Here is a 72,089-nt window from a genome sequence, read left to right as displayed (position 1 = left end):
GTTAAGCACATGAGCCAGGCTTGGTACGTGTGTGATCTTGCCTCAGAGCCGCCACCAGGTTACGGCCGTTGTCACACACGACAATGCCTGGATGTAGATTCAGCGGTGTCAGCCACAGATCTGCCTGCTCTTTCACAGCTGTCAACAACGCACAAGCAGTGTGAGGTTTCTCACCTAAGCTTATGAGTTTCAGCACAGCCTGTTGCCGCTTGGCAGAGGCAGTACTGCAGTGCTTCCAGCTTGTAACTGATGTGGTGATTTCTGAGATGGAGGCTGAACATGAGGAGGAGGAGGAGGAGGAGGAGGATGCGCAGGAGCTGTACACTGTGGGGGCAACTCTGATTGACATAGGTCCCACAATCCTCGGTGTGGGGAGGATGTGTTCCATCCCATGGTCCGACTGGGTCCCAGGTTCCACTGTTTACCCAGTGTGCCATCAGGGAGATGTACCATCCCTGGCCACAAGCAATTGTCCACGTGTCCTTTGTCAGGTGGACTTTCCCAGTAACTGCGTTGTTGAGGGCACGGCAGATGTTTTGGGACACGTGCTTGTGTAGTGCGGGAATGGCACACCGCCAAAATAGTGTCAGCTGGGGACCGAGTTCCGAGGGACGGCCACCGCCATAAGGTTGCGGAAGGATTCCGTCTCCACCAGCCTAAAAGGCAGCATTTCCAACGCAAGCAGTCGTGAAATGTGCGAATTTAGGACTCTGGCTTGTGGGGCGTTAGCTGCGAATTTACGCTTTCGTTCAAAGGGCTGGGATATGAACAATTGAACGCTGCGGTGGTACGTGGATGTGGACGTTGATGCTGTTTCTTGAGAAACTGCCATAACAAGTGAAGACTGAGAGGAGGGGGCATCTTTACATGCAGTATGTACAGGGGATTGCTTTGCACACACAACAGGGGGTTCTATTGCACGCACAACAGCGGAAAAAGCAGTGGTGACACCCGCTGACACTGGTGGTGGACCCTGAAGTTCGCCCCACAAAGTCGGGTGCTTTGCTGCCATGTGCCTGATCATGCTGGTGGTGGTCAGGCTGGTAGTTTTGTCACCCCTGCTGATGCTGGCATGGCAGGTGGTACAAATGGCCTTTTTGGAGTTATCAGCAGAGTCTTTAAAAAAATTCCAGACTCTGGAAGACCTACAGTTGTACTGGCAACGTCCCTCGTGTTGGTGTTACGGGTAACTGTTGCCTGCCTTCTGTGTGCGGCCACCACACTGCTTCTTCCTGCCTTTTGGGGCACTCTGCCTCCCTCCCCCTGTGTGCTGCTGGCCTCGCTCTGCATATCCTCCTGCCACGTTGGGTCAGTTACTAGATCATCCACCACCTCCTCCTCTTCCACTTGCTCCTCATTTCCTGGCAATTGTGTCTCGTCATCGTCCACCTTTTGTGACAGCATCGACTTCCTGTGGCCATGGCTGTTCAAATTTTTGGGCATCGCTACATGGGATCTCCTCTTCCACCACTTCAAGCGGAGCAGTCGAGGGGCACAAATCTGGAAATGGACCAGTGAACAGCTCTTCAGAGTGTCCAAGTGTGGGATCAGTTGCTGTCTGACGACACTCGGCACGGTGGGAGGAAGGAGCATCAGGGTGAGGAGGAGTATGCGGTCGAGACTCACGGCTGCTAAGATTTGACCGTGTGGAAGACAGACCGGAGTTGGTGGTACCCAGGTAACAGGAAGTATTATCTGCTATCCAATTAATAACCTGTTCACACTGATCAGTTCGCAATACTGGTGTTGTTCTGTGCTTCCCTAGTAATTTGGTCAAGAATAGTGTTGAGCCACCCCCGTAGTGTTCGAGTTCGGTTCGGTTCGTCGAACACCCGTGTGTTCGCCGAACTGTGCGTCGAACTGTTCGTCGAACACCTTCGAACACCGTTAAAACCAATGGCAGGCAAACAAAAACACATAGAAACACATAGAAAACACCTTCAAAGGTGTCCAAAAGCTGACAAACTGCTCAGAAGACATAACTAACACATGGAAAAGTGACAAGTACATATAGTCATGCGAAAATAAAAGAGGTGGAGGAGTAAAAGGAGGGGGAGACACAGATATAGGCATGTCATGCCCTTCTAAAATCCAAAAAGTGAGAAGCTGACACGGCCAGTCCGCTCCTGCCCGTGCCACCTCCGTGTCGCCGGGTTTGTGCCAGAGCCGCGGTGAACCCTGACGGCCAGCCCCCCTCTCCCAATACTGGTGCCTGTCCGCTGGTGGGTCGAGCGAGCCCCCCTGTGGTGGAGGCAGCTCTAAGCTTTTTAATTTAAATTGTCTCTCTAATTTGAATGAATACACTTTAAATCCATTTACAAGGATCTATTGGAGGGCAAGTCTCATGCCAGCAGCCGCGGTAATTCCAGCTCCAGTAGCGTCCACTAAAGCTGCTGCAGTTAAAAAGCTTTTATAAGGATCGAGCTCGGCTGTCCACCGCAAGGCATCCTACTGCCAGTCCCAGCCCCTATGCCTTGGGGTGCCTCCTGATGCTCTTCACTAAGTATCCCATGGTCCCGAAGTATTTCCTTTGAAAAAATTAAGTGTCTAAACTACAGGTGGTGTAGCTTGCTTAACAGCCGGGATAATCCGCTGACTAGCAGACACTGCTACTAGGCACAAAGTATTTCCTGGGCTAGATGCAGTTAAAAATTTGTAATTAGATACTCTCGTTGGATGCTGAGAAAGCATTCCATAGAGTCTCCTGGCACGCCATATATGATTCTCTTAAAAAGCTTGGGGTAGGGGTCTAGGGGACCATTTTATAGCCAAAATCATGGCCCTGTATCGCAATACGTCACCTAGGCTGAAGATAAATGGAACTGTAGCACCCTGAGGGCTCGGTTGCTACAGACGTATTGCACCTCACCCAGAGGTGTGATATCTCACTCTCAGGTAAGGATGGAGTGTGGATCAGGACCCGACACCTGCATGCATTACACCACATTGCCGTGGGGCAGGGCGACCAATATGCCCCTGAGATGGGCACGACAGTCCCTGTCCCTGGCTGGAGTGGGGGGAGGGAACACTGAGGAAGGGGAACCCTGTAGTGCAGGAGCAGGGAGGAAGCAGTTCCTGGGTGCATTGAGAAGGGAGTATAAAAGGTGGGCACCATCTTAGTTCAGTGCAGAGAAGTCTGAGCAGAAGTGGCAGGGAGCAGGGGCTCTGCATGAGCTCTGCTCCGGAGGCGGGCCTAGTAACAGAGGCCCAGGCCTGGAAGAGGGAGAAGGAAGGAAGAGGAGCGGAGAAGGCTCCAGGAACGAGGAATGAAGGGATCCCAGGGGTGCGGACGGGTGAGTCGCCACCGCACGCCCGAATCCACCTGCGTGGAGGGGTCAGGCCAAAGGGGGAGACCGGTCCCCGAACTAGTGGAGGCAGGAAACGACCCTCAGCTAGAAACCGGAGGCTCTGACATTTTATGTGGCGCAGCCCCTCGCTACACCCGCTAGGAAGGCACCACATAGGGTCAGGGAAACTGGCACCAAGTTTACCAAGAGGAGGCCCGAGGCAGCCGGACAGAAGTGTTGGTAAGAAAGGCCAGACAAAGGACACACAAAGGGGGTCCTGTGAAGTGCTCCAAAGTTATCTGGGAGTTGTCTGAGCCCCTCACCTGGTGAGCACAGTACGACGTGGACAGCCGTTACCTGCAGACGTGGTCTGGATAATAAGAACTGTGAGTAAAGGCCCTGGACTGCATCACTGACTCCGTGTTGTTACTGCTGCTGCCCTGCACCATCACCCCCATCCTCCGCATACACTGCCCTGAGGCTATACTCCTCCCGTGGGGAGTTATGCTACGCTCTGCTGCACCCACAACACCAGCCTCAGCGGTCTGCCCTGTAGCGGCGGTTCACTCTGACCGCAATCCACGGGTGGCGTAGTCGGACATTTAAACACCAAAACCACATAAATAGTTCCGCCACTGGTTTGACCGCCCTGAGCCACGGAACCGGGTCGCCGCCACGAAGACTACAACCACCAGCATCCACCAAAAAGGGTCCGGCTCCGGGTGTCCCAAGGCCCAGGGGGTGCGTCAGAACATTTTCATCACCTTTCACAATCACCAATGGGACAAGGCAGGGATGTCCTCTGTCCCCTTTCTTATACATCCTAGTGACGGAGCACCTGCTCTCATCAATTCACCATAACCCCAATATTAGGTGGATTGAGGTGGGAGGCACCGAGTACAAGTGCTCTCTATTTGCTGATGATGTCCTAGTATATATCACTCAATCACATATATCCATCCCTGCTGTTATGGCTGAAATAGATCACTTTGTTACATGGTCAAATTTTAAAATCAATGCAGCAAAGTCTGAGGCCCTCGATGTCTCCCTCCCCAAATCCATATAGGATTCCATCCAGTCCAACTTTCCCTTTGCCTGGCCCTCACAGGGTATCAAATACTTAGGAATTCCTATTCAAAGAGACCTCTCCCATCTATGTTATCTTAATTTTGGGCCCTTTATTGAACAATTCCATACAGACCACGGTTGGCAAGTTAGAACTGTAAGATTCACTACGTGAACCACTGGTGTTTTGTGGAAAAGCACATGTACACTGCGTTCCAAATTATTATGCAAAAAGTGTTTAGGAGTGATAAGGGAAGAATTTGTTTGTTTGTCAGTTAAACTCATTGATGGTGATGTGTGTCAGGGCTCTTTATATCACTGTAAGCAATTGCAGACACCTGTGCTAATTAGTTTGGCAGGTGTGTCCAATGAAAGGCAAGACTACTTAAGAAGGCTCTCTCACATTATTAAGCAGCCTACATTTTCTGCCAAAATGGGAAAGAAAAAGGATGTGTCGGCTGCTGAGAAGCAACAAATTGTGGAGTGTTTAGGTCAAGGCATGACTACAATCAACATTGTGCGATGATCAGGATGAAGTGTCTTGGCAATCAAGAAGTATGTAGCTGATTCACAGTACACACGTGTGCGTGCTGATAAGGGCAAATTGAGGACTCTTTCCTACAGGCAATTACGTCAGGTTGAAAGAGCAGCGGCAAAAAAGCCTTGTCATAGCAGCAGACAAGTTTTTGAAGCTGCTTGTGCCTCCAACGTCCCCCGAACAACAAGATGCAGGGTCCTTCAGAGGTTTGCAGCTGTGCATACGCCATCCTGTCGACCTCCTCTATCCACTTCACACAAGCAGAAACGGCTCCAGTGGGCCAAACATTACATGAAGACTGATTTCAAAACTGTTTTGTTCACGGATGAGTGCCGTGCAGCGCTCGATGGTCCAGATGGATGGAGTGGAGGATGGCTGGTTGATGGACACCCCACGCAAACATGGCTACAGCGCCAACAAGGAGGAGGTGGAGTAATGTTTTGGGCTGGAATCATGGGGAGAGAGATTGTCGGCCCCTTTAGGATCCCTGAAGGCGCTAAAGATGAACTCCATAATGTATGTGGATTTTCTCAAACAGCACTTCCTGCCATGGTTCAAGAAGAAGAACCGTGTATTTCACAGCAAGATCATTTTTCTGCATGATAATGCACCATCTCATGCTGCACATAAAACAGCTGCATCTCTGGCTGATATGGGCATAAAAGGGGACAAACTTATGGTGTGACCCCCATGCTCCCCTGACCTCTACCCCATTCAGAACCTTTGGAGCATCATTAAAAGGAGTGTCTATGATAGCGGGAGGCAGTTCACATCTAAGCAACAGCTCTGGGAGGGTATTCTGTCCTCATGCAAAACAATTGAAGCAGAAACCATCCAAAACCTGACAAATTCAATGGACGAGAGAGTTCAGAAGCTCCTTTCGAACAAGGGGTCCTATGTGAAAATGTAACATCACCTAGAATAAAGTTTTGAGTTGAAAACTGTTTGATTTCAGTTTCTAACAACCTGCTAATGCTTATAATTTCAAAAATGACCATTTTTTTGGTCTTTATTAAAATGAAAAGGTTGATCGAAAAGTTTGGGGGATCTAAGAGTGTGGCAACCCAGTAGTCATGATTACTTCGAATTCTGACAATATGAGGGTCATGCTGCAGGTAGTGCAGCAAGAAGGAACTTATGTGTCTTGCGCATCTCGGAGCCCCAAAATTATTTTCCGGGCTAGATGCAGCTAAAAATTATTTTTAATTTTAAATCTGGTGGAGCTTATTATAGATGGCCTAATAGGATCAGTGCTGCACACTGCTACAATGCCCAAATTATTTTCCAGTCAAGATACAGATAAACATGATTAGTAATTTGAAAGCTTAAAACGGTTGGTAGGGTGATTTTAACCAATCATCAAGCTTTTACTCTCCCCAGGATGACACAGGGGTAGAAAAGTCGTTTCGGATCCATGATTTGTTCATCTTTATGAACGTGAGTCTGTCTACATTATCAGTGGAGAGGCGCGTGCGCTTATCTGTCAGCACACCACCAGCAGCGCTGAACACACGTTCAGACAGAACGCTGGCTGCGGGGCATGACAAGATCTCCAAGGCGTAAGTGGCTAGCTCCGGCCATTTATCCAGATTGGAAGCCCAAAAAGAGCAAGGGTCCAGTGACACAGTCGTGGCTTCAATGTTTACTTGGAGATACTCCTGTACCATCGTCTCTAGGCGTTGACTATGTGTCAGACTTCTTGTCTCCTGTGGCCTTGCAAAGGATGGGCTAAAAAAGTGGTGAAATGATTCCGCAAAATTGATGTTACCAGCAGATACTGTGGTTCTGTTACGGTTTGAGTGCTGAACACTTGACGGTCCCACGGTTGGCAAGTTGGAACTGTGAGATTCACTACGTGCACCACTGGTGTTTTGTGGAAAAGCACATGAAAGATTCTGCAACAGTCTCTGCTGATACTCCTGCATGCGTGCATCCCTTTCTATGGCAGGAATAATTTCGGCAAATTTACTTTTGTACCGGGGATCTAACAGTGTGGCAACCCAGTAGTCAGGATTATTTCTAATTCTCACAATTCGAGGGTCATGTTGCAGGTAGTGCAGCAAGAAGGCACTCATGTGTGTTGCGCATCCAGGAGCACCAAGTCCCTAATGTGTTTGTGGCGAGGTAACAATCATGCTTCCTTCCTCTGTCCTCTCCCCCCAACCTCGCACAACAGAAATGTGATCAAGGTCTCCCTCATCTGATGAGTCTACCATCAGTTCGTCCTCCACTTCTTCCTGGGCTCCTGCACCTTCCTCACTAGTTTGGCTGCTACCATGCGCCCTGGTAAAACCATCTCCCCCACCCTCACATGCCTGCTGCCTTGGTGCTGCCGACCGTCTGGACCTTGCAGATGTTAGCCCTTCCGCATACAACTCCTCCTCCTCTACTTCCTCCACCTCCTCTTGTGCCACCACCTGACTCCGAATTCTGTTTAACATGTGCTCCAGCATGTAAATCACCGGAATAGTCATGCTGATAATGGCATCATCAGCACTAAACATCTTCGTCGCCATTTCAAAACTGTGCAGAAGGGTGCATAGATCCCTGATCTGAGACCACTCCTCCAGCGTGATTTGCCCCACCTCTGGATCTCGTTGGCCCAGGCTATACATCAGAACGTATTGCACCAGGGCTTGTCGGTGCTGCCACAGTCGCTGCAACATGTGCAGAGTTGAATTCCACCGGGTAGGCACATCGCATTTTAGCCGGTGAAGTGGCAGGCCCAACGACTTCTGTAGAGATGTAAGTCGCTGAGCTGCGGGATGCGAACGGCGGAAGTGAGCACACAGCGACCGTGCCCTCTGCAGAAGGCCATCTAGTCTGGGATAGTGGGCTAAAAATTGCTGGACAACCAGGTTCAACACGTGAGCCATACAAGGCACGTGTGTGACATTGCCCCGGTGAAGGGCCGCACCCAGGTTTGCAGCATTGTCGCACACGGCCTTCCCTGGTTTCAGGTCCAGTGGAGACAGCCATTCATGAAATTGGTTCTCCAGAGCTGACCACAACTCCTCAGCTGTGTGACTCACATTTCCCAGACATTTCAAAGTAAAAACCGCCTGATGACGTTGAGCCCTACTGCCAGCATAGTAAGGAGGTATGCAGGATCCCTTCTGCGCAGTTAGAAAGCTTGTGGCATGACCAGACAGGCTTTGGGTGCAGGTGGAAGACCGAGAGGAGGTTGAGGAGGCAGAAGCAGTGGAGGAACTTTGACATAAAGAGGATTGACGCACAACTCGTGGGGACGGCAAGACTTGGACAGCAGCCCCTTGTCCTGCTGTCACCATAGTTACCCAGTGCCCAGTCAGCGACATGTAACGCCCCTGTCCATGCCTACTCGTCCAAGTGTCTGTGGTGAAATGCACCCTGTCACACACAGAGTTTCTCAAAGAAGCGGTGATGTTGTGTGCGACATGCTGGTGGAGCGCAGGCACACCTTTCTTTGAGAAGTAGTGCCGACTGGGCATCTGGTACTGGGGCACTGCGACGGACATAAGGTCTCGAAAATCCTCTGTGTCCACCAGGTGGAAAGGCAGCATTTCTGTAGCCAAGAGCTTGCAGATGGTGAAATTCAAATTCTTAGCTTTCTCATGGCTAGGAGGAAATTGTCTTTTACTTGTCCACATCTGAGGGACCGAGGGCTGGCTATTGTGCTTAGACGGGGTTGATAAGGGTGTCCCCGGCAAACTGCCGGTCTGTGAGGAAGATGCAGGCGGACATGTTAGGTTGCCTTGATCCAAAGGTGGTGCTATCGATGTCGGACAGCGCTCAACACCAGCTGGTGTTACCACCTCCAAAGAAAATGATGACCTGCCAATCACGCTGGCTGTTGCGGGTAAAGAGGTGGCAGGTCTGCGCCCCAAAACAGGCGTGACTGCTGTCCCCCCAGTCACAGAGGATGAAGAGGCCGCGGATGCACAAGATATGGCAGACGGTGGTTGGCCCGGCCGGCTAGGCCGCATTGTAGCACACTGAGCTTCCCACTGCAACTTATGCTTCATGTCCATGTGCCGGTTCATGCATGAAGTACTCAAACTATGTATTTTTTGGCCTCTACTTAGCTTTTGCTGACAAATGTTACAGATAACACGAGTAGAGATGAGCGTTGTTCTACTCGAACTGTTCGCCAATCTCAAATTCGAGCTGTTTTGGGCGGTGTTCGAGCCGGTCGGCGAACACGAACAATTTGAGAAAAATTCGGCTGTTCGAGGTTATGTTCGATAACTGTTCGTGCACCAAAATCATAACTGGATTTTTTCTCAGTAATGATGAAAATTAATGTTAATACGCAGTTTGAGTGTACAGCGGGGCGGGGGGAGGGGCAGGGGATGGATCTCTGCAGGAACAATGAAGATCTCCATTTTTTTTTCTCTTTCCCGCATTTGCAGTGGGGAGGTGCAATCTGTCAGCCTATCAGCAGCGCACACACGGAGCGAAGTGCTTTTTTTCACACAAGCAAGGGCATGTGTGATTGGCAGTGTATGTCACATGTCCTTGCCCTATAAGACCAAGCCATTTTCCCCGTCGCCATCATTTTCTGACTGCTGCAGCTGCGTGTTAGACGGCACCGCTGTTGCTGTGTGCGCTATACCTTGTTAATTTCAAGCCAATTTTCGCACAAATATACAGATAGCTTGGGAGTAGGGAATAGTTGTGATTGCAGTCCTTTTAAGGACTAGGTTACAGCATTTCCTACGACTTTTATCAGGCAGGTCTGTGCTCTTAAATAGATAGATTGTGGGAGTAAAGACTAATTGTAATTGGAGTCCTTTTCAGGACTAGGTTACATCAGTTCCTATCAGTTTTTGCCAGGCAGGTCTGTGCCAGTGCTGTGCAAGTTTTTTTCACAGCATTTGGCTGAATCTAGCAAAGCTAATCCTTTTTGGCCTATTGCAGAGTGTGTTAGTCAGTGGAGTAGCCTATCTGTGTTGCAAGATATACCACCTGTGTATAGAATACCAATTTTTTTACTGCACCTAGTGAAGTAAAATCTTTTGGGCATAGCATCATTCTATTAGTCCATCTATACTGACCTCCATCAGGTTGCAAACTGAATATAATTTTTTTCTGCATCTAGCTCTGAAAAAATATTTGGGCTTCTAGCAGTGTGTGGGACTTGGTCTATTAGTCCATCTATACTGACCTCCATCAGGTTGCAAATTAAAAATAATTTTTTTCTGCATCTAACTCTGAAAAAATATTTGGGCTTCTAGCAGTGTGTGGGACTTGGTCTATTAGTCCATCTATACTGACCTCCATCAGGTTGCAAATTGAATAAAAAAATTTTCTGCATCTAGCTCTGAAAAAATATTTGGGCTTCTAGCGGTGTGTGGGACTTGGTCTATTAGTCCATCTATACTGACCTCCATCAGGTTGCAAATTAAAAATAATTTTTTTCTGCATCTAGCCCTGAAAAAATATTTGGGCTTCTAGCAGTGTGTGGGACTTGGTCTATTAGTCCATCTATACTGACCTCCATCAGGTTGCAAATTAAAAATAATTTTTTTCTTCATTTAGCTCTGAAAAAATATTTGGGCTTCTAGCAGTGTGTGGGACTTGTTCTATTAGTCCTTCTATACTGACGTCCAGCAGGTTGCAAATTGAATATAATTTTTTTCTGCATCTAGCTCTGAAAAAATATTGGGCTTCTAGCGGTGTGTGGGACTTGGTCTATTAGTCCATCTATACTGACCTCCATCAGGTTGCAAATTAAAAATAATTTTTTTCTGCATCTAGCTCTGAAAAAATATTTGGGCTTCTAGCAGTGTGTGGGACTTGGTCTATTAGTCCATCTACACTGACCTCCATCAGGTTGCAAATTGAATAAAAAAAATTTCTGCATCTAGCTCTGAAAAAATATTTGGGCTTCTAGCGGTGTGTGGGACTTGGTCTATTAGTCCATCTATACTGACCTCCATCAGGTTGCAAATTAAAAATAATTTTTTTCTGCATCTAACCCAGCCAATAGTTTTGGCCTAATACCACAGTTTGGCCACTCAGCTCTGCTCGGTTACCATCCATTGTTTTTTTGTGCAAACAACTCCAGAGTTGTGAATTAGTTAACCACCAAAATGAGTGGAAAAACGCCTGCTGCTGGTGGAAAGGGGAATAGGCGTGTTGGGAAGGGGAAAAAAGGTTGTGTCCGTGGGGTACGTGCAGAAGAAAGACCATCTTCCAGCCAAACTAAAATGTCTACTTCTTTTAGCGGACAATGTGATAAGATCCCTTTCTTACGGCCACGCCAATCGCTACAAATTCCAGATGAGGCACAAAAACAGCAGGTGCTTCAACGGATATCAAGTGCTCCTTTAAGTGGGCTCTCCTCCACATCAACTTCAACATCACAAATACTCCAGTCCTCAAAGGTGTCACCCAAATCGCACTTGCTTCCTCACAGCTCCCAAATCTCCAGCTGCCCGTCTGAGTATGAGGTAGAACAGATGGTTGAGTCTGCAGAGCTGTTTACTCATACTATAGCCTGGGAATCAGAGGTCGACTCCAGCGCTTCTGTGAATCCAGACGAGGAAATGATCTGCACTGATGCCCAGAATCTTTATGAGTCGGATCCAGGACCAGACGCAGAAGGTTCTGACCATAATGTAGACCCTCATTCCCAAACTGTAACTCCTGTTGGTGGAGACAATGAGGAAGACGATGATAAGACTCAAATACCTGATTGGAGCGACAACTTTAGTTTTTTGTCAGGGCAGGAACAGGTTGGCTCTGAGGACGACGGGTGTGATAACGCACAGGGTGATGATGATGAGGTCGGAGATCCCACTTACTGTCAACCCACAGTCAGCCAAGAGATGAGGTCAGCAGAGGAGGTGGAGGAAGATGCTAGTGACGACGAGGTCAGGTTGCGCATTCCTGGACAGAGACGTAGTACTGGAAGCACGTCAACAACTGCATCCTCAAACACAACTCTGCCTCTCACCACAAGTCGTGGTGGCTCTTCAGGTCGCATGGGTGCTAAGCCTTGCATAGCCTGGGCATTTTTTCAGATCGATAAAGATGACCCAACTCGTGTTATCTGTAACATTTGTCAGCAAAAGCTAAGTAGAGGCCAAAAAATACACAGTTTGAGTACTTCATGCATGAACCGGCACATGGACATGAAGCATAAGTTGCAGTGGGAAGCTCAGTGTGCTACAATGCGGTCTAGCCGGCCGGGCCAACCACCGTCTGCCATATCTTGTGCATCCGCGGCCTCTTCATCCTCTGTGACTGGGGGGACAGCAGTCACACCTGTTTTGGGGCGCAGACCTGCCACCTCTTTACCCGCAACAGCCAGCGTGATTGGCAGGTCATCATTTTCTTTGGAGGTGGTAACACCAGCTGGTCTTGAGCGCTGTCCGACATCGATAGCACCACCTTTGGATCAAGGCAACCTAACATGTCCGCCTGCATCTTCCTCACAGACCGGCAGTTTGCCGGGGACACCCTTATCAACCCCGTCTAAGCACAATAGCCAACCCTCGGTCCCTCAGATGTGGACAAGTAAAAGACCATTTCCTCCTAGCCATGAGAAAGCTAAGAGGTTGAATTTCACCATCTGCAAGCTCTTGGCTACAGAAATGCTGCCTTTCCGCCTGGTGGACACAGAGGATTTTCGAGACCTTATGTCCGTCGCAGTGCCCCAGTACCAGATGCCCAGTCGGCACTACTTCTCAAAGAAAGGTGTGCCTGCGCTCCACCAGCATGTCGCACACAACATCACCGCTTCTTTGAGAAACTCTGTGTGTGACAGGGTGCATTTCACCACAGACACTTGGACGAGTAGGCATGGACAGGGGCGTTACATGTCGCTGACTGGGCACTGGGTAACTATGGTGACAGCAGGACAAGGGGCTGCTGTCCAAGTCTTGCCGTCCCCACGAGTTGTGCGTCAATCCTCTTTATGTCATTTTTCCTCCACTGCTTCTGCCTCCTCAACCTCCTCTCGGTCTTCCACCTGCACCCAAAGCCTGTCTGGTCATGCCACAAGCTTTCTAACTGCGCAGAAGGGATCCTGCACACCTCCTTACTATGCTGGCAGTAGGGCTCAACGTCATCAGGCGGTTTTTACATTGAAATGTCTGGGAAATGTGAGTCACACAGCTGAGGAGTTGTGGACAGCTCTGGAGAACCAATTTCATGAATGGTTGTCTCCACTGGACCTGAAACCAGGGAAGGCCGTGTGCGACAATGCTGCAAACCTGGGTGCGGCCCTTCGCCGGGGCAATGTCACACATGTGCCTTGTATGGCTCACGTGTTGAACCTGGTTGTCCAGCAATTTTTAGCCCACTATCCCAGACTAGATGGCCTTCTGCAGAGGGCACGGTCGCTGTGTGCTCACTTCCGCCGTTCGCATCCCGCAGCTCAGCGACTTACATCTCTACAGAAGTCGTTGGGCCTGCCACTTCACCGGCTAAAATGCGATGTGCCTACCCGGTGGAATTCAACTCTGCACATGTTGCAGCGACTGTGGCAGCACCGACAAGCCCTGGTGCAATACGTTCTGACGTATAGCCTGGGCCAACGAGATTCAGAGGTGGGGCAAATCACGCTGGAGGAGTGGTCTCAGATCAGGGACCTATGCACCCTTCTGCACAGTTTTGAAATGGCGACGAAGATGTTTAGTGCTGACGATGCCATTATCAGCATGACTATTCCGGTGATTTACATGCTGGAGCACATGTTAAACAGAATTCGGAGTCAGGTGGTGGCACAAGAGGAGGTGGAGGAAGTAGAGGAGGAGGAGTTGTATGCGGAAGGGCTAACATCTGCAAGGTCCAGACGGTCGGCAGCACCAGGGCGGCAGGCATGTGAGGGTGGGGGAGATGATTTTACCAGGGCGCATGGTAGCAGCCAAACTAGTGAGGAAGGTGCAGGAGCCCAGGAAGAAGTGGAGGACGAACTGATGGAAGACTCATCAGATGAGGGAGACCTTGATCACATTTCTGTTGTGCGAGGTTGGGGGGAGAGGACAGAGGAAGGAAGCATGATTGTTACCTCGCCACCAACACAACAGGGACTTGGTGCTCCTGGATGCGCAACACACATGAGTGCCTTCTTGCTGCACTACCTGCAACATGACCCTCGAATTGTGAGAATTAGAAATAATCCTGACTACTGGGTTGCCACACTGTTAGATCCCCGGTACAAAAGTAAATTTGCAGAAATTATTCCTGCCATAGAAAGGGATGCACGCATGCAGGAGTATCAGCAGAGACTGTTGCAGAATCTTACATGTGCTTTTCCACAAAATACCAGTGGTGCACGTAGTGAATCTCACAGTTCCAACTTGCCAACCGTGGGACCGTCAAGTGTTCAGCACTCAAACCGTAACAGAACCACAGTATCTGCTGGTAACATCAATTTTGCGGAATCATTTCACCACTTTTTTAGCCCATCCTTTGCAAGGCCACAGGAGACAAGAAGTCTGACACATAGTCAACGCCTAGAGACGATGGTACAGGAGTATCTCCAAGTAAACATTGAAGCCACGACTGTGTCACTGGACCCTTGCTCTTTTTGGGCTTCCAATCTGGATAAATGGCCGGAGCTAGCCACTTACGCCTTGGAGATCTTGTCATGCCCCGCAGCCAGCGTTCTGTCTGAACGTGTGTTCAGCGCTGCTGGTGGTGTGCTCACAGATAAGCGCACGCGGCTCTCCACTGATAATGTAGACAGACTGACGTTCATAAAGATGAACAAATCATGGATCCGAAACGACTTTTCTACCCCTGTGTCATCCTGGGGAGAGTAAAAGCTTGATGATTGGTTAAAATCACCCTACCAACCGTTTTAAGCTTTCAAATTACTAATCATGTTTATCTGTATCTTGACTGGAAAATAATTTGGGCTTTGTAGCAGTGTGCAGCACTGATCCTATTAGGCCATCTATAATAAGCTTCACCAGATTTAAAATTAAAAATAATTTTTAGCTGCATCTAGCCCGGAAAATAATTTTGGGGCTCCGAGATGCGCAAGACACATAAGTGCCTTCTTGCTGCACTACCTGCAGCATGACCCTCATATTGTCAGAATTCGAAGTAATCATGACTACTGGGTTGCCACACTCTTAGATCCCCCAAACTTTTCGATCAACCTTTTCATTTTAATAAAGACCAAAAAAATGGTCATTTTTGAAATTATAAGCATTAGCAGGTTGTTAGAAACTGAAATCAAACAGTTTTCAACTCAAAACTTTATTCTAGGTGATGTTACATTTTCACATAGGACCCCTTGTTCGAAAGGAGCTTCTGAACTCTCTCGTCCATTGAATTTGTCAGGTTTTGGATGGTTTCTGCTTCAATTGTTTTGCATGAGGACAGAATACCCTCCCAGAGCTGTTGCTTAGATGTGAACTGCCTCCCGCCATCATAGACACTCCTTTTAATGATGCTCCAAAGGTTCTGAATAGGGTAGAGGTCAGGGGAGCATGGGGGTCACACCATAAGTTTGTCCCCTTTTATGCCCATATCAGCCAGAGATGCAGATGTTTTATGTGCAGCATGAGATGGTGCATTATCATGCAGAAAAATGATCTTGCTGTGAAATACACGGTTCTTCTTCTTGAACCATGGCAGGAAGTGCTGTTTGAGAAAATCCACATACATTATGGAGTTCATCTTTAGCGCCTTCAGGGATCCTAAAGGGGCCGACAATCTCTCTCCCCATGATTCCAGCCCAAAACATTACTCCACCTCCTCCTTGTTGGCGCTGTAGCCGTGTTTGCGTGGGGTGTCCATCAACCAGCCATCCTCCACTCCATTCATCTGGACCATCGAGCGCTGCACGGCACTCATCCGTGAACAAAACAGTTTTGAAATCAGTCTTCATGTAATGTTTGGCCCACTGGAGCCGTTTCTGCTTGTGTGAAGTGGATAGAGGAGGTCGACAGGATGGCGTATGCACAGCTGCAAACATCTGAAGGACCCTGCATCTTGTTGTTCGGGGGACGTTGGAGGCACAAGCAGCTTCAAAAACTTGTCTGCTGCTATGACAAGGCTTTTTTGCCGCTGCTCTTTCAACCTGACGTAATTGCCTGTAGGAAAGAGTCCTCAATTTGCCCTTATCAGCACGCACACGTGTGTACTGTGAATCAGCTACATACTTCTTGATTGCCAAGACACTTCATCCTGATCATCGCACAATGTTGATTGTAGTCATGCCTTGACCTAAACACTCCACAATTTGTTGCTTCTCAGCAGCCGACACATCCTTTTTCTTTCCCATTTTGGCAGAAAATGTAGGCTGCTTAATAATGTGAGAGAGCCTTCTTAAGTAGTCTTGCCTTTCATTGGACACACCTGCCAAACTAATTAGCACAGGTGTCTGCAATTGCTTACAGTGATATAAAGAGCCCTGACACACATCACCATCAATGAGTTTAACTGACAAACAAACAAATTCTTCCCTTATCACTCCTAAACACTTTTTGCATAATAATTTGGAACGCGGTGTACATGTGCTTTTCCACAAAACACCAGTGGTTCGCGTAGTGAATCTTACAGTTCTAACTTGCCAACCGTGGTCTGTATGGAATTGTTCAATAAAGGGCCCAAAATTAAGATAACATAGATGGGAGAGGTCTCTATGAATAGGAATTCCTAAGTATTTGATACCCTGTGAGGGCCAGGCAAAGGGAAAGTTGGACTGGATGGAATCCTATATGGATTTAGGGAGGGAGACATCGAGGGCCTCAGACTTCGCTGTATTGATTTTAAAATTTGACCATGTAACAAAGTGATCTATTTCAGCCATAACAGCAGGGATGGATATATGTGATTGAGTGATATATACTAGGACATCATCAGCAAATAGAGAGCACTTGTACTCGGTGCCTCCCACCTCAATCCACCTAATATTGGGGTTATGGCGAATTGATGAGAGCAGGTGCTCCGTCACTAGGATGTATAAGAGAGGGGACAGAGGACATCCCTGCCTTGTCCCATTGGTGATTGTGAAAGGTGATGAAAATGTTCTGACGCACCCCCTGGGCCTTGGGACACCCGGAGCCGGACCCTTTTTGGTGGATGCTGGTGGTTGTAGTCTTCGTGGCGGCGATCCGGTTCCGTGGCTCAGGGCGGTCAAACCAGTGGCGGAACTATTTATGTGGTTTTGATGTTTAAATGTCCGACTACGCCACCCGTGGATTGCGGTCAGAGTGAACCGCCGCTACAGGGCAGACCGCTAAGGCTGGTGTTGTGGGTGCAGCAGAGCGTAGCATAACTCCCCACGGGAGGAGTATAGCCTCAGGGCAGTGTATGCGGAGGATGGGGGTGATGGTGCAGGGCAGCAGCAGTAACGACACGAAGTCAGTGATGCAGTTCAGGGCCTTTACTCACAGTTCTTATTATCCAGACCATGTCTGCAGGTAACGGCTGCCCACGTCATACTGTGCTCACCAGGTGAGGGGCTCAGACAACTCCCAGATAACTTTGGAGCGCTTCACAGGACCCCCTTTGTGTGTCCTTTGTCTGGCCTTTCTTACCAACACTTCTGTCCGGCTGCCTCGGGCCTCCTCTTGGTAAACTTGGCGCCAGTTTCCCTGACCCTATGTGGTGCCTTCCTAGCGGGTGGAGCAAGGGGCTGCGCCACATAAAATGTCAGAGCCTCTGGTTTCTATCTGAGGGTCGTTTCCTGCCTCCACTAGTTCGGGGACCGGTCTCCCCCTTTGGCCTGACCCCTCCACGCAGGTGGATTCGGGCGTGCGGTGGCGACTCGCCCGTCCGCACCCCTGGGATCCCTTCATTCCTCGTTCCTGGAGCCTTCTCCGCTCCTCTTCCTTCCTTCTCCCTCTTGCAGGCCTGGGCCTCTGTTACTAGGCCCGCCTCCGGAGCAGAGCTCATGCAGAGCCCCTGCTCCCTGCCACTTCTGCTCAGACTTCTCTGCACTGAACTAAGATGGTGCCCACCTTTTATACTCCCTTCTCAATGCACCCAGGAACTGCTTCCTCCCTGCTCCTGCACTGCAGGGTTCCCCTTCCTCAGTGTTCCCTCCCCCCACTCCAGCCAGGGACAGGGACTGTCGTGCCCATCTCAGGGGCATATTGGTCGCCCTGCCCCACGGCAATGTGGTGTAATGCATGCAGGTGTCGGGTCCTGATCCACACTCCATCCTTATCTGAGAGTGAGATATCACACCTCTGGGTGAGGTGCAATACGTCTGTAGCAACCGAGCCCTCGGTGCTACAGTTCCATTTATCTTCAGCCTAGGTGACGTATTGTGATACAGGGCCGTGATTTTGGCTATAAAAGGGTCCCCTAGACCCCTACCCCAAGCTTTTTAAGAGAATCATATATGGCGTGCCAGGAGACTCTATGGAATGCTTTCTCAGCATCCAACGAGAGTATCTACTTACAAATTTTTAACTGCATCTAGCCCAGGAAATACTTTGTGCCTAGTAGCAGTGTCTGCTAGTCAGCGGATTATCCCGGCTGTTAAGCAAGCTACACCACCTGTAGTTTGGACACTTAATTTTTTCAAAGGAAATGCTTCGGGACCACGGGATACTTAGTGAAGAGCATCAGGAGGCACCCCAAGGCATAGGGGCTGGGACTGGCACTAGGATGCCTTGCGGTGGACAGCCGAGCTCGATCCTTATAAAAGCTTTTTAACTGCAGCAGCTTTAGTGGACGCTACTGGAGCTGGAATTACGCGGCTGCTGGCATGAGACTTGCCCTCCAATAGATCCTTGTAAATGGATTTAAAGTGTATTCATTCAAATTAGAGGGACAATTTAAATTAAAAAGCTTAGAGCTGCCTCCACCACAGGGGGGCTCTCTCGACCCACCAGCGGACAGGCACCAGTATTGGGAGAGGGGGGCTGGCCGTCAGGGTTCACCGCGTCTCTGGCACAAACCCGGTGACACGGAGGTGGCACGGGCAGGAGCGGACTGGCCGTCTTGGCTTCTCACTTTTTGAATTTTAGAAGGGCATGACATGCCTATATCTGTGTCTCCCCCTCCTTTTACTCCTCCACCTCTTTTCTTTTCGCATGACTATATGTACTTGTCACTTTTCCATGTGTTAGTTGTGTCTTCTGAGCAGTTTGTCAGCTTTTGGACACCTTTGAAGGTGTTTTCTATGTGTTTCTATGTGTTTTTGTTTGCCTGCCATTGGTTTTAAGGGTGTTCGAAGGTGTTCGACGAACAGTTCGACGAACAGTTCGGCGAACACACGGGTGTTCGACGAACCGAACCGAACTCGAACACTACGGGGGTGGCTCAACACTAAACACGAGTGGGGTCATCTTTATCGATCTGAAAAAATGCCCAGGCTATGCAAGGCTTAGCACCCATGCGACCTGAAGAGCCACCACGACTTGTGGTGAGAGGCAGAGTTGTGTTTGAGGATGCAGTTGTTGACGTGCTTCCAGTACTACGTCTCTGTCCAGGAAGCGCAACCTGACCTCGTCGTCACTAGCATCTTCCTCCACCTCCTCTGCTGACCTCATCTCTTGGCTGACTGTGGGTTGACAGTAAGTGGGATCTCCAACCTCATCATCATCACCCTGTGTGTTATCACACCCGTCGTCCTCAGAGCCAACCTGTTCCTGCCCTGACAAAAAACTAAAGTTGTCGCTCCAATCAGGTATTTGAGTCTTATCATCGTCTTCCTCATTGTCTCCACCAACAGGAGTTACAGTTTGGGAATGAGGGGCTACATTATGGTCAGAACCTTCTGCGTCTGGTCCTGGATCCGACTCATAAAGATTCTGGGCATCAGTGCAGATCATTTCCTCGTCTGGATTCACAGAAGCGCTGGAGTCGACCTCTGATTCCCAGGCTATAGTATGAGTAAACAGCTCTGCAGACTCAACCATCTGTTCTACCTCATACTCAGACGGGCAGCTGGAGATTTGGTAGCTGTGAGGAAGCAAGTGCGATTTGGGTGACACCTTTGAGGACTGGAGTATTTGTGATGTTGAAGTTGATGTGGAGGAGAGCCCACTTAAAGGAGCACTTGATATCCGTTGAAGCACCTGCTGTTTTTGTGCCTCATCTGGAATTTGTAGCGATTGGCGTGGCTGTAAGAAAGGGATCTTATCACATTGTCCGCTAAAAGAAGTAGACATTTTAGTTTGGCTGGAAGATGGTCTTTCTTCTGCAGATGTTACTGTTGCTTTAACACCTACCCCACGGACACAACCTTTTTTCCCCTTCCCAACACGCCTATTCCCCTTTCCACCAGCAGCAGGCCTTTTTCCACTCATTTTGGTGGTTAACTAATTCACAACTCTGGAGTTGTTTGCACAAAAAAACAATGGATGGTAACCGAGCAGAGCTAAGTGGCCAATCTGTGGTATTAGGCCAAAACTATTGGCTGGGTTAGATGCAGAAAAAAATTATATTCAATTTGCAACCTGATGGAGGTCAGTGTAGATGGACTAATACAACAAGTCCCACACACAGCTAGAAGCCCAATATTTTTTCAGAGGTAGATGCAGAAAAAAATATATTCAGTTTGCAACCTGATGGAGGTCAGTATAGATGGACTAATACAACAAGTCCCACACACAGCTAGAAGCCCAATATTTTTTCAGAGGTAGATGCAGAAAAAAATATATTCAGTTTGCAACCTGATGGAGGTCAGTATAGATGGACTAATACAACAAGTCCCACACACAGCTAGAAGCCCAATATTTTTTCAGAGGTAGATGTAGAAAAAAATTATATTCAGTTTGCAACCTGATGGAGGTCTGTATAGATGGATTAATAGAACAAGACCCACACACAGCTAGAAGCCCAATATTTTTTCAGAGGTAGATGCAGAAAAAAATATATTCAATTTGCAACCTGATGGAGGTCAGTATAGATGGACTAATACAACAAGTCCCACACAGAGCTAGAAGCCCAAATATTTTTTCAGAGGTACTGTAGATGCAGATAAAAATTATTTTTAATTTGCAACCTGATGGAGGTCAGTATAGGTGGACTAATAGAACAAGTCCCACACACTGCTAGAAGGCCAAATATTTTTTCAGAGCTAGATGCAGAAAAAAATTATATTCAGTTTGCAACCTGATGGAGGTCTGTATAGATGGATTAATAGAACAAGACCCACACACAGCTAGAAGCCCAATATTTTTTCAGAGGTAGATGCAGAAAAAAATATATTCAGTTTGCAACCTGATGGAGGTCAGTATAGATGGACTAATACAACAAGTCCCACACACAGCTAGAAGCCCAATATTTTTGCAGAGGTAGATGCAGAAAAAAATATATTCAGTTTGCAACCTGATGGAGGTCAGTATAGATGGACTAATACAACAAGTCCCACACACAGCTAGAAGCCCAAATATTTTTTCAGAGGTACTGTAGATGCAGATAAAAATTATTTTTAATTTGCAACCTGATGGAGGTCAGTATAGATGGACTAATAGAGAAAGTCCGACACACTACTAGAAGGCCAAATATTTTTTCAGAGCTAGATGCAGAAAAAAATTATATTCAGTTTGCAACCTGATCTAGGTCAATATAGATGGATTAATAGAACAAGACCCACACACAGCTAGAAGCCCAATATTTTTTCAGAGGTAGATGCAGAAAAAAATATATTCAGTTTGCAACCTGATGGAGGTCAGTATAGATGGACTAACAGAGAAAGTCCCACACACTACTAGAAGGCCAAATATTTTTTCAGAGCTAGATGCAGAAAAAAATTATATTCAGTTTGCAACCTGATGGAGGTCTGTATAGATGGATTAATAGAACAAGACCCACACACAGCTAGAAGCCCAATATTTTTTCAGAGGTAGATGCAGAAAAAAATATATTCAGTTTGCAACCTGATGGAGGTCAGTATAGATGGACTAATACAACAAGTCCCACACACAGCTAGAAGCCCAATATTTTTTCAGAGGTAGATGCAGAAAGAAATATATTCAGTTTGCAACCTGATGGAGGTCAGTATAGGTGGACTAATAGAACAAGTCCCACACACTGCTAGAAGGCCAAATATTTTTTCAGAGCTAGATGCAGAAAAAAATTATATTCAGTTTGCAACCTGATGGAGGTCAGTATAGATGGACTAATAGAATGATGCTATGCCCAAAAGATTTTACTTCACTAGGTGCAGTAAAAAAATTGGTATTCTATACACAGGTGGTATATCTTGCAACACAGATAGGCTACTCCACTGACTAACACACTCTGCAATAGGCCAAAAAGGATTAGCTTTGCTAGATTCAGCCAAATGCTGTGAAAAAAACTTGCACAGCACTGGCACAGACCTGCCTGGCAAAAACTGATAGGAACTGATGTAACCTAGTCCTGAAAAGGACTCCAATTACAATTAGTCTTTACTCCCACAACCTATCTATTTAAGAGCACAGACCTGCCTGATAAAAGTCGTAGGAAATGCTGTAACCTAGTCCTTAAAAGGACTGCAATCACAACTATTCCCTACTCCCAAGCTATCTGTATATTTGTGCGAAAATTGGCTTGAAATTAACAAGGTATAGCGCACACAGCAACAGCGGTGCCGTCTAACACGCAGCTGCAGCAGTGAGAAAATGGTGGCGACGGGGAAAATGGCTTGGTCTTATAGGGCAAGGACATGTGACATACACTGCCAATGACACATGCCCTTGCTTGTGTGAAAAAAAGCACTTCACTCCGTGTGTGCGCTGCTGATAGGCTGACAGATTGCACCTCCCCACTGTAAATGCGGGAAAGAGAAAAAAAAATGGAGATCTTCATTGTTCCTGCAGAGATCCATCCCCTGCCCCTCCCCCCACCCCGCTGTACACTCAAACTGCGTATTAACATTAATTTTCATCATTACTGAGAAAAAATCCAGTTATGATTTTGGTGCACGAACAGTTATCGAACATAACCTCGAACAGCCGAATTTTTCTCAAATTGTTCGTGTTCGCCGAACGGCTCGAACACCGCCCAAAACAGCTCGAATTTGAGATTGGCGAACAGTTCGAGTAGAACAACGCTCATCTCTAGTCAAGAAGAGGGAGCGAGATGATGTGGCTGTTGGTTGTGGCATATTTTCACCTTGGCCACGGCCCCCTCCTCTGCACGCACCATCACCAGAACGTCCAGTTCCACATCCCTTGCCACGCGCCTTGCCCATTGTAAAGGAAGTAAAATAGCTTACACTCGCACTATCAATGGAAAAAGGGTAATAAAAAGTAGATTAGAACCATGGAAGAAGAAAACCACAGTTCTATTTCTCTGGCCTACACCCAACTCTATTAACCCCTTAATAACATCTGACGTACTAATACGCGTCTGTGCCCTGGGACTTAAGAGCCAGACCCGTATTAGTACGTCATCGCGATCGCGCGCGCACACAGGCTGTGCGGGCGCGATCGCCGCCGGGTGTCAGCTGATTGTCACAGCTGACACCCGGTACTATGTGCAGGGAGCGGTCACGCACCGCTCCCAGCACATTAACCCCCGCGATGCTGCGATCGAAGTCGATCGAAGTCGATCGCGGCATTGCGGGGGCAAGAGGAGGTGATCGGCGATACTCACCTCCTCTTCCGGCTTCCAGCGCAGTCTGCAAAGGCTTCCCGGGTGTTGCCATGACGACCCGATGTCGTCATGACAACATCCGGGTCACCAGAGAGCAGGAAGATTGCTTGGACATGCGCAGTGCATCTCCAAGCAATCTTCACACTGTGCACTTCTGACAGCCTTCATGGCATAGGGTTGGTGCTCCATTCCTGTGCCATGCAGGCGATCAGAAAAAAAAAGTGAAAGTCCCAGAGTGGGACAAAGTAATAAAGTGGATAAACTGTGTGAAAGTGGAAAAAAAAAAAAAAAAAATGTGCAAAAATATTATAAAAAAATAAAAAAAATAATACACCAAAAATAAAAATATAATGTACCCATCAATAAATATTATTATAAAAAAAATAAAAAAAAAACAATAAAAGTACACATATTTGGTATCGCCGCGTCCGGAACAACCTGACCTATAAAACTGTCCCACTAGTTAACCCCTTCAGTGAACACGGTAAAAAAAAAAAAAAAAAAACCAAGCAAAAAACAATGCTTTATCACCATACCGCCAAACAAAAAGTGGAATAACACGCGATCAAAAAGACGCATATAAATAAAAATGATACCGCTGAAAACGTCATCTCGTCCCGCAAAAAACAAGCTGCCATATAGCTCCATCAGCCGAAAAATAAAAAAGTTATAGCTCTCAGAATAAAGCGATACTAAAAAATATTTTTTTCTATAAAATAGCTTTTATTGTGTATAAGCGCCAAAACATAGAAAAATGATACAAATGTGGTACCGCTGTAAACATACTGACCCGAAGAGTAAAGCTGTCTCATCAATTTTACCACACGCGGAACAGAATAAAAAAAAAAAAAAAAACAATTCCTGAATTGTTGGTTTTTGTTTATTCTGCCTCCCAAAAATCGGAATAGAAAGCGATCAAAAAATGTCACGTGCCTGAAAATGGCACCAATAACAACGTCAAGTCATCCCGCAAAAAACGAGCCGTCACATGACTGTCTGCCAAAATCTGGAAAAATTATAGCTCTCAAAATATGGCGATGCAAAAACTAGATTTTACAAAAAATGCGTCTTTTAGTGTGTGACAGCTGTCAGTCATAAAAACCCCATATGATTCTGGCATTGCTGTAATCACACCGACCCGAAGAATAAAGTCGTCTAATCACTTATACCGCACAAGGAACGGCGTCAAAAATAAACTCTTGGGTTAGGATTGGGCTAGGGTTAGGGCTGGGTTTGGGGCTAGGGTTGTGCTGGGGCTAGGGTTGTGCTGGGGCTAGGGTTGGGATTTTTTTCAAAAGTAAGAAAAAAAGATGACGATATGGCGACTAGTGTTGAGAGCAAGTGCTCGCTACTTGAGTTTGCATCGGGTGCTCTGGTATGCATTGAGTATCGTGGGTATTTGAGTGACATGCTCGAGTCTCTGCCCCATATGCTTCGCGGCCAAAAAACTTTACGGGGATTGCCTGCCATGCACGAGCGATCCCCGCATGTTTTTTTTGGGGTGTCTAATAACCGTGAAACATGCGGAGCAGGGACTCGAGCATGTCACTCGAGCACACGCTGTACATGGTGCATACCTGAGTACCCGATGCAAACTCAAGTAGCGAGTACTTGCGCTCAAGAATAATGACAACTTATTCAATATGATGACCTAATGTAAACAAATAATGTGCCGTACCTCTGGGTTCAAAATGTTCACTATACACCTTAATAAAATCCTTGAGGGGTATAGTTTCCAAAATGGGGACACTTGTGGGGGAGCTCCACTGTTTAGGCACATCACGGGCTCTCCAAACGCGACATGGTGTCCGCTAACAAATTGAATGGAAAATCGGCTCAAATTGTTAGCGGACGCCATGTTGCGTTTGGAGAGCCCCTGTGTGCCCAAACATTGGAGCTCCCCCACAAGTGACCCCATTTTGGAAACTAGACCCCCAAAGGCACCTATCTAGATGCATAGTGAGCACTTAGAACCCCCAGGTGCTTCACAAATTGATTCGTAAAAATGAAAAAGTGAAAATAAAACACTTTTTCATTTTATGAATCAATTTGTGAAGCACATGGGGTTCCAAGTGCTCACTATGAATCTAGATAGGTGCCTTGGGGGGTCTAGTTTCCAAAATGGGGTCACTTGTGGGGGAGCTCCAATGTTTGGGCACACAGGGACTCTCTAAATGCAACATGGTATCCGCTAACAAATTGAATGGAAAATCGGCTCAAATTGTTAGCGGACACCACATTGCGTTTGGAGAGCCCCTCTGTGCCCAAACTTTGGAGCTCCCCCACAAGTGACCCCATTTTGGAAACTAGACCCCCCAAGGCACCTTTCTAGATGCATAGTGAGCACTTGGAACCCCCAGGTGCTTCACAAATTGATTCTTAAAAATGAAAAAGTGAAAAAAAAAACACTTTTTCATTTTTATGAATCAATTTGTGAAGCACCTGGGGTTCCAAGTGCTCACTATGAATCTAGATAGGTGCCTTGGGGGGTCTAGTTTCCAAAATGGGGTCACTTGTGGGGGAGCTCCAATGTTTGGGCACACAGGGACTCTCCAAATGCAACATGATATCCGCTAACAAATTGTCGGCTCAAATTGTTAGCGGATATCATGTTGCATTTGGAGAGTCCCTGTGTGCCCAAACTTTGGAGCTCCCCCACAAGTGACCCCATTTTGGAAACTAGACCCCCCAAGGCACCTATCTAGATGCATAGTGAGCACTTGGAACCCCAGGTGCTTCACAAATTGATTCATAAAAATGAAAAAGTGTTTTTTTTTTCACTTTTTCATTATTACGAATCAATTTGTGAAGCACCTGGGGGTTCCAAGTGCTCACTATGCATCTAGAAAGGTGCCTTGGGGGGTCTAGTTTCCAAAATGGGGTCACTTGTGGGGGAGCTCCAAAGTTTGGGCACAGAGGGGCTCTCCAAACGCAATGTGGCGTCCGCTAACAATTTGAGCCGATTTTCCATTCAATTTGTTAGCGGATACCATGTTGCATTTAGAGAGTCCCTGTGTGCCCAAACATTGGAGCTCCCCCACAAGTGACCCCATTTTGGAAACTAGACCCCCCAAGGCACCTATCTAGATGCATAGTGAGCACTTGGAACCCCTAGGTGCTTCACAAATTGATTCGTAAAAATGAAAAAGTGTTTTTTTTTTCACTTTTTCATTATTACGAATCAATTTGTGAAGCATCTGGGGGTTCCAAGTGCTCACTATGCATCTAGAAAGGTGCCTTGCGGGGTCTAGTTTCCAAAATGGGGTCACTTGTGGGGGAACTCCAAAGTTTGGGCACAGAGGGGCTCTCCAAACGCAATGTGGTGTCCGCTAACAATTTGAGCCGATTTTCCATTCAATTTGTTAGCGGATACCATGTTGCATTTAGAGAGTCCCTGTGTGCCCAAACATTGGAGCTCCCCCACAAGTGACCCCATTTTGAAAACTAGACCCCGCAAGGCACCTATTTAGATGCATAGTGAGCACTTGGAACCCTCAGGTGCTTCACAAATTGATTCATACAAATGAAAAAGTGTTTTTTTTTTTTCACTTTTTCATTGTTACGAATCAATTTGTGAAGCACCTGGGGGTTCCAAGTGCTCACTATGCATCTAGAAAGGTGCCTTGGGGGGTCTAGTTTCCAAAATGGGGTCACTTGTGGGGGAGCTCCAAAGTTTGGGCACACATGGGCTCTCCAAACACAACATGGCGTCCGCTAATTATTCAAGCAAATTTTACAATCAAAAAGTCAAATGGCGCTCCTTCCCTTCCGAGCCCTGCCGTGCGCCCAAACAGTATTTTTTCCCCAAATATTGGGTATCTGCGTGCCCAGGGGAAATTGCACAACAAATTTTGGGGTCCATTTTTTCTTGTTACCCCTGTGAAAATAAAAAAAATTGGGTCTAAAGTAACATTTTTGTGAAAAAAGTTAAATGTTCATTTTTTTCTTCCACATTCAAAAAATTCCTGTGAAGCACCTGAAGGGTTAATAAAGTTCTTGAATGTGGTTTTGAGCACCATGAGGGGTGCAGTTTTTAGAATGATGTCACTTTTGGGTATTTTCTGTCATAAAGACCTCTCAAAGTGACTTCAAATGTGATGTGGTCCCTAAAAAAATGGTTTTGTAAATTTTGTTGGAAAAATGAGAAATCGCTGGTCAACTTTTAACCCTTATAACTCCCTAACAAAAAAAAATTTTGGTTCCAAAATTGTGCTGATGTAAAGTAGACATGTGGGAAATGTTATTTATTAACTCTTTTGTGTGACATATCACTCTGATTTCAGGGCTTAAAAATTCAAATTTTGAAAATTGCAAAATTTTCTAAATTTTCGCCAAATTTCCATTTTTTTCACAAATAAACGCAAGTGATATCGAAGAAATTTTTCCACAATCATGAAGTACAATATGTCACGAAAAAACAATCTCAGAATCAGGGGGATCCCTTGAAGCGTTCCAGAGTAATTACCTCATAAAGTGACAGTGGTCAGAATTGTAAAAATTGGCCCGGTCATTAACGTGCAAACCACCCGCGGGGCTTAAGGGGTTAAACAATCTGAACAATCAGGGAGAAACTATTACTGTTTTTCTTTACGGAAAAATAACAAAATCTGGATAATAGAGATTTTTTACCGTGGAACAGCAAAACAACAGTTATAATTTACTGGTGTATACGAAACTTTTTTAAATATATATATTTGCGGCTGAACAGTGAGCGACACACTCAAACTGTTTGTTTTTAGGTACAAATGGACCAAAAGTGGATAATACAGAGGTTTGAACCGTGGAACTGCAAAACCACACTTCTGTTTCTCTGGCCTACACCAGACTATTTTCAACAGATATATTTGTGTCTGAAAAATCAGGGAGACACTATTAGTTTTTTTTTTACGGCAAAAAATGCCAAAAGCAGGATAATGGAGATTTTTTACAGTGGAACAGCAAAACCACAGATATAATTTACTGGTGTATACAAGACTTTTTTAAATATATATATTTGCGTCGGAACAGTGAGCGACACACTCAAACTGTTTTTTTTTAGATACAAATGGCCCAAAAGTGGATAATACAGAGGTTTGAACCGTAAAACTGCAAAACCAAACTTCTGTTTCTCTGGCCTACACCAGACTATTTTCAACAGATATATTTGTGTCTGAAAAATCAGGGAGACACTATTAGGTTTTTTTTTCAGCAAAAAATGCCAAAAGCAGGATAATAGAGGTTTTTTACCGTGTGTTAGGTGTCGGTCTGGTGCTGGATTCGATAAGGGTCCAGGGCCTTCTCTGGCTTCCATTTCAGTCCAGCTGGGGTTGATGCTGCTCAGCATCACCGTCAGCCTCAACGCCTAGCTGGTCCACGAGCACTGTTTATTTACCAGGTAGTTGTGCCTAGCAATCTTAAGCCTGGGTTGCAGAGGGAGACAGGGCTTGTGGAATCTAAGTCCAGGATTTGCCGCACTGAGCATGTCCGTGACCTGGCGGATCATGATTGGTGGGTTGGCACCCACCTGACCCGGTGACCTGGCACCGCCTGATTGGTCCACAGGTAACATCACCAATAGCGCGTCGGTGGGCAGTGCTTAGTCTTTAAAAGGCCCGCCCACAAACATGGCAACGCGCTCAGATCATTTGAGATGGTTGTTTGTGGTGTGCACGCTTAACTCTTGGGCTCCTCTAAGAGCCATAGCTTTATGCAGGCAGGTAGCTTGAGCCATATAGAGCGGGTCTGCTCAGTCTGGTAGCACGCCGGCTGAGTGCACGAATACCCGGCGGGAATCACACCCACATACTAGCGCTAACTCCTATAGCGTAGCACCTGTATCGAAGATAGGGCTAATGCTTCTCCCACGGTCACACGTCTCACTGCGGTTCTTGGAGATTGTGTGAATCGTTATACTAGCGCCATCTCATAAAGCGTAGCGCCTGTATCGAAGACAGGGCTATTGCTTCTCCCACGGTCGCACGTCTCCCTGCGGTTCTTGGAGATTGTGCGAACCATCGTACCCGTCCGTGTGCATTAACACGAAGGGCTTTGATAGTTGGTAGGTGCGTCGCCGGTCGCTCTTCCTCCGTGCAGTTAACGGAGATAGAGAGTACCTCTTAACCCGGTTCTGTGTGCAGTTAACACGGACGGGTCACCATTTTAGTTGGTTACTTCCCTTTCCACCCGGGAAGTGTTCGGCAGCAGTCCACCAGGCTGCATCGCGGACCCCGGGGTTGGTTGCGTTCCATTTTAATAAAGTTGTCTGCAACCGCCCTCCTAACAGTATCTGAGCGCCAGGGTCTTGCCGAACATGTCCGACAACCAACAACTGCTGCGGTATATACAGCAACAGGAGGCCAGACTTAGAACTTTGGAAAAAACTGCTCTGGTCGCTGATATCACTGCAGTAGCTTCCCAGGCAGCTACTCTAGCAGCCAACATTATTAACTCGGCTGCGGTGAATACTGCCACCACTGCAAATGCTTCATTACTCCGGTTTGCTCTCCCGGATAAATTTTCTGGGGACAGTAAACTCTGTAGGGGTTTTATTAACGTATGCTCCATTCATTTGGAGATGATGGAGGCACGGTTCCCCTCCGAAAGAGCCAAAGTGGGATATATCATTTCTTTACTTTCTCACAGGGCTCTGGAGTGGGCTACTTCTCTATGGGAGCGGAACGACATGGTGGTAGTAAACGCGGGTCTTTTTCTTAAGACCCTAAACAATGTTTTCCTGGGTCCTCAGGTCACACATGATACGGCTCTTAAGCTTCTTGCGTTGGTCCAAAGTTCGGCCACCGCCAGCCACTATGCCGTCCAGTTCAGAACCCTAGCGGCTGAACTGGATTGGTCTCAGCGGTCGCTTATTCCTGTGTTCTGGAGGGGTCTGGCTGGGCATATTAAAGATGCTTTATCTACCAGAGAAATTCAAACCTCTCTGGAGGAGTTAATATCTCTTGCTGACCGTATTGACTTGCGTCATGCGGAACATAAGTTAGAGCTGGAAGTTACTAGACCTCAGCATCTGTTGGCACCAGGCGCCTTTAGACCCAAACCTAAGACTCTCGACCCGGAGCCTGAGGCTATGGATATATCCCGGACTGAGTCTAGTCCCTCTCATTCCCGACCCGCACATCTCTTGGAGAACCCCGTAAATAAGGGTTCCAAGCAGTCGGTAAAACGAGTAAGTCTTACCACCGTTGGAGGAGGTGTATTAGAGTCCGCGACTTCTTCCTCCAAATTAGCATACAATGTGACATTGTCCTTTGGTAGATTTACAGTTACTGCCAAGGCGTGGGTGGACTCTGGTGCTGATGGCAATTTTTTATTATCTACATTTGCCCAGAGGCATGCCATCCCTACTGAGCTACTCTCCAGACCAATAAACATTTGTGTTGCCAATGGTTCACTCCTGGATGTGCAAATCACTCATCAGTCGATCCCTATCTCCATGTCATTCCCTCAGGGCCACCGGGAGGTTATCTTATTTCTTATTATTCCCGGTGGATTAGACGAGGTGTTACTGGGTCTCCCCTGGTTACGTTGTCATGCTCCACACATTGTCTGGAAGACGGGGAGAATTTCTTCCTGGAGTGAGAATTGTGCATCTCAGTGTTTGGTCAAAGTCACCCGGAGGGTAGTCTCTGATCCTCCTATCATTGCGACACCCGGTACAGATTCCTGGTCTGTTTCCAGGACCCGGGCCTCGTCAGATTTTGTCGCAAAAAATTCTCAGGAGGAGAGGGTGGCTGCAGGGTCTCCCAACTTGGTTCCGTCGGGAAGGGCGTTTGTTTCCCCTAATCTACGGAGTATGGTGCTCTCCTGGGCTCAAGCCCCTAAGACCGGAGCTCACCTGGGGGTTAAACATACCACTAAGTCCCTTCTACGGTCCTATTGGTGGCCCCGGTGGTGGCAGGACATCAAGGACTTTGTTCTCGCGTGTCCCGTCTGTGCGAGAGATAAATCTTTTCTCCAGAGACCGGCGGGACCTTCCTCCCTGTCACCCGTGAAGGATCCTACGCATAGAGAACCAGAAGTCACTGCTTCCAGTTCTAAAAGAGGGTACCCTATACACTAGAGGGATCACTGTTTGGTGAATCCTCTCTGTGACCCGTTGGACCACATCCTTGCCCCCTGGCTCATGGAGGAAAATGAGCATCAAGTGGAGGGGGATGTTAAAGGGGGGGATAATGTTACGGGTTGGTCTGGTGCTGCATTCAAAATGTGTCCAGGACCTTCTGTGGTCTCCCATTTCAATCCAGCCAGAACTGATGCTGCTCAGCATCGCCGTCAGTCCCAACGCCTAGCTGGTCCGCGAGCACTGTTTATTTCCCAGGTAGTTGTGCCTAGCAATGTTAAGCCTCGGTTGCAGAGGGAGACAGGGCTTGTGGAATCTAAGTCCAGGATTTGCCGCACTGAGCATGTCCGTGACCTGGCGGATCATGATTGGTGGGTTGGCACCCACCTGACCCGGTGACCTGGCACCGCCTGATTGGTCCACGGGTAATGTCACCAATGGTGCGTCGGTGGGCAGGGCTTAGTCTTTAAACGGCCCGCCCACAAACATGGCGACGCGCTCAGATCATTTGAGCTGGTTGTTTGTGGTGTGCATGCTTAACTCTTGGGCTCCTCTAAGAGCCATAGCTTTATGCAGGCAGGTAGCTTGAGCCATATAGAGCTGGTCTGCTCAGTCCGGTAGCACTCCGGCTGAGTGCACGAATACCCGGCGGGAATCACACCCACATACTAGCTCGAACTCCTATAGCGTAGCGCCTGTATCGAAGACAGGGCTACTGCTTCTCCCACGGCCACACGTCTCCCTGCGGTTCTTGGAGATTGTGTGAACCGTTATACTAGCGAAATCTCCTATAGCGTAGCGCCTGTAACGAAGACAGGGCTATTGCTTCTCCCACGGTCGCACGTCTCCCTGCGGTTCTTGGAGATTGTGCGAACCATCTTACCCTTCCGTGTGCATTAACACGAAGGGCTTTGATAGTTGGTAGGTGCGTTGCCGGTCGCTCTTCCTCCGTGCAGTTAACGGAGATAGAGCGTACTGCTTAACCCGGTTCTGTGTGCAGTTAACACGGACGGGTCACCATTTTAGTGGGTTACTTCCCTTTCCACCCGGGAAGTGTTCGGCAGCAGTCCACCAGGCTGCATCGCGGACCCCGGGGTCGGTTGCGTTCCGTTTTAATAAAGTTGTCCGCAACAGCACTCCTAGCATATAGTTATGTGGCATATACCAGACTCTCTTAAACTGATATATTGGTGTCTGACCAGTCAGGGAGACACTATTACAGTTTTTTTTTACGGCAAAAGATGCCAAAAACAGGATAATACAGAGATTTGACTCGTGGAACTCCAAAACCACAGTTCTGTTTTTCTGGCCTACACCAGATTCTTTTAAACAGATATATTGGTGTCTGACCAATCAGGGAGACACTATTACAGTTTTTTAAATGTCAAAAAATGCCAAAAACAGGATAATGCAAAGATTTTACCCGTGGAACCGCAAAACCACAGTTATAGTTATGTGGCGTACACCAGAATTTTTTAAACAGATATATTGGTGTCTGACCTGTCAGGGAGACACTATTACAGTTTTTTTTATGGCAAAAAATGCCAAAAACTGGATAATACAGAGATTTGACCCGTGGAACTGCAAAACCACAGTTCTATTTTTCTGGCCTACACCACACTCTTTTAAACAGATATATTGGTGTCTGGCCCGTCAGGGAGACACTATTACAGTTTTTTTTTACGGCAAAAGATGCCAAAAACAGGATAATACAGAGATTTGACTCGTGGAACTCCAAAACCACAGTTCTGTTTTTCTGGCCTACACCAGATTCTTTTAAACAGATATATTGGTGTCTGACCAATCAGGGAGACACTATTACAGTTTTTTAAATGTCAAAAAATGCCAAAAACAGGATAATGCAAAGATTTTACCCGTGGAACCGCAAAACCACAGTTATAGTTATGTGGCGTACACCAGACACTTTTAAACTGATATATTGGTGTCTGACCAGTCAGGGAGACACTATTACATTTTTTTTTACGGCAAAAATGCCAAAAACAGTGTAATACAGAGATTTAACCCGTGGAACTGCAAAACCACAGGTATAGTTATGTGGCGTACACCAGACTCTTCTAAACAGATATATTGGGGTCTGACCAGTCAGGGAGACACTATTACAGTTTTTTTGCGGCAAAAAATGCCAAAAGCAGGATAATACAGAGATTTGACCCATGGAACTGCAAAACCACAGTTATAGTTATGTGGCGTACACCAGAATTTTTTAAACAGATATATTGGTGTCTGACCTGTCAGGGAGACACTATTACAGTTTTTTTTATGGCAAAAAATGCCAAAAACTGGATAATACAGAGATTTGACCCGTGGAACTGCAAAACCACAGTTCTATTTTTCTGGCCTACACCACACTCTTTTAAACAGATATATTGGTGTCTGGCCCGTCAGGGAGACACTATTACAGTTTTTTTTTACGGCAAAAGATGCCAAAAACAGGATAACACAGAGATTTGACTCGTGGAACTCTAAAACCACAGTTCTATTTTTCTGGCCTACACCAGATTCTTTTAAACAGATATATTGGTGTCTGACCAATCAGGGAGACACTATTACAGTTTTTTATATGTCAAAAAATGCCAAAAACAGGATAATACAGAGATTTGACCCGTGGAACTGCAAAACCACAGTTCTATTATTCTGGCCTACACCAGACTCTTTTAAACAGATACAATACAGACCAAAAGTTTGGACACACCTTCTCATTTAAAGATTTTTCTGTATTCTCATGACTATGAAAATTGTACATTCACACTGAAGGCATCAAAACTATGAATTAACACATGTAGAATTATATACTTAACAAAAAAGTGTGAAACAGCTGAAAATATGTCTTATATTCTAGGTTCTTCAAAGTAGCCACCTTTTGCTTTGATGACTGCTTTGCACACTCTTGACATTCTCTTGATGTGCTTCAAGAGGTAGTCACCGGAAATGATTTTCCAACAATCTTGAAGGAGTTCCCAGAGATGCTTAGCACTTGTTGGCCCTTTTTCTTTCACTCTGCAGTCCAGCTCACCCCAAACCATCTCGATTGGGTTCAGGTCTGGTGACTGTGGAGGCCAGGTCATCAGGCGTAGCACCCCATCACTCTCCTTCTTTTTCAGATAGTCCTTACACAGCCTGGAGGTGCGTTTTGGGTCATTGTCCTGTTGAAAAATAAATGATGGTCCAACTAAACGCAAACCGTATGGAATAGCATGCCGCTGCAAGATGCTGTATTTGCCATGCTGGTTCAGTATGCCTTCAATTTTGAATAAATCCCCAACAGTGTCACCAGCAAAGCACCCTCACACCATCACACCTCCTCCTCCATGCTTCATGGTGGGAACCAGGCATGTAGAGTCCATCCGTTCACCTTTTCTGCGTCGCACAAAGAAACGGTGGTTGGAACCAAAGATCTCAAATTTGGACTCATCAGACCAAAGCACAGATTTCCACTGGTCTAATGTCCATTCCTTGTATTCTTTAGCCCAAACAAGTCTCTTCAACTTGTTGCCTGTCCTTAGCAGTGTTTTCCTAGCAGCTATTTTACCATGAAGGCCTGCTGCACAAAGTCTCCTCTTAACAATTGTTGAAGAGATGTGTCTGCTGCTAGAACTCTGTGTGGCATTGACCTGGTCTCTAATCTGAGCTGCTGTTAACCTGCGATTTCTGAGGCTGGTGACTCAGATAAACTTATCCTCAGAAGCAGAGGTGACTCTTGGTCTTCCTTTCCTGGGGCGGTCCTCATATGAGCCAGTTTCTTTGTAGCGCTTGATGGTTTTTGCAACTGTACTTGGGGACACTTTCAAAGTTTTCTCAATTTTTCGCACTGACTGACCTTCATTTCTTAAAGTAATGATGGCCACTCGTTTTTCTTTACTTAGCTACTTTTTTCTTGCCATAATACAAATTCTAACAGTCTATTCAGCAGGACTATCAGCTGTGTATCCACCTGACTTCTGCACAACACAACTGATGGTCCCAACCCCATTTATAAGGCAAGAAATCCCACTTATTAAACCTGACAGGGCACACCTGTGAAGTGAAAACATTTTCCGGTGACTACGTCTTTAAGGTCATCAAGAGAATGCCAAGAGTGTGCAAAGCAGTCATCAAAGCAAAAGGTGGCTACTTTGAAGAACCTAGAATATAAGACATATTTTCAGTTGTTTCACACTTTTTTGTTAATTATATAATTCCACATGTGTTAATTCATAGTTTTGATGACTTCAGTGTGAATGCACAATTTTCATAGTCATGAATATACAGAAAAATCTTTAAATGAGAAGGTGTGTCCAAACTTTTGGTCTGTAATGTATATTGGTGTCTGAACAGTCAGGGAGACACTATTACTGTTTTTTTTATGGCAAATAATGCAAAAAGCAGGATAATACAGAGATTTGACCCGTGGAACTGCAAAACCACAGTTATAGTTATGTGGCATACACCACACTCTTTTAACCAGATATATTGGTGTCTGATCAGTCAGGGAGTCACTATTACAGTTTTTCTTACGGCAAAAAATGCCAAAAGCAGGATTTTACAGAGATTTTACCCGTGGAACCGCAAAACCACAGTTATAGTTACGTTGCATACACCAGACTCTTTTAAACTGATATATTGCTGTCTGACGAGTCAGGGAGACACTATTACAGTTTTTTTTTATGGCAAAAGATGCCAAAAACAGGATAATACAGAGATTTGACCCGTGAACTGCAAAACCACAGTTCTATTTTTCTGGCATACACCAGACTCTTTTAAACAGGTATATTGGTGTCTGAACAGTCAGGGAGACACTATTACTGTGTTTTTTACGGCAAAAAATGCCAAAAACAGGATAATACAGAGATTTGAGCCGTGGAACTGCAAAACCACAGGTATAGCTAAGTGGCGTACACCAGACTCTTCTAAACAGATATATTGGGGTCTGACTAGTCAGGGAGACACTATTACAGTTTTTTTCCGGCAAAAAATGCGAAAAGCAGGATAATACAGAGATTTGACCCGTGGAACTGCGAAATCACAGTTATAGTTATGTGGCGTACACCAGACTCTTTTAAACAGATATATTGGTGTCTGACCAGTCAGGGATACACTATTGCAGTATTTTTTATGGCAAAAAATGCCAAAAGCATGATAGCACAGAGACTTGACCCGTGGAACTGCAAAACCACAGTTATAGTTATATGGCATTCACCAGACTCTTTTAAACAGATATATTGGTGTCTGGACAGTCAGGGAGACACTATTATAGTTTTTTTTTACGGCAAAAAGTACCAAAAGCAGGATAATACAGAGATTTGACCCGTGGAACTGCAAAACCACAGTTCTATTTTTCTGGCTTACACCAGACTCTTTTAAACAGATATATTGGTGTCTGAACAGTCAGGGAGACACTATTACTGTTTTCATTACGGCAAAAAATGCGAAAAGCAGGATAATACAGAGATTTTACCCGTGGAACTGCGAAATCACTGTTATAGTTATGTGGTGTACACCAGACTCTTTTAAACAGATATATTGGTGTCTGACCAGTCAGGGAGACACTATTGCAGTATTTTTTATGGCAAAAAATGACAAAAGCATGATAATACAGAGATTTGACCCGTGGAAATACAAAACCACAGTTATACTTATATGGCATTCACCAGACTCTTTTAAACAGATATATTGGTGTCTGAACAGTCAGGGAGACACTATTATAGTTTTTTTTTACGGCAAAAAGTACCAAAAGCAGGATAATACAGAGATTTGACCCGTGGAACTGCAAAACCACAGTTCTATTTTTCTGGCTTACACCAGACTCTTTTAAACAGATATATTGGTGTCTGACCAGTCATGGAGACACTATTAATGTCTTTTTTTTATGGCAAAAAATGCCAAAAGCAGGATAATACAGAGATTTGACCCGAGGATCTGCAAAACCACGGTTATAGCTATGTGGCATACACCAGACTCTTTTAAACAGATATATTGGTGTCTGACCAGTCAGGGATACACTATTGCAGTTTTTCTTACGGCAAAAAAATGCCAAAAGCATGATAATACAGAGATTTGACCCGTGGAACAACAAAACCTCAATTATAGTTATATGGCATTCACCAGACTCTTTTAAACTGATATATTGGTGTCTGAACAGTCAGGGAGACACTATTATAGTTTTTTTTACGGCAAAAAATACCAAAAGCAGGATAATACAGAGATTTGACCCGTGGAACGGCAAAACCACAGTTCTATTTTTCTGGCCTACACCAGACTCTTTTAAACAGATATATTGGTGTCTGACCAGTCAGGGAGACACTATTACTGTTTTTTTTTTACAGCAAAAAATGACAAAAGCAGGATAATACAGAGATTTGACCCGTGGAACTGCAAAACCACAGTTATAGTTATGTGGCGTACACCAGACTGTTTTAAACAGATATATTGGTGTCTGACTTGTTAGGGAGACACTGTTATAGGTTTTTTTTATGTCAAAAAATGGCAAAACAGGATAATACAGAGATTTGACTCGTGGAACTGCAAAACCACAGTTATAGTTATGTGGCGTACACTAGACTCTTTAAACAGATATATTGGTGTCTGACCAGTCAGGGAGACACTATTACAGCTTTTCTTATGGCAAAAAATGCCAAAAACAGGATAATACAGAGATTTGACCCGTGGAACTGCAAAACCACAGTTCTATTTTCCTGGACTACATCAGACTCTTTTAAACAGATATATTGGTGTCTGAACAGTCAGGGAGACACTATTACTGTTTTCATTACGGCAAAAAATGCGAAAAGCAGGATAATACAGAGATTTTACCCGTGGAACTGCGAAATCACAGTTATAGTTATGTGGTGTACACCAGACTCTTTTAAACAGATATATTGGTGTCTGACCAGTCAGGGAGACACTATTGCAGTATTTTTTATGGCAAAAAATGACAAAAGCATGATAATACAGAGATTTGACCCGTGGAAATACAAAACCACAGTTATACTTATATGGCATTCACCAGACTCTTTTAAACAGATATATTGGTGTCTGAACAGTCAGGGAGACACTATTATAGTTTTTTTTTACGGCAAAAAGTACCAAAAGCAGGATAATACAGAGATTTGACCCGTGGAACTGCAAAACCACAGTTCTATTTTTCTGGCTTACACCAGACTCTTTTAAACAGATATATTGGTGTCTGACCAGTCATGGAGACACTATTAATGTCTTTTTTTTATGGCAAAAAATGCCAAAAGTAGGATAATACAGAGATTTGACCCGAGGATCTGCAAAACCACGGTTATAGTTATGTGGCATACACCAGACTCTTTTAAACAGATATATTGGTGTCTGACCAGTCAGGGATACACTATTGCAGTATTTCTTACGGCAAAAAAATGCCAAAAGCATGATAATACAGAGATTTGACCCGTGGAACTACAAAACCTCAATTATAGTTATATGGCATTCACCAGACTCTTTTAAACTGATATATTGGTGTCTGAACAGTCAGGGAGACACTATTATAGTTTTTTTTACGGCAAAAATACCAAAAGCAGGATAATACAGAGATTTGACCCGTGGAACGGCAAAACCACAGTTCTATTTTTCTGGCCTACACCAGACTCTTTTAAACAGATATATTGGTGTCTGACCAGTCAGGGAGACACTATTACAGTTTTTTCTTACGGCAAAAATGCCAAAGGCTGGATAATTCATAGATTTTACTCGTGGAACTGCAAAACCACAGTTATAGTTATGTGGCGTATACCAGAATCTTTTAAACAGATATATTGTTGTCTGACCAGTCAGGGAGACACAAATACAGTTTTTGTTACGCCAAAAAATGCCAAAAACAGGATAATACAGAGATTTGACCCGTGGTACTGCAAAACCACAGTTCTATTTTTATTGCATACACCAGACTCTTTTAAACAGATATACTGGTGTCTGAACAGTTAGGAAGACACTATTACATTTTTTTTTACGGCAAAAAATTGCCAAAAGCAGGATAATACAGAGATTTGACCCGTGGAACTGCAAAACCACAGTTATAGTTATGTGGCGCACACCAGACTCTTTTAAACAGATATACTGGTGTCTGACCAGTCAGGGAGACACTATTACAGTTTTTTTAAACGGATAAAAATGCCAAAAGCAAGATAATACAGAGATTTGACCCATGGAACTGCAAAACCACAATTATAGTAATGTGGCGTACACCAGACTCTTTTAAACAGAGATATTGGTGTCTGACCAGTCAGGTAGACACTATTATAGTTTTTTTTTACGGCAAAAAAAAAACAAAATCAGGATATAACAGAGTTTTGAACCGTGGAACTGCAAAACCACAGTTCTCTTTTTCTGGCCTACACCAGACTCTTTTAAACAGATATATTGGTGTCTGAACAGTCAGGGAGGCACTATTACTGTTTTCTTTACGGCAAAAAATGCGAAAAGCAGGATAATACAGAGATTTGACCCGTGGAACTGCAAAATCACAGTTATAGTTATGTGGCGTACACCAGACTCTTTTACACAGATATACTGGTGTCTGACCAGTCAGGAATACACTATTGCAGTATTTTTTATGGCAAAAAATGCCAAAAGCATGATAATACAGAGATTTGACCCGTGGAACTACAAAACCACAGTTATAGTTATATGGCATTCACCAGACTCTTTTAAACAGATATATTGGTGTCTGAACAGTCAGGGAGACTCTATTATAGTTTTTTTTTATGGCAAAAAATACCAAAAGCAAGATAATACATAGATTTGACCCGTGGAACTGCAAAACCACAGTTCTATTTTTCTGGCCTACACCAGACTCTTTTAAACAGATATATTGGTGTCTGACCAGTCAGGGAGACATTATTACTGTTTTTTTTACGGCAAAAAATGCCAAAAGCAGGATAATACAGAGATTTGACCCGTGGAACTGCAAAACCACAGTTATAGCTATGTGGCGTACACTAGACTGTTTTAAACAGATATATTGGTTTCTGACCTGTTAGGGAGACACTATTATAGTTTTTTTATGTCAAAAAATGCCAAAACAGGATAATACAGAGATTTGACTCATGGAACTGCAAAACCACAGTTATAGATATGTGGCGTACACGAGACTCTTTAAACAGATATATTGGTGTCTGACCAGTCAGGGAGACACTATTACAGGTTTTCTTATGGCAAAAAATGCCAAAAACAGGATAATACAGAGATTTGACCCGTGGAACTGCAAAACCACAGTTCTATTTTCCTGGACTACACCAGACTCTTTTAAACAGATATATTGTTGTCTGAACAGTCAGGGAGACACTATTAATGGTTTTTTTTACAGCAAAATATAAAAAAAGCAGGATAATACAGAGATTTGACCTGTGGAACTGCAAAACCACAGTTATAGTTATGTGGCATACAACAGTCTCTTTTAAACAGATATATTGGGGTCTGACCAGTCAGGGAGACACTATTACAGTTTTTTCTTACGGCAAAAATGCCAAAAGCTGGATGATACATAGGTTTTACTTGTGGAACTGCAAAACCACAGTTATAGTTATGTGGTGTACACCAGAATCTTTTAAACAGATATATTGTTGTCTGACCAGTCAGGGAGACACTATTACAGTTATTGTTACGCCAAAAAATGCCAAAAACAAGATAATACAGAGATTTGACCCGTGGTACTGCAAAACCACAGTTCTATTTTTATTGCATACACCAGACTCTTTTAAACAGATCTATTGGTGTCTGAACAGTCAGGGAGACACTATTACATTTTTTTTTATGGCAAAAAATTGCCAAAATCAGGATAATACAGAGATTTGACCCGTGGAACTGCAAAACCACAGTTATAGTTATGTGACGCACACCAGACTCTTTTAAACAGATATACTGGTGTCTGACCAGTCAGGGAGACACTATTACTGTTTTTTTAAACAGCTAAAAATGCCAAAAGCAAGATAATACAGAGATTTGACCCATGGAACTGCAAAACCACAATTATAGTAATGTGGCGTACACCAGACTCTTTTAAACAGAGATATTGGTGTCTGACCAGTCAGGGAGACACTATTATAGTTTTTTTTTATGGCAAAAAAAAAACAAAAGCAGGATATAACAGAGTTTTGAAACGTGGAACTGCAAAACCACAGTTCTCTTTTTCTGGCCTACACCAGACTCTTTTAAACAGATATATTGGTGTCTGAACAGTCAGGGAGACACTATTACTGTTTTCTTTACGGCAAAAAATGTGAAAAGCAGGATAATACAGAGATTTGACGCGTGGAACTGCAAAATCACAGTTATAGTTATGTGGTGTACACTAGACTCTTTTACACAGATATATTGGTGTCTGACCAGTCAGGGATACACTATTGCAGTATTTTTTATGGAAAAAAATGCCAAAAGCATGATAATACAGAGATTTGACCCGTTGAACTACAAAACCACAGTTATAGTTATATGGCATTCACCAGACTCTTTTAAACAGATATATTGGTGTTTGAACAGTGAGGGAGACACTATTATAGTTTTTTTTTTACGGCAAAAGTACCAAAAGCAGGATAATACAGAGATTTGACACTTGGAACTGCAAAACCACAGTTCTATTTTTCTGGCTTACACCAGACTCTTTTAAACAGATATATTGGTGTCTGACCAGTCATGGAGACACTATTACTGTTTTTTTTTTGCGGCAAAAAATGCCAAAAGCTGGATAATACAGAGATTTGACCGGTGGAACTGCAAAACCACAGTTATAGGTATGTGGCATACACCAGTCTCTTTTAACAGATATATTGGGGTCTGACCAGTCAGGGAGACACTATTACAGTTTTTTTTATGTCAAAAAATGCCAAAAGCTGGATAATACATAGATTTTATCCGTGGAACTGCAAAACCACAGTTATAGTTATGTGGCGTACACCAGAATCTTTTAAACAGATATATTGGTGTCTGAACAGTCAGGGAGACACTATTATAGTTTTTTTTTACGGCAAAAAATACCAAAAGCAGGATAATACATAGATTTGACCCGTGGAACTGCAAAACCACAGTTCTATTTTTCTGGCCTACACCAGACTCTTTTAAACAGATATATTGGTGTCTGACCAGTCATGGAGACACTATTACAGTTTTTTCTTACGGCAAAAAATGCCAAAAGTTGGATAATACATAGATTTTACCCGTGTAACTGCAAAACCACAGTTATAGTTATGTGGCGTACACTAGAGATGAGCGGTGTTTGACTAGAACTGTTCGCCAATCTCAAATTCGAGCTGTTTTGGGTGGTGCTCGAGTTGATAGACGAACCCAAACAATTTGCAAAAAATTCGGCTGTTCGAGGTTATGTTCGATAACTGTTCGTGCACCAAAAGCGTGTCCTGCATGTCTGGCGCTATTTAGAGCACCAATCATGCAGGGATTGTCTGCCACTCACTGTAATGCCACAGCCATGGTGGTTGTGGCATTACAGTGATTGCCCAAATCGATGGGAACAGTGCTCACAGTGAAACATGAAAAGCCGGCAATTCAGCAGCGGACTACACCGGTACCCAACAAATTAGAACAGAAAGAATAGAGAATCACACATAGATTAGATAGATATAAATATGTCAGTCACATATATATGAAGTACAGTGACAGTGTTGCTTACTGTCAAGGATTTATTAAAAAAAATAATAGCGTTTTCATGCACCGTCTCTTTAAAAAAGCCGGCCGGCAATTCAGCAGCGGTACCCGACAATTTAGAATAGAAGGAATAGAGAATCACACATAGATTAGATTGATAGAAACATGTCAGTCACATATATATGAAGTACAGTGATAGTGTTGATTACTGTACTTGTTATTTAGTGTTAAAATAAAGGATTTATTAAAAAAAATTTGGCGTAGGGTTCCCCATAATTTAAGTCTCTAGCGGAGGTTAAGCAGACGGCTGGGGCAGATGTTTGAAGCCTGGGAAGGGGGTAATACCCATGGAGCTTCCCAGGCTACTAATATCAGCCCCCAGCTGAATACCTAGCCTTTACTAGCTATTAAAATGGGGGACAAAAAAAATGAAGTGGGGTCCCCCCTATTTTAATAGCTAGCAAAGGCTAGACAGACAGCCGGGGGCTGATATTAATAGTCCAGGAAGGGTGTCATGAATATTGGCCCCCTCCCAGGCTAGAAACACCAGCCGTCAGCCGCCCCAGAAATGGCGCATCCATAGGATGCGCCAATTCTGGCACTTAGCCTCGCTCTTCCCACTGCCCTGTAGCGGTGGCAGTGGGGTAATAGGGTTGGGGTTGATGTCAGCTTATAATGCCAGCTGACATCAAGCCCAGGTTAGTAATGGAGAGGCATCTATAAGACACCCCAATTACTAACCCCATAGTCAAAGTTAAAAAAACCCACAAACACCCAGAATAAAGTCCTTTAATTGAAATAAAGACACAATTCTTTATTGTTCTAAATTAAACCATACTTACCATCATGCCCATTCCAGCTGAAGCCAACGATCTCCTGCAATTAAAGTAAAATAATAAAGCAACATCATCCTTACCTTTCCATGGTTCCCAGGACAACTTCAGCTCTGCTACATCGAGATGACAGGCTGGACCGCAGCAGAACGCTGCCATCCAGCCTGTCATCCTGCAGACACTGAGAAGCGCTGGCATGCTTGCGCTCCTCAGTGTCTCGCTGTGACGGCATCCAGATGAGCCGAGGTCATGTCCAATGTACTCGGCTCGCCTCATGTACGTCACTGACAGCGTGGGAAAATTCTCCTGCACTCAGCGCTTCAGTGTGAGAATTCTCCCACGCTGTCAGTGACGTGCATGAGGTGAGCTCATGTCCAATGAACTCAGCTCACTTCATGCACATCACTGACAGCGTGGGAAAATTCTAGTGAACTCAGCGCTTCAGCGTGAGAATTTTCCCACGCTGTCAGTGACGTGCATGAGGTGAGTTCATGTCCAATGATCTCAGCTCACTTCATGCACGTCACTGACAGCGTGGGAGAATTCTCACGCTGAAGCGCTGAGTGCAGGAGAATTTTCCCACGCTGTCAGTGACGTGCATGAGGTGAGCCGAGTTCATTGGACATGAACTCGACTCATCTGGATGCCGTCGCAGCGAGACACTGAGGAGCGCAAGTATGCCTGCGCTTCTCAGTGTCTGCGGGATGACAGGCTGGATGGCAGCGTTCTGCTGCGGTCCAGCCTGTCATCTCGATGTAGCAGAGCTGAAGCTGTCGTGGGAACCATGGAAAGGTAAGGATGATGTTGCTTTATTATTTTTCTTTTATTGCAGGAGATCGTTGGCTTCAGCTGGAATAGGCATGGTGGTGAGTATGGTTTAATTTAGAACAATAAAGAATTGTGTGTTTATTTCAATTAAAGGTCTTTATTCTGGGTGTTGTGTTTTTTTTAAAATACTTTACAAGAAATTCATGGTGGTCATGTCTAATATTGGCGTGACCCCATGAATTTCGGGCTTAGGGCCAGCTGATAATGCCAAGCTGGCCCTAACCCCTTTATGACCCAGTGAGCCACCGTACCAGGGCCCTGGATGAGTTGGGTACAGCGCCAGAAGATGGCGCTTCTATGAACACGCCATTTTCCGGGGTGGCTGCGGACTGCAATTTGCAGCGGGGGTGGGAAGCAGAAAGCTTGGGCCTCCCTGCGCTGCTGATTCCAGCCCCCAGCTGCCTAGTTGTACCTGGCTGGACAAAAAAATAGGGCGAAGCCCCACGTATTTTTTTTTTTTTAATTATTTCATGAAATTCATGAAATAATTAAGAAAAAAAGGCCTTCCCTATATTGTTGTGTCTGGCCAGGTACAAATAGGCAGCTGGTGGTTGGGGGCTGCCAGTTCCTGCCTGCTGTATCTGGCCGGAAGCTAATATAATGCGAAGCCCCACGTCAATTTTTTTTTAATTATTTCATTAAATAATTTTAAAAAAAAGGGCTTCCCTATATTGTTGTGTCTGGCCAGGTACAAATAGGCAGCTGGTGGTTGGGGGCAGCCCGTTCCTGCCTGCTGTACCTGGCTGGACACAAATATAGTGCGAAGCCCCACGTCAATTTTTTTTTAATTATTTCATGAAATAATTTAAAAAAAAAGGCTTCCCTATATTGTTGTGTCCGGCCAGGTAAAAATAGTCAGCTGGTGGTTGGGGGCAGCCCGTTCCTGCCTGCTGTTCCTGACTGGACACAAATATAGTGCGAAGCCCCACGTCAATTTTTTTTTAATTATTTCATTAAATAATTTAAAAAAAAGGGCTTCCCTATATTGTTGTGTCCGGCCAGGTACAAATAGGCAGCTGGTGGTTGGGGGCAGCCCGTTCCTGCCTGCTGTACCTGGCTGGACACAAATATAGTGCGAAGCCCCACTTCAATTTTTTTTAAATTATTTCATGAAATAATTTAAACAAAAAGGGCTTCCCTATATTGTTGTGTCCGGCCAGGTACAAATAGCCAGCTGGTGGTTGGGGGCAGCCCGTTCCTGCCTGCTGTACCTGGCTGGACACAAATATAGTGCGAAGCCCCACGTCAATTTTTTTTTAATTATTTCATGAAATAATTTTAAAAAAAAGGCTTCCCTATATTGTTGTGTCCGGCCAGGTAAAAATAGTCAGCTGGTGGTTGGGGGCAGCCCGTTCCTGCCTGCTGTTCCTGACTGGACACAAATATAGTGCGAAGCCCCACGTCAATTTTTTTTTAATTATTTCATTAAATAATTAAAAAAAAAGGGCTTCCCTATATTGTTGTGTCCGGCCAGGTACAAATAGGCAGCTGGTGGTTGGGGGCAGCCCGTTCCTGCCTGCTGTACCTGGCTGGACACAAATATAGTGCGAAGCCCCACGTCAATTTTTTTTAAATTATTTCATGAATTTCCTGAAATAATTTAAAAAAATTTACGTAGGGCTTCGCACTATATTTGTGTCCGGGCAGGTACAGCAGGCAGGAACGGGCAGCTCCCAACCACCAGCTGCCTATTTGTACCTGGCCCGACGCAACAATATAGGGAAGGCCTTTTTTTCTTAATTATTTCATGAATTTCATGAAATAATTTAAAAAAAAATACGTGGGGCTTCGCCCTATTTTTGTGTCCAGCCAGGTACAACTAGGCAGCTGGGGGCTGGTATCCGCAGCGAAGGGAGGCCCAAGCTTTCTGGGCCCCCCCCGCTGCAAATTGCAGTCCGCAGCCTCCCCGGAAAACGGCGCGTTCATAGAAGTGCCATCTTCTGGCGCTGTACCCAACTCATCCAGGGCCCTGGTGCGGTGGCTCACTGGGTAATAAAGGGGTTAGGGCCAGCTTGGTATTATCAGCTGGCCCTAAGCCCGAAATTCATGGGGTCACGCCAATATTAGACATGACCGCCATGAATTTCAAGTAAAGTATTTAAAAAAAAAACACAACACCCAGAATAAAGTCCTTTAATTGAAATAAACACACAATTTTTTATTGTTCCAAATTAAACCATACATACCATCACGCCCATTCCAGCTGAAGCCAACTATCTCCTGCAATAAAAGTAAAATAATAAAGCAGCATCATCCTTACCTTTTCATGGTTCCCAGGACAGCTTCAGCTCTGCTACATCGAGATGACAGGCTGGACCGCAGCAGAAAGCTGCCATCCAGCCTGTCATCCCGCAGACACTGAGAAGCGCAGGCATGCTTGCGCTCCTCAGTGTCAGGCTGTGACGGCATCCAGAAGAGCCGAGGTCATGTCCAATGAACTCGGCTCACCTCATGCACGTCACTGACAGCGTGGGAGAATTCTCACGCTGAAGCGCTGAGTGCAGGAGAATTCTCTCACGCTGTCAGTGACGTGCATGAGGTGAGCTCATGTCCAATTAACTCAGCTCACTTCATGCACGTCACTGACAGCGTGGGAAAATTCTCCTGCACTCAGCGCTTCAGTGTGAGAATTCTCCCACGCTGTCAGTGACGTGCATGAGGTGAGTTCATGTCCAATGGGTGTCTTATAGACACCACGCCATTACTAACCTGGGCTTGATGTCAGCTGGCATTATAAGCTGACATCAACCCCAACCCTATTACCCCACTGCCACCGCTACAGGGCAGTGGGAAGAGCGAGGCTAAGTGCCTGAATTGGCGCATCCTATGGATGCGCCATTTCTGGGGCGGCTGACGGCTGGTGTTTCTAGCCTGGGAGGGGGCCAATATTCATGGCACCCTTCCTGGGCTATTGATATCAGCCCCCAGCTGTCTGCCTAGCCTTTGCTAGCTATTAAAATAGGGGGGACCCCACGTCATTTTTTTTGGGGGGTCCTCCATTTTAATTGCTAGTAAAGGCTAGGTATTCAGCTGGGGGCTGATATTAGTAGCCTGGGAAGCTCCATGGGTATTACCCCCTTCCCAGGCTTCAAACATCTTCCCCAGCCGTCTGCTTAACCTCTGCTAGAGACTAAAATTAGGGGGAACCCCACACCAATTTTTTTTTAATAAATCCTTTATTTTAACACTAAATGACAAGTACAGTAACCAACACTGTCACTGTACTTCATATATATGTGACTGACATGTTTCTATCTATCTAATCTATGTGTGATGCTCTATTCCTTCTTGTCTAAATTGTCGGGTACTGGTGTATGCCGCTGCTGAATTGCCAGCCGGGTTTTTTAAAGAGAGCGTCTTCTGAGCAGTTTGTCAGCTTTTGGACACCTTTGAAGGTGTTTTCTATGTGTTTCTATGTGTTTTTCTTTGCCTGCCATTGGTTTTAACGGTGTTCGACGGTGTTCTAAGGTGTTCGACGAACAGTTCGATGAACAGTTCCTCGAACATCCCGGTGATCGACGAACCGAACCGAACCCGAACAGTAGGGGGGTGGCTCAACACTAGCATACACCAGAATCTTTTAAACAGATATATTGTTGTCTGACCAGTCAGGGAGACACTATTACAGTTTTTGTTACGGCAAAAAATGCCAAAAACAGGATAATACAGAGATTTGACCCGTGGTACTGCAAAACCACAGTTCTATTTTTATTGCATACACCAGACTCTTTTAAACAGATCTATTGGTGTCTGAACAGTCAGGGAGACACTTACATTTTTTTTTAACGGCAAAAAATGTCCAAAGCAGGATAATACAGAGATTTGACACGTGGAACTGCCAAAACACAGTGATAGTTATGTGGCGTACACCAGACTCTTTTAAACAGATATATTGGTGTCTTACCAGTCAGGGAGACACTATTATAGTTTTTTTTTTATGTAAAAAAATGCCAAAAACAAGATAATGCAGAGATTTGACCCATATAACTGCAAAACCACAGTTCTAATTTTCTGGCCTACACCAGACACTTCTAAACAGATATATTGATGTCTGACCAGTCAGGGAGACGCTATTACAGTTTGTATAACGGCAAAAAATGCCAAAAGCAGGATAACACAGAGATTTGACCCGTGGAACTGCAAAACCACAGTTATAGTTTTGTGGCGTTCTCCAGAATCTTTTAAACAGATATATTGGTGTCTGACCAGTCAGGGAGACACAATTACAGGTTTTTTTACGGAAAAAAATGCCAAAAACAGGCTAATACAGAGATTTGACCCGTGGAACTGCAAAATCACAGTTATATTTTTCTGGCCTTCACCAGACTCTTTTAAACAGATATTTTGGAGTCTGACCAGTCAGGGAGACACTATTACTGTTTTTTTTTTAATGGCAAAAAATGCCTAAAGCAGGATTTTACAGAGATCTGACCCGTGGAACTGCAAAACCACAGTTCTATTTTTCTGGCCTACACTAGACTCTTTTAAACAGATAAGTTGGTGTCTGAACAGTCAGGGGCATACTATTACTGTTTTTTTTTACGGCAAAAAATGCCAAAAGATGTATAATACGAGATTTGACCCGTGGAACTGCAAAACCACAGTTCTATTTTTCTGACCTACATAAGACACTTTTAAACAGATATATTGTTGTCTGAACAGTCAGGTAGACACTATTACTATTTTTTTTTACAACAAAGAATGCCAAAAGCAGGATAACACAGAGATTTGACCGACCCGTGGAACTGCAAAACCACAGTTATAGATATGTGGCGTACACGAGAATCTTTTAAACAGATATATTGGTGTCGGACCAGTCAGCGAGACACTATTACAGTTTTTTTTTACGGCAAAAAATACCAAAAGATGTATAAAACAGAGATTTGACCCGTGGAACTGCAAAACCACAGTTATTGTTATGTGGCGCACACCAGACTCTTTTAAACATATATATTGGTGTCTGATCAGTCAGGGAGACTCTATTACAGTTTTTCTTAAGGCAAAAAATGCCAAAAGCATGATAATACAGAGATTTGACCCGTGGAACTGCAAAACCACTATTATAGCAATGCGGCATATGCCAGACTCTTTTAAACAGTTATATTGATGTCTGACCAGTCAGAAAGACACTATTACAGTTTTTTTATGTCAAAAAATGCCCAAAAGCAGGATAATACAGAGGTTTGACACGTGGAACTGCAAAACCACAGTTCTATTTTTCTGGCCTACATCGGACTCTTTTAAGCAGATATATTGGGGTCTGAACAGTCAGGGAGACACTATTACATTTTTTTATTATGGCAAAAAATGTCAAAAGCAGGATAATACAGAGATTTAACCCGTGGAACTGCAAAACCACAGTTCTATTTTTCTGGCCTACACCAGACTCTTTTAAACAGATATATTGGTGTCTGAACAGTCAGGTAGACACTATTACATTTTTCTTTTTACGACAAAAAATGCCAAAAGCAGAATAATACCGAGATTTGTCCCGTGGAACTGCAAATCCAAACTTATAGTTATGTGGCGTACACCAGACTCTTTTAAACAGATATATTGGTGTCTGAACAGTCAGGGAAACACTGTTATTATTTTTTTTTACGGCAAAAAATGCCAATAGCAGGATAACACAGAGATTTGACCCGTGGTACTGAAAAACCACAGTTATAATTATGTGGCGTACACCAGATTCTTTTAAACAGACATATTGATGTCTGACCAGTTAGGAAGACACTATTACAGTTTTTTTATGCCAAAAAATGCCAAAAGCAGGATAATACAGAGATTTGACCCGTGAAACTGCAAAACCACAATTCTATTTTTCTGGCCTACACCAGACTCTTTTAAACAGATATATTGGTGTCTGACTAGTCAGGGAGACACTATCACTGTTTTTTTTAACGGCAAAAAATGCCAAAAGCTGGATAAAAAAGTAATTTGACCCGTGGAACTGCAAAACCACAGTTCTACTTTTCTGGCCTACACCAGACTCCTTTAAACAGATATATTGGTGTCTGAACAGTCAGGGAAACACTATTACTATTTTTTTTTATGGCAAAAAATGCCAAAAGCAGGATAACACAGAGATTTGACCGACCCGTGGAACTGCAAAACCACAGTTATAGATATGTGGCGTACACGAGAATCTTTTAAACAGATATATTGGTGTCGGACCAGTCAGCGAGACACTATTACAGTTTTTTTTTACGGCAAAAAATACCAAAAGATGTATAAAACAGAGATTTGACCCGTGGAACTGCAAAACCACAGTTATTGTTATGTGGCGCACACCAGACTCTTTTAAACATATATATTGGTGTCTGATCAGTCAGGGAGACTCTATTACAGTTTTTCTTAAGGCAAAAAATGCCAAAAGCATGATAATACAGAGATTTGACCCGTGGAACTGCAAAACCACTATTATAGCAATGCGGCATATGCCAGACTCTTTTAAACAGTTATATTGATGTCTGACCAGTCAGAAAGACACTATTACAGTTTTTTTATGTCAAAAAATGCCCAAAAGCAGGATAATACAGAGGTTTGACACGTGGAACTGCAAAACCACAGTTCTATTTTTCTGGCCTACACCGGACTCTTTTAAGCAGATATATTGGGGTCTGAACAGTCAGGGAGACACTATTACATTTTTTTATTATGGCAAAAAATGTCAAAAGCAGGATAATACAGAGATTTAACCCGTGGAACTGCAAAACCACAGTTCTATTTTTCTGGCCTACACCAGACTCTTTTAAACAGATATATTGGTGTCTGAACAGTCAGGTAGACACTATTACATTTTTCTTTTTACGACAAAAAATGCCAAAAGCAGAATAATACCGAGATTTGTCCCGTGGAACTGCAAATCCAAACTTATAGTTATGTGGCGTACACCAGACTCTTTTAAACAGATATATTGGTGTCTGAACAGTCAGGGAAACACTGTTATTATTTTTTTTTACGGCAAAAAATGCCAATAGCAGGATAACACAGAGATTTGACCCGTGGTACTGAAAAACCACAGTTATAATTATGTGGCGTACACCAGATTCTTTTAAACAGACATATTGATGTCTGACCAGTTAGGAAGACACTATTACAGTTTTTTTATGCCAAAAAATGCCAAAAGCAGGATAATACAGAGATTTGACCCGTGAAACTGCAAAACCACAATTCTATTTTTCTGGCCTACACCAGACTCTTTTAAACAGATATATTGGTGTCTGACTAGTCAGGGAGACACTATCACTGTTTTTTTTAACGGCAAAAAATGCCAAAAGCTGGATAAAAAAGTAATTTGACCCGTGGAACTGCAAAACCACAGTTCTACTTTTCTGGCCTACACCAGACTCCTTTAAACAGATATATTGGTGTCTGAACAGTCAGGGAAACACTATTACTATTTTTTTTTATGGCAAAAAATGCCAAAAGCAGGATAACACATAGATTTGACACGTGGAACTGCAAAACCACAGTTATAGTAATGTGGCGTACACCAGACTCTTTTAAACAGATATATTGGTGTCTGACCAGTCAGGGAGACACTATTACAGTTTTTTTTGTGTCAAAGAATGCCAAAAACAGGATAATACAGAGATTTGACCTGCGGAACTGCAAAACCACAGTTCTATTTTTCTGACCTACACCAGACTCTTTTAAACAGATATATTGGTGTCTGACCAGTCAGGGAGACACTATTACAGTTTTTTTTTTACGGCAAAATATGCCAAAGCAGGATAATACAGAGGTTTGACCCGAGGAACTGCAAAACCAAAGTTATAGTTATGTAGAGTACACCAGACTCTTTTAAACAGATATATTGGTGTCTGACCATTCAGGGAGACAATATTGCAGTTTTTTTTGTCAAAAAATGCCAAAAACAGGATAATACAGAGATTTGACCCGTGGAACTGCAAAACCACAGTTCTTTTTTCCTGGACTACACCAGACTCTTTTAAACAGATATATTGGTTTCAGAATTAGTGTTGAGCCACCCCCGTAGTGTTCGAGTTCGGTTCGGTTCGTCGAACACCCGTGTGTTCGCCGAACTGTTCGTCGAACTGTTCGTCGAACACCTTCGAACACCGTTAAAACCAATGGCAGGCAAACAAAAACACATAGAAACACATAGAAAACACCTTCAAAGGTGTCCAAAAGCTGACAAACTGCTCAGAAGACACAACTAACACATGGAAAAGTGACAAGTACATATAGTCATGCGAAAAGAAAAGAGGTGGAGGAGTAAAAGGAGGGGGAGACACAGATATAGGCATGTCATGCCCTTCTAAAATCCAAAAAGTGAGAAGCCGACACGTTCAGTCCGCTCCTGCCCGTGCCACCTCCGTGTCGCCGGGTTTGTGCCAGAGCCGCGGTGAACCCTGATGGCCAGCCGCCCTCTCCCAAAACTGGTGCCTGTCCGCTGGTGGGTCGAGCGAGCCCCCCTGTGGTGGAGGCAGCTCTAAGCTTTTTAATTTAAATTGTCTCTCTAATTTGAATGAATACACTTTAAATCCATTTACAAGGATCTATTGGAGGGCAAGTCTCATGCCAGCAGCCACGTAATTCCAGCTCCAGTAGCGTCCACTAAAGCTGCTGCAGTTAAAAAGCTTTTATAAGGATCGAGCTCGGCTGTCCACCGCAAGGCATCCTACTGCCAGTCCCAGCACCTATGCCTTGGGGTGCCTCCTGATGCTCTTCACTGAGTATCCCGTGGTCCCGAAGCATTTCCTTTGAAAAAATTAAGTGTCCAAACTACAGGTGGTATAGCTTGCTTAACAGCCGGGATAATCTGCTGACTAGCAGACACTGCTACTAGGCACAAAGTATTTCCTGGGCTAGATGCAGTTAAAAATTTGTAATTAGATACTCTCGTTGGATGCTGAGAAAGCATTCCATAGAGTCTCCTGGCACGCCATATATGATTCTCTTAAAAAGCTTGGGGTAGGGGTCTAGGGGACCCTTTTATAGCCAAAATCACAGCCCTGTATCACAATACGTCACCTAGGCTGAAAATAAATGGAACTGTAGCACCCTGAGGGCTCGGTTGCTACAAAGGTATTGCACCTCACCCAGAGGTGTGATATCTCACTCTCAGGTAAGGATGGAGTGTGGATCAGGACCCGACACCTGCATGCATTACACCACATTGCCATGGGGCAGGGCGACCAATATGCCTCTGAGATGGGCACGACAGTCCCTGTCCCTGGCTGGAGTGGGGGGAGGGAACACTGAGGACGGGGAACCCTGTAGTGCAGGAGCAGGGAGGAAGAAGTTCCTGGGTGCATTGAGAAGGGAGTATAAAAGGTGGGCACCATCTTAGTTCAGTGCAGAGAAGTCTGAGCAGAAGTGGCAGGGAGCAGGGGCTCTGCATGAGCTCTGCTCCGGAGGCGGGCCTAGTAACAGAGGCCCAGGCCTGGAAGAAGGAGAACGAAGGAAGAGGAGCGGAGAAGGCTCCAGGAACGAGGAATGAAGGGATCCCAGGGGTGCGGACGGACGAGTCGCCACCGCACGCCCGAATCCACCTGCGTGGAGGGGTCAGGCCAAAGGGGGAGACCGGTCCCCGAAACTAGTGGAGGCAGGAAACGACCCTCAGCTAGAAACAGGAGGCTGTGACATTTTATGTGGCGCAGCCCCTCGCTACATTTGCTAGGAAGGCACCACATAGGGTCAGGGAAACTGGCGCCAAGTTTACAAAGAGGAGGCCCGAGGCAGCCGGACAGAAGGGTTGGTAAGAAAGGCCAGACAAAGGACACACAAAGGGGGTCCTGTGAAGCACTCCAAAGTTATCTGGGAGTTGTCTGAGCCCCTCACCTGGTGAGCACAGTACAACGTGGGCAGCCGTTACCTGCAGACGTGGTCTGGATAATAAGAACTGTGAGTAAAGGCCCTGGACTGCATCACTGATTCCGTGTCATTACTGCTGCTGCCCTGCACCATCACCCCCATCCTCCGCATACACTGCCCTGAGGCTATACTCCTCCCGTGGGGAGTTATGCTACGCTCTGCTGCACCCACAACACCAGCCTCAGCGGTCTGCCCTGGAGCGGCGGTTCACTCTGACCGCAATCCACGGGTGACGTAGTCGGACATTTAAACATCAAAACCACATAAATAGTTCCGCCACTGGTTTGACCGCCCTGAGCCACGGAACCGGGTTGCCGCCACGGAGACTACAACCACCAGCATCCACCAAAAAGGGTCCAGCTCCGGGTGTCCCAAGGCCCAGGGGGCGCGTCAGAACATTTTCATCACCTTTCACAATCACCAATGGGACAAGGCAGGGATGTTCTCTGTCCCCTCTCTTATACATCCTAGTGACGGAGCACCTGCTCTCATCAATTCGCCATAACCCCAATATTAGGTGGATTGAGGTGGGAGGCACCGAGTACAAGTGCTCTCTATTTGCTGATGATGTCCTAGTATATATCACTCAATCACATACAGTGCCTACAAGTAGTATTCAACCCCCTGCAGATTTAGCTGGTTTGATAAGATGCAAATAAGTTAGAGCCTTCAAACTGCAAACGAGAGTAGGTTTTATGAACAGAAGCATAAATCTTACAAACCAAAAAGTTATGTTGCTCAGTTGAATTTTATTAAATTTTAAAGATAAAAGTGTGGGTCAATTATTATACAACCCCTGTTTAATATTTTGTGGAATAACCCTTGTTTGCAATTACAGCTAATAATCGTCTTTTATAAGACCTGATCAGGCCGGCACAGGTCTGTGGAGTTATCTTGGCCCACTCCTCCATGCAGATCTTCTCCAAGTTATCTAGGTTCTTTGGGTGTCTCATGTGGACTTTTTTCTTGAGCTCCTTCCACAAGTTTTCAATTGGGTTAAGTTCAGGAGACTGACTAGGCCACTCCAACACCTTGACTTTTTCCCTCTTGAACCAGACCTTGGTTTTCTTGGCTGTGTGCTTTGGGTCGTTGTCTTGTTGGAAGATGAAATTACGACCCATCTTAAGATCCTTGATGGAGGAGAGGAGGTTCTTGGCCAAAATCTCCAGGTAGGCCATGCTATCCATCTTCCCATGGATGCGGACCAGATGGCCAGGCCCCTTGGCTGAGAAGCAGCCCCACAGCATGATGCTGCCACCACCATGCTTGACTGTAGGGATGGTATTCTTGGCGTCGTATGCAGTGCCATCCAGTCTCCAAACGTCACGTGTGTGGTTGGCACCAAAGATCTCGATCTTGGTCTCATCAGACCATAGAACCTTGAACCAGTCTGTCTCAGAGTCCTCCAAGTGATCATGAGCAAACTGTAGACGAGCCTTGACATGACGCTTTGAAAGTAAAGGTACCATACAGGCTCGTCTGGAACGGAGACCATTGCGGTGGAGTACGTTACTTATGGTATTGACTGAAACCAATGTCCCCACTGCCATGAGATCTTCCCGGAGCTCCTTCCTTGTTGTCCTTGGGTTAGCCTTGACTCTTCGGACAAGCCTGGCCTCGGCACGGGAGGATACTTTCAAAGGCTGTCCAGGCCGTGGAAGGCTAACAGTAGTTCCATAAGCCTTCCACTTACGGATGATGCTCCCAACAGTGGACACAGGTAGGCCCAACTCCTTGGAAAGGGTTTTGTACCCCTTGCCAGCCTTGTGACCCTCCACGATCTTGTCTCTGATGGCCTTGGAATGCTCCTTTGTCTTTCCCATGTTGACCATGTCTGAGTGCTGTTCACAAGTTTGGGGAGGGTCTTAAATAGTCAGAAAATGCTGGCAAAAGAGATCTTTAATCCACACATGTGAAGCTCATTATTCTTGGTGCCTGAACTACTTCTTAATACTTTAGGGGGACCAAACAGAATTCTTGTGGTTTGAGGGGTTGAATAATAAATGACACTCTGAATTAACTTTTAACGTTTTAAAAAAATAAAAAAAAAAATTGCTGCAGTGCATTTCCCACTTCCAGGCTGATCTACAGTACAAATGTCACAATGTTAAGTTAATTCCGCATGTGTCAACCAGCTAAATCTGCAGGGGGTTGAATACTACTTGTAGGCACTGTATATCCATCCATGCTGTTATGGCTGAAATAGATCACTTTGTTACATGGTCAAATTTTAAAATCAATGCAGCGAAGTCTGAGGCCCTCGATGTCTCCCTCCCCAAATCCATATAGGATTCCATCCAGTCCAACTTTCCCTTTGCCTGGCCCTCACAGGGTATCAAATACTTAGGAATTCCTATTCATAGAGACCTCTCCCATCTATGTTATCTTAATTTTGGGCCCTTTATTGAACAACTCCATACAGACCACGGTTGGCAAGTTAGAACTGTAAGATTCACTACGTGAACCACTGGTGTTTTGTGGAAAAGCACATGTACACTGTGTTCCAAATTATTATGCAAAAAGTATTTAGGAGTGATAAGGGAAGAATTTGTTTGTTTGTCAGTTAAACTCATTGATGGTGATGTGTGTCAGGGCTCTTTATATCACTGTAAGCAATTGCAGACACCTGTGCTAATTAGTTTGGCAGGTGTGTCCAATGAAAGGCAAGACTACTTAAGAAGGCTCTCTCACATTATTAAGCAGCCTACATTTTCTGCCAAAATGGGAAAGAAAAAGGATGTGTCGGCTGCTGAGAAGCAACAAATTGCGGAGTGTTTAGGTCAAGGCATGACTACAATCAACATTGTGCGATGATCAGGATGAAGTGTCTTGTCAATCAAGAAGTATGTAGCTGATTCACAGTACACATGTGTGCGTGCTGATAAGGGCAAATTGAGGACTCTTTCCTACAGGCAATTACGTCAGGTTGAAAGAGCAGCGGCAAAAAAGCCTTGTCATAGCAGCAGACAAGTTTTTGAAGCTGCTTGTGCCTCCAACGTCCCCCGAACAACAAGATGCAGGGTCCTTCAGAGGTTTGCAGCTGTGCATACGCCATCCTGTCGACCTCCTCTATCCACTTCACACAAGCAGAAACGGCTCCAGTGGGCCAAACATTACATGAAGACTGATTTCAAAACTGTTTTGTTCACGGATGAGTGCCGTGCAGCGCTCGATGGTCCAGATGGATGGAGTGGAGGATGGCTGGTTGATGGACACCCCACGCAAACATGGCTACAGCGCCAACAAGGAGGAGGTGGAGTAATGTTTTGGGCTGGAATCATGGGGAGAGAGATTGTCGGCCCCTTTAGGATCCCTGAAGGCGCTAAAGATGAACTCCATAATGTATGTGGATTTTCTCAAACAGCACTTCCTGCCATGGTTCAAGAAGAAGAACCGTGTATTTCACAGCAAGATCATTTTTCTGCATGATAATGCACCATCTCATGCTGCACATAAAACATCTGCATCTCTGGCTGATATGGGCATAAAAGGGGACAAACTTATGGTGTGACCCCCATGCTCCCCTGACCTCTACCCCATTCAGAACCTTTGGAGCATCATTAAAAGGAGTGTCTATGATGGCGGGAGGCAGTTCACATCTAAGCAACAGCTCTGGGAGGGTATTCTGTCCTCATGCAAAACAATTGAAGCAGAAACCATCCAAAACCTGACAAATTCAATGGACGAGAGAGTTCAGAAGCTCCTTTCGAACAAGGGGTCCTATGTGAAAATGTAACATCACCTAGAACAAAGTTTTGAGTTGAAAACTGTTTGATTTCAGTTTCTAACAACCTGCTAATGCTTATAATTTCAAAAATGACCATTTTTTTGGTCTTTATTAAAATGAAAAGGTTGATCGAAAAGTTTGGGGGATCTAAGAGTGTGGCAACCCAGTAGTCATGATTACTTCGAATTCTGACAATATGAGGGTCATGCTGCAGGTAGTGCAGCAAGAAGGCACTTATGTGTCTTGCGCATCTCGGAGCCCCAAAATTATTTTCCGGGCTAGATGCAGCTAAAAATTATTATTAATTTTAAATCTGGTGAAGCTTTAGTATAGATGGCCTAATAGGATCAGTGCTGCACACTGCTACAAAGCCCAAATTATTTTCCAGTCAAGATACAGATAAACATGATTAGTAATTTTAAATCTGGTGGAGCTTATTATAGATGGCCTAATAGAATCAGTGCTGCACACTGCTACAAAGCCCAAATTATTTTCCAGCCAAGATACAGATAAACATGATTAGTAATTTGAAAGCTTAAAACGGTTGGTAGGGTGATTTTAACAAATCATCAAGCTTTTACTCTCCCCAGGATGACACAGGGGTAGAAAAGTCGTTTCGGATCCATGATTTGTTCATCTTTATGAACGTGAGTCTGTCTACATTATCAGTGGAGAGCCGCGTGCGCTTATCTGTCAGCACACCACCAGCAGCGCTGAACACACGTTCAGACAGAACGCTGGCTGCGGGGCATGACAAGATCTCCAAGGCGTAAGTGGCTAGCTCCGGCCATTTAACCAGATTGGAAGCCCCAAAAGAGCAAGGGTCTAGTGACACAGTCATGGCTTCAATGTTTACTTGGAGATACTCCTGTACCATCGTCTCTAGGCGTTGACTATGTGTCAGACTTCTTGTTTCCTGTGGCCTTGCAAAGGATGGGCTAAAAAAGTGGTGAAATGATTCCGCAAAATTGATGTTACCAGCAGATACTGTGGTTCTGTTACGGTTTGAGTGCTGAACACTTGACGGTCCCACGGTTGGCAAGTTGGAACTGTGAGATTCACTACGTGCACCACTGGTATTTTGTGGAAAAGCACATGTAAGATTCTGCAACAGTCTCTGCTGATACTCCTGCATGCGTGCATCCCTTTCTATGGCAGGAATAATTTCTGCAAATTTACTTTTGTACCGGGGATCTAACAGTGTGGCAACCCAGTAGTCAGGATTATTTCTAATTCTCACAATTCGAGGGTCATGTTGCAGGTAGTGCAGCAAGAAGGCACTCGTGTGTTGCGCATCCAGGAGCACCAAGTCCCTGTTGTGTTGGTGGCGAGGTAACAATCATGCTACCTTCCTCTGTCCTCTCCCCCCAACCTCGCACAACAGAAATGTGATCAAGGTCTCCCTCATCTGATGAGTCTTCCATCAGTTCGTCCTCCACTTCTTCCTGGGCTCCTGCACCTTCCTCACTAGTTTGGCTGCTACCATGCGCCCTGGTAAAACCATCTCCCCCACCCTCACATGCCTGCCGCCTTGGTGCTGCCGACCGTCTGGACCTTGCAGATGTTAGCCCTTCCGCATACAACTCCTCCTCCTCTACTTCCTCCACCTCCTCTTGTGCCACCACCTGACTCCGAATTCTGTTTAACATGTGCTCCAGCATGTAAATCACCGGAATAGTCATGCTGATAATGGCATCGTCAGCACTAAACATCTTCGTCGCCATTTTCAAAACTGTGCAGAAGGGTGCATAGGTCCCTGATCTGAGACCACTCCTCCAGCGTGATTTGCCCCACCTCTCGATCTCATTGGCCCAGGCTATACGTCAGAACGTATTGCACCAGGGCTTGTCAGTGCTGCCACAGTCGCTGCAACATGTGCAGAGTTGAATTCCACCGGGTAGGCACATCGCATTTTAGCCGGTGAAGTGGCAGGCCCAACGACTTCTGTAGAGATGTAAGTCGCTGAGCTGCGGGATGTTAACGGCGAAAGTGAGCACACAGCGACCGTGCCCTCTGCAGAAGGCCATCTAGTCTGGGATAGTGGGCTAAAAATTGCTGGACAACCAGGTTCAACACGTGAGCCATGCAAGGCACGTGCGTGACATTGCCCCGGCGAAGGGCCGCACCCAGGTTTGCAGCATTGTCGCACACGGCCTTCCCTGGTTTCAGGTCCAGTGGAGACAACCATTCATGAAATTGGTTCTCCAGAGCTGACCACAACTCCTCAGCTGTGTGACTCACATTTCCCAGACATTTCAATGTAAAAACCGCCTGATGACGTTGAGCCCTACTGCCAGCATAGTAAGGAGGTGTGCAGGATCCCTTCTGCGCAGTTAAAAAGCTTGTGGCATGACCAGACAGGCTTTGGGTGCAGGTGGAAGACCGAGAGGAGGTTGAGGAGGCAGAAGCAGTGGAGGAACTTTGACATAAAGAGGATTGACGCACAACTCGTGGGGACGGCAAGACTTGGACAGCAGCCCCTTGTCCTGCTGTCACCATAGTTACCCAGTGCCCAGTCAGCGACATGTAACGCCCCTGTCCATGCCTACTCGTCCAAGTGTCTGTGGTGAAATGCACCCTGTCACACACAGAGTTTCTCAAAGAAGCGGTGATGTTGTGTGCGACATGCTGGTGGAGCGCAGGCACACCTTTCTTTGAGAAGTAGTGCTGACTGGGCATCTGGTACTGGGGCACTGCGACGGACATAAGGTCTCGAAAATCCTCTGTGTTCACCAGGCGGAAAGGCAGCATTTCTGTAGCCAAGAACTTGCAGATGGTGAAATTCAACCTCTTAGCTTTCTCATGGCTAGGAGGAAATGGTCTTTTACTTGTCCACATCTGAGGGACCGAGGGCTGGCTATTGTGCTTAGATGGGGTTGATAAGGGTGTCCCCGGCAAACTGCCGGTCTGTGAGGAAGATGCAGGCGGACATGTTAGGCTGCCTTGATCCAAAGGTGGTGCTATCGATGTCGCACAGCGCTCAACACCAGCTGGTGTTACCACCTCCAAAGAAAATAATGACCTGCCAATCACGCTGGCTGTTGCGGGTAAAGAGGTGGCAGGTCTGCGCCCCAAAACAGGTGTGACTGCTGTCCCCCCAGTCACAGAGGATGAAGAGGCCACGGATGCACAAGATATGGCAGACGGTGGTTGGCCCGGCCGGCTAGGCCGCATTGTAGCACACTGAGCTTCCCACTGCAACTTATGCTTCATGTCCATGTGCCGGTTCATGCATGAAGTACTCAAACTATGTATTTTTTGGCCTCTACTTAGCTTTTGCTGACAAATGTTACAGATAACACGAGTTGGGTCATCTTTATCGATCTGAAAAAATGCCCAGGCTATGCAAGGCTTAGCACCCATGCGACCTGAAGAGCCACCACGACTTGTGGTGAGAGGCAGAGTTGTGTTTGAGGATGCAGTTGTTGACGTGCTTCCAGTACTACGTCTCTGTCCAGGAAGGCGCAACCTGACCTCGTCGTCACTAGCATCTTCCTCCACCTCCTCTGCTGACCTCATCTCTTGGCTGACTGTGGGTTGACAGTAAGTGGGATCTCCAACCTCATCATCATCACCCTGTGCGTTATCACACCCGTCGTCCTCAGAGCCAACCTGTTCCTGCCCTGACAAAAAACTAAAGTTGTCGCTCCAATCAGGTATTTGAGTCTTATCATCGTCTTCCTCATTGTCTCCACCAACAGGAGTTACAGTTTGGGAATGAGGGTCTACATTATGGTCAGAACCTTCTGCGTCTGGTCCTGGATCCGACTCATAAAGATTCTGGGCATCAGTGCAGATCATTTCCTCGTCTGGATTCACAGAAGCGCTGGAGTCGACCTCTGATTCCCAGGCTATAGTATGAGTAAACAGCTCTGCAGACTCAACCATCTGTTCTACCTCATACTCAGACGGGCAGCTGGAGATTTGGGAGCTGTGAGGAAGCAAGTGCGATTGGGGTGACACCTTTGAGGACTGGTGTATTTGTGATGTTGAAGTTGATGTGGAGGAGAGCCCACTTAAAGGAGCACTTGATATCCGTTGAAGCACCTGCTGTTTTTGTGCCTCATCTGGAATTTGTAGCGATTGGCGTGGCCGTAAGAAAGGGATCTTATCACATTGTCCGCTAAAAGAAGTAGACATTTTAGTTTGGCTGGAAGATGGTCTTTCTTCTGCAGATGTTACTGTTGCTTTAACACCTACCCCACGGACACAACCTTCTTTCCCCTTCCCAACACACCTATTCCCCTTTCCACCAGCAGCAGGCCTTTTTCCACTCATTTTGGTGGTTAACTAACAACTCTGGAGTTGTTTGCACAAAAAAACAATGGATGGGAACCGAGCAGAGCTGAGTGGCCAAACTGTGGTATTAGGCCAAAACTATTGGCTGGGTTAGATGCAGAAAAAAATTATATTCAATTTGCAGCCTGATGGAGGTCAGTATAGATGGACTAATAGAGAAAGTCCCACACACTGCTAGAAGGCCAAATATTTTTTCAGAGCTAGATGCAGAAAAAAATATATTCAGTTTGCAACCTGATGGAGGTCTGTATAGATGGATTAATAGAACAAGTCCCACACACAGCTAGAAGCCCAATATTTTTTCAGAGGTAGATGCAGAAAAAAATATATTCAGTTTGCAACCTGATGGAGGTCAGTATAGATGGACTAATACAACAAGTCCCACACACAGCTAGAAGCCCAATATTTTTTCAGAGGTAGATGCAGAAAAAAATATATTCAGTTTGCAACCTGATGGAGGTCTGTATAGATGGATTAATAGAACAAGTCCCACACACAGCTAGAAGCCCAATATTTTTTCAGAGGTAGATGCAGAAAAAAATATATTCAGTTTGCAACCTGATGGAGGTCTGTATAGATGGATTAATAGAACAAGTCCCACACACAGCTAGAAGCCCAATATTTTTTCAGAGGTAGATGCAGAAAAAAATATATTCAGTTTGCAACCTGATGGAGGTCAGTATAGATGGACTAATACAACAAGTCCCACACACAGCTAGAAGCCCAATATTTTTTCAGAGGTAGATGCAGAAAAAAATATATTCAGTTTGCAACCTGATGGAGGTCTGTATAGATGGATTAATAGAACAAGTCCCACACACAGCTAGAAGCCCAATATTTTTTCAGAGGTAGATGCAGAAAAAAATATACTCAGTTTGCAACCTGATGGAGGTCTGTATAGATGGACTAATACAACAAGTCCCACACACAGCTAGAAGCCCAATATTTTTTCAGAGGTAGATGCAGAAAAAAATATATTCAGTTTGCAACCTGATAGAGGTCTGTATAGATGGATTAATAGAACAAGTCCCACACACAGCTAGAAGCCCAATATTTTTTCAGAGGTAGATGCAGAAAAAAATATATTCAGTTTGCAACCTGATGGAGGTCTGTATAGATGGATTAATAGAACAAGTCCCACACACAGCTAGAAGCCCAATATTTTTTCAGAGGTAGATGAAGAAAAAAATATATGCAGTTTGCAACCTGATGGAGGTCAGTATAGATGGACTAATACAACAAGTCCCTCACACAGCTAGAAGCCCAATATTTTTTCAGAGCTAGATGTAGAAAAAAATTATATTCAATTTGCAACCTGATGGAGGTCAGTATAGATGGACTAATAGAATGATGCTATGCCCAAAAGATTTTACTTCACTAGGTGCAGTAAAAAAATTGGTATTCTATACACAGGTGGTATATCTTGCAACACATATAGGCTACTCCACTGACTAACACACTCTGCAATAGGCCAAAAAGGATTAGCTTTGCTAGATTCAGCCAAATGCTGTGAAAAAAACTTGCACAGCACTGGCACAGATCTGCCTGGCAAAAACTGATAGGAACTGATGTAACCTAGTCCTGAAAAGGACTCCAATTATAATTAGTCTTTACTCCCACAATCTATCTATTTAAGAGCACAGACCTGCCTGATAAAAGTCATAGGAAATGCTGTAACCTAGTCCTTAAAAGGACTGCAATCACAACTATTCCCTACTCCCAAGCTATCTGTAGATTTGTGCGAAAATTGGCTTGAAATTAACAAGGTATAGCGCACACAGCAACAGCGGTGCCGTCTAACACGCAGCTGCAGCAGTGAGAAAATGGTGGCGACGGGGAAAATGGCTTGGTCTTATAGGGCAAGGACATGTGACATACACTGCCAATGACACATGCCCTTGCTTGTGTGAAAAAAAGCACTTCGCTCCGTGTGTGCGTTGCTGATAGGCTGACAGATTGCACCTCCCCACTGTAAATGCGGGAAAGAGGAAAAAAAATGGAGATCTTCATTGTTCCTGCAGAGATCCATCCCCTGCCCCTCCCCCCACCCCACTGTACACTCAAACTGCATATTAACATTAATTTTCATCATTACTGAGAAAAAATCCAGTTATGATTTTGGTGCACGAACAGTTATCGAACATAACCTCGAACAGCCGAATTTTTCTCAAATTGTTCGTGTTCGCCGAACGGCTCGAACACCGCCCAAAACAGCTCGAATTTGAGATTGGCGAACAGTTCGAGTAGAACAACGCTCATCTCTAGTCAGAATAGTGAGGGAGACAGTATTACATTTTTTTATTATGAAAAAAATGTCAAAAGCAGGATAATACAGAGATTTGATGCGTGAAACTGCAAAACCACAGTACTATTTTTATGGCCTACACCAGACTCTTTTAAACAGAAATATTAGTGTCTGACCAGTCAGGGAGACACTGTTACAGTTTTTTTAACGGCAAAAACTGCCAAAACAGAATAAAACAGAGATTTGAACCTTGGAAGTGCAATACCACAGTTCTATATTTCTAGCCTACACCAGACTCTTTTAAACAGATATATTGGTGTCTGAACAGTCATGGAAACACTATTATTATTTTTTTTTACGGCAAAAAATGCCAAAAGCAGAATAACACAGAGATTTGACCCGTGGAACTGCAAAACCACAGTTATAATTATGTGGCGTACACCAGATTCTTTTAAACAGACATATTGATGTCTGACCAGTTAGGGTGACACTATTACAGTTTTTTTATGCCAAAAAATGCCAAAAGCAGGATAATACAGAGATTTGACCCGTGAAGCTGCAAAACCACAATTCTATTTTTCTGGCCTACACCAGACTCTTTTAAACAGATATATTGGTGTCTGACCAGTCAGGGAGACACTATCACTGTTTTTTTTAACGGCGAAAAATGCCAAAAGCTGGATAAAAAAGTAATTTGACCCGTGGAACTGCAAAACCACAGTTCTACTTTTCTGGCCTACACCAGACTCTTTTATACAGATATATTGGTGTCTGAACAGTCAAGGAAACACTATTACTATTTGTTTTTATGGCAAAAAATGCCAAAAGCAGGATAACACAGAGATTTGACACGTGGAACTGCAAAACCACAGTTATAGTAATGTGGCGTACACCAGACTCTTTTAAACAGATATATTGGTGTCTGACCAGTCAGGGAGACATTATTACAGTTTTTTTTGTGTCAAAAAATGCCAAAAACCGGATAATACAGAGATTTGACCCGTGGAACTGCAAAACCACAGTTCTATTTTTCTGACCTACACCAGACTCTTTTAAACAGATATATTGGTGTCTGACCAGTCAGGGAGACACTATTACAGTTTTTTTTATAGCAAAATATGCCAAAGCAGTATAATACAGAAGTTTGACCCGAGGAACTGCAAAACCACAGTTCTATTTTTCTGGCCTACCCCAGACTCTTTTAAGCAGATATATTGGTGTCTGAACAGTCAGGGAGACAGTATTACATTTTTTTATTATGGCAAAAAATGTCAAAAGCAGGATAATACAGAGATTTAACCCGTGGAACTGCAAAACCACAGTTCTATTTTTCTGGCCTACACCAGACTCTTTTAAACAGATATATTGGTGTCTGGACACTCAGGGAGACACTATTACATTTTTATTTTTACGACAAAAAATGCCAAAAGCAGAATAATACCGAGATTTGACCATTGGAACAGCAAAACCAAAGTTATAGTTATGTGGCGTACACCAGACTCTTTTAAACAGATATATTGGTGTCTGACCATACATGGAGACACTATTACAGTTTTTTTTTTGTCAAAAAATGCCAAAAACAGGATAATACAGAGATTTGACCCGTGGAACTGCAAAACCACAGTTCTTTTTTCCTGGACTACACCAGACTCTTTTAAACAGATATATTGGTGTCTGAATAGTCAGGGAGACACTATTACATTTTTTTATTTTGACAAAAAATGTCAAAAGCAGGATAGTACAGAGATTTGAAGCGTGAAACTGCAAAACCACAGTACTATTTTTATGGCCTACACCAGACTCTTTTAAACAGATATATTAGTGTCTGACCAGTCAGGGAGACACTATTACAGTTTTTTTAACGACAAAAACTGCCAAAAACAGAATAATACAGAGATTTGAACCTTGGAAGTGCAAAACCACAGTTCTATATTTCTAGCCTACACCAGACTCTTTTAAACAGATATATTGGTGTCTGAACAGTCATGGAAACACTATTATTATTTTTTTTTACGGCAAAAAATGCCAAAAGCAGCATAACACAGAGATTTGACCCGTGGAACTGCAAAACCACAGTTATAATTGTGTGGCGTACACCAGATTCTTTTAAACAGACATATTGATGTCTGACCAGTTAGGGAGACACTATTACAGTTTTTTTATGGCAAAATACGTCAAAAGCAGGATAATACAGAGATTTGACCCGTGGAACTGCAAAACCACAGTTATAGTTATGTGGCGTATACCAGAATCTTTTAAACAGATATAATGGTGTCTGACCAGTCAGGGAGACACTATTACAGGTTTTTTTTTACGGCAAAAAATGCCAAAAACAGTATAATACAGAGATTTGACCCGTGGAACTGCAAAACCACAGTTTTATTTTTCTGGCCTACACCAGACTCTTTTAAACAGATATACTGGTGTCTGACCAGTCAGGTAGACACTATTATATATTTTTTTTACGACAAAAAATACCAAAGGCAGGATAATACAGAGATTGACCAGTGGAGCTGCAAAACCACAGTTCTAGTTATGTGGCGTACACCAGACTCTTCTAAACAGATATATTGGTGTCTGACCAGTCAGGGAGACACTATTATATTTTTTTTTACGACAAAAAATACCAAAGGCAGGATAATACAGAGATTGACCTGTGGAACTGCAAAACCACAGTTCTATTTTTCTGGCCTACAACAGACTCTTTAAACAGATATATTGGTGTCTGAACAGTCAGGGAGACACTATTACATTTTTTTTTTACGGCAAAAAATGTCCAAAGCAGGATAATACAGAGATTTGACCTTTGGAACTGCAGAACCACAGTTCTATATTTCTGGCCTACATTAGACTGTTTTAAACAGATAAGTAGCTGTTTGAGCAGTCAGGGGCACACTATTACTGTTTTTTTTTACGGCAAAAAATGCCAAAAGATGTATATTACAGAGATTTGGCCCGTGGCACTGCACAACCACAGTTATAGTTATGTGGTGTTCACCAAACTCTTTTAAACAGATATATTGGTGTCTGACCAGTCAGGGAGACACTATCACTGTTTTTTTTAACGGCAAAAAATGCCAAAAGCCGGATAAAAAAGAAATTTGACCCGTGGAACTGCAAAACCACAGTTCTACTTTTCTGGCCTACACCAGACTCTTTTAAACAGATATATTGGTGCCTGAACAGTCAGGGAAACACTATTACTATTTTTTTTTACGGCAAAAAAATGCCAAAAGCAGGATAACACAGAGATTTGACACGTGGAACTGCAAAACCACAGTTATAGTAATGTGGCGTACACCAGAGTCTTTTAAACAGATATATTGGTGTTTGATCAGTCAGGGAGACACTATTAAAGTTTTTTTTATGTCAAAAATGCCAAAAACAGGATAATACAGAGATTTGACCCTTGGAACTGCAAAACCACAGTTCTATTTGTCTGACCTATACCAGAATCTTTTAAAAAGATATATTGGTGTCTGACCAGTCAGGGAGACACTATTACAGTTTTTTTTATGGCAAATTATGCCAAAAGCAGGATAATACAGAGGTTTCACCCGTGGAACTGCAAAACCACAGTTCTATTTTTCTGGCCTACCCCAGACTCTTTTAAGCAGATATATTGGTGTCTGAACAGTCAGGGAGACACTATTACATTTTTTTATTATGGCAAAAAATGTCAAAAGCAGGATAATACAGAGATTTAACCCGTGGAACTGCAAAACCACAGTTCTATTTTTCTGGCCTACACCAGACTCTTTTAAACAGATATATTGGTGTCTGAACAGTCAGGGAGACACTATTACATTTTTCTTTTTACGACAAAAAATGCCAAAAGCAGAATAATACCGAGATTTGACCCTTGGAACTGCAAAACCAAAGTTTTAGTTATGTGGCGTACACCAGACTCTTTTAAACAGATATATTGGTGTCTGACCATTCAGGGAGATACTATTACAGGTTTTTTTGTCAAAAAATGCCAAAAACAGGATAATACAGAGATTTGACCCGTGGAACTGCAAAACCACAGTTCTTTTTTCCTGGACTACACCAGACTCTTTTAAACAGATATATTGGTGTCTGAATAGTCAGGGAGACACTATTACATTTTTTTATTATGACAAAAAATGTCAAAAGCAGGATAATACAGAGATTTGATGCGTGAAACTGCAAAACCACAGTACTATTTTTATGGCCTACACCAGACTCTTTTAAACAGATACAGTATATTAGTGTCTGACCAGTCAGGGAGACACGATTACAGCTTTTTTAATGGCAAAAACTGCCAAAAACAGAATAATACAGAAATTTGAACCTTGGAAGTGCAAAACCACAGTTCTATTTTTCTAGCCTACACCAGACTCTTTTAAACAGATATATTGGTGTCTGAACAGTCAGGGAAACACTATTATTATTTTTTTTTACGGCAAAAAATGCCAAAAGCAGGATAACACAGAGATTTGACCCGTGGAACTGCAAAACCACGGTTCTAATTTTCTGACCTACACCAGACTCTTTTAAACAGATATATTGGTGTCTGACCAGTCAGGTAAACACTATTATAGTTTTTTTTTACGGCAAAAAATACCAAAAGCAGGATAATACAGAGATTTGACCCGTGGAACTGCAAAACCCCAGTTGTATTTTTCTGGCCTACACCAGACTTTTATAAACAGATATATTGGTGTCTGACGAGTCAGGGAGACACTATTACTGTTTTTTTTATGGCAAAAAATGCCAAAAGCAGGATAATACAGAGATTTGACCCGTGGAACTGCAAAACCACAGTTATATTTATGTGGCATACACCAGACTCTTTTAAACAGATATATTGATGTCTGACCAGTCAGGAAGACACTATTACAGGTTTTTTTATGGCAAAAAATGACAAAAACAGGATAATACAGAGATTTGAGCCGTGGAACTGCAAAACCACAGTTGTATTTTTCTGGCCTACACCAGACTTTTATAAACAGATATATTGGTGTCTGACGAGTCAGGGAGACACTATTACTGTTTTTTTTTACGGAAAAAAATGCCAAAAGCAGGATAATACAGAGATTTGACCCGTGGAACTGCAAAACCACAGTTATATTTATGTGGCATACACCAGACTCTTTTAAACAGATATATTGGTGTCTGAACAGTCAGGGAGACACTATTACATTTTTTATTATGACAAAAAATGTCAAAAGCAGGATAATACAGAGATTTGACGTGTGAAACTGCAAACCACAGTACTATTTTTATGGCCTACACCAGACTCTTTTAAACAGATATATTAGTGTCTGACCAGTCAGGGAGACACGATTACAGTTTTTTTAACGGCAAAAACTGACAAAAACAGAATAATACAGAGATTTGAACATTGGAAGTGCAAAACCACAGTTCTATTTTTCTAGCCTACACCAGACTCTTTTAAACAGATATATTGGTATCTGAACAGTCAGGGAAACACTATTATTATTTTTTTTTACGGCAAAAAATGCCAAAAGTAGGATAACACAGAGATTTGACCCGTGGAACTGCAAAACCACAGTTATAATTATGTGGTGTACACCAGATTCTTTTAAACAGATATATTGATGTCTGACCAGTTAGGGAGACACTATTACAGTTTTTTTATGGCAAAAAATGCCAAAAGCAGGATAATACAGAGATTTGACCCGTGAAACTGCAAAACCACAATTCTATTTTTCTGGACTACACCAGACTCTTTTAAACAGATATATTGGTGTCTGAACAGTCAGGGATACACTATTACATTTTTTTATTATGGCAAAATACGTCAAATGCAGGATAATACAGAGATTTGACCCGTGGAACTGCAAAACCATAGTTATAGTTATGTGGCATACACCAGACTCTTTTAAACAGATATATTGGTGTCTGACCAGTCAGGGAGACACTATAACAGTTTTTTTACTGCAAGAAATGCCAAAAGCAGGATAATACAGAGATTTGACCCATGGAACTGCAAAACCATAGTTGTGTTTTTATGGCTTACACCAGTCTCTCTTAAACAGATATATTGGAGTCTGACCAGTCAGGGAGACACTATTAAATTTTTTTTTATGGCAAAACAATGCCAAAAACAGAATAATGCAGAGATTGGACGCAACTAACAGCAAAACCACACTTCTATTTTTCTGGCCTACAACAGACTCTTTTAAACAGATATATTGGTGTCTGACCAGTCAGGGAGACACTATTATATTTTTTTTTACGACAAAAAATACCAAAGGCAGGATAATACAGAGATTGATCCGTGGAACTGCAAAACCACAGTTCTATTTTTCTGGCCTACACCAGACTCTTTTAAACAGATATATTGGTGTCTGAACAGTCAGGGAGACACTATTACATTTTTTTTTACGGCAAAAAATGTCCAAAGCAGGATAATACAGATATTTGACATTTGGAACTGCAAAACCACAGTTTTATTTTTCTGGCCTACATTAGACTCTTTTAAACAGATAAGTTGGTGTTTGAATAGTCAGGGGCACACTATTACTGTTTTTTTTTACCGCAAAAATGCCAAAAGATGTATAATACAGAGATTTGACCCGTGGCACTGCAAAACCACAGTTCTAGTTATGTGGTATAAACCAAACTCTTTTAAACAGATATATTGGTGTCTGACCAGTCAGGGAGACAGTATTACTGATTTTTTTAACGACAAAAAATGCCAGAAGCCGGATAAAAAAGAAATTTGACCCGTGGAACTGCAAAACCACAGTTCTATTTTTCTGGCCTACACCAGACTCTTTTAAACAGATATATTGGGGTCTGAACAGTCAGGGAAACACTATTACTCTTTTTATTTACTGCAAAAAATGCCAAAAGCAGGATAACACAGAGACTTGACACGTGGAACTGCAAAACCACAGTTATAGTTATGTGGGGTAAAGCAGATTCTTTTAAACAGATATATTGATGTCTGACCAGTGAGGGATACAATATTACAGTTTTTTTTACGGCAAAATATACCAAAAGCAGGATAATACAGAGATTTGACCCGTGGAACTGCAAAACCTCAGTTATAGATATGTGGGATACACCGCAATCTTTTTAACACATATTTTGGTGTCTGACTAGTCAGCGAGACACTATTACAGTTTTTTTTAAACGGCAAAAAATACCAAAAGATGTATAATACAGAGATTTGAACGGTGGAACTGCAAAACCACAGCTATAGTTATGTGGCGTACACCAGACTCTTTTAAACAGATATATTGGTGTCTGTCAAGTCAGGGAGACACT

Source organism: Phyllobates terribilis, unplaced genomic scaffold, assembly GCF_046119375.1.
Source record: "Phyllobates terribilis strain yellow unplaced genomic scaffold, ASM4611937v1 Scaffold_2__4_contigs__length_985480577, whole genome shotgun sequence".
NCBI classification, from domain to species: Eukaryota; Metazoa; Chordata; class Amphibia; order Anura; family Dendrobatidae; genus Phyllobates; species Phyllobates terribilis.
This window is presented reverse-complemented; position numbering follows the sequence as displayed.